Here is a 60948-nt window from a genome sequence, read left to right as displayed (position 1 = left end):
ATTTCAATGCACTAAATGGTTGCCTAGTAACCTTAAGAATGAAAGCAAAGTACCTAAATTGATATCACACTGTATACTTCCAAAAAACAGGAGAGAAAAGAAAATCGGTGTTAAGCAACTACTCACAGCAAAAATAGAAACAAATAAAGTTTGTGAAAATTTCTCCCGCAACCGCAACTCAATTCCTGAATTTCAAACTAGGGTTTATGTGTTTGGATCTATCGTCCAGGCCAATGGGTTTTTCTGTGCGTCTCCAAAACATCCCCATAGGGGGACAGAAAACGCTATAAGGAGTTTATATAATTCAAATCAACCCCAAAGAAACTCTCCCAGGGCTAACATAGAAGATCCCTTTTGCGGCCTCCTCCTCTAGTTCGGGCCTACAACGCGGCTGACGGCACTCATGGTGGCTAGGCAACGGTCCGAGCATTCCCGGCGGTGTTAACCCCGCCTACTGAGCTGCTTCCGCCACACCGCGCCTCGAATCTCCTCCTCTCATTGGTGGGCGGGGGAAATGCGTCATACAGTGTGCTCACTTCCGGCCAGGGAGCGCGCGGGTTGATTCGTCCTTCCACGGCCGCGGGTGCTCGCAGCTCGGAAATGGCGGGTAAGTTCCTTGGAAAAGTTTACCAAGGGGAGGGGGCGCGCAGGTTTGGGAAAGAACGCCGAGACCGAGGTGACAGTGCCCGCTTGGAACTTTCCGGCTCTAGCCTGGGTTCCAGAAGGCCTGCTTCAGCCTGAAAGCGCGGAACTCTCAGCGCAGCTTCTGGTCGGCAGAGGTTCGTGCCCCCGCCCCCAGCTGCTCTGGGTTCTGCGCCTTCTGCGAACAACTTGGCCCCGTGGAGGGACGAAGAGGCCGGGGGAAAGCGTCTCGATTTGGGTTGTAAGGTGCCAGATGCTTTGAGGCCTGTTTGTCTTCTCGTCCCTTTCGCCCGCTGCTGCCTCAGCTACACTAATGTTCTGTTCCCGCCAGCTGATTTAATACTCAGATCCTCCTCCGCGTCCAGACCTCCCTCCGCCTTCCACTGCCGTCAGCTTGGCTAGCGCATTGCTGCCTAGTCCTCCCCTGGGGCGCTCTTAGTGTTGACTGACTTCGCAGTCTCCTTACTCTCTCAACTTTAGTATTCCTAGGATGTGTTTAGATATCTTTTGAGAAAGAGGTTCTCACATATTCCTTCATCTAAACACTTTTTAAAGTGTCTGCTACAATGTACTTGTAGTCATTCTAGCCTGCTCGCTTTATTGAAGCTCGTTTACACCATTTAATAACTAGTAATTGCTGTTATTTTATACGTCTTAAAGACTAGTTTGGTGTGATTACACCCCCCCCCCCCAATTCCATATCTTTTGACGTGATGAACAGTTTCTGTTTATTATCTCTTTTCCTAGTGCCTTCATAGTAGTCTCACTACACTTTGATGGAGGTGCGGGATTGGCAGGCTATAGCTTGAGTTCTACAGATGTTTAAGGAAGAGCTGTAGGCTCATGGAGTACACTGGTATTGTAAAAGAGGGGGAACATATGTATTGCACTGGGTGTACATGTTACAAGATTACACCTAAATTTGGATCTCAGCTTCACCATTTAGTAGTTGGGTGCCCTTAAGCAAATAAACCTTTCTAAGCTTGAGTTTTTGAATATGAAATGGAACATATAGTATCTACTGGTTATAGAATTGTGGGGATTAAGCTAATACATGATTTCACAAATTAAATTTTGTTGCTTAGATTATACATAAATTCCTCCAGGTAGGTTCTGCTGTTTCAGTTTTATAGATTAGGGTCAGAGAAGTCAAATAGTTCACAGATGTAGTAAATAAATGGTGAAGATTGGATTTGAATGCAGGAATTCTGATTCCAAATCATTAATCTGTGTTGCCTCAAGTGTTCCTTATTTTCTGTGGATGTGTTTTTTTTTTATCATCCTCACCCGAGGAGGTTTTTCCATTTTTTTGTTCAGGTAGAGTGGGAGGAAGAGAGAGAAAACAGAGAGAGAGAAACATCGATGTGGAGGGACACATCGGGTGGCTGCCACCCGCACAACCAACCAGGGCCGGGGACAAACTGCAACCGAGGTACGTGCCCTTAGCGGGAACTGAACCCGGGTCTCTCGGGACCGCAGGCCAACGCTCTAACCGCTGAGCCAAACCGGCCAGGGCTGTGGATGTGTTTTAACCACTTACTGAAGTTTATGGCATGTCATTGTACCCCTTTTGTTTCTGCTCATGATTTTTTTCCCCTGAATTTTTATGTTTATTTTGTCAGGAGATTTATTGTCATCTTTGCTTGTAAATTCCTCTTGATGATTTCCTTCATTGTTAATTATTTGTTATATATACTGATGGCCAGTTGTAAAACCATTTGATTATTCCAGGAGCCTGGAATAGTTTATGACTGCATGGATGGTAAAAAAAAAAAAAATTAATACAGTGAAAAATTTTTAACCCTAGTTCCATTCCTTCTCTTATCCTATAGGTAACCATGGTTACCAGTTTACTGTGTATCCTTCCTGAGATAATCTATGCATTATCAGTTGATAGTTTTTTTAATAGTCAGTCTGGAGGTACTCTGGGTAGAATTTTTCCAATAGAAATGAAATGCTATTGTAATTATCAAGGGACATTCACACTTTCTTAGTGGATCAGTGACATTCTTTTTATATTTCTTTTAAAAAGGCTACGTAGGCCCTGGCCGGTTTGGCTCAGCGGTTAGAGTGTCGGCTTGCGGTCCTGAGAGACCCGGGTTCGGTTCCTGCTAAGGGCGTGTACCTCGGTTGCAGTTTATCCCCGGCCCTGGTCAGTTGTGCGGGTGGCAGCCACTCGATGTGTTCCTTTCACATGATATTTCTCTCTCTCTCTCTCTCTCTCTCTCACTCTCTCTGTTCCTCTCTCTCCCTCCCACTCTACCTGAACAAAAAATGGAAAAATGCCCTTGGGTGAGGATAAAAAAAAAAAAAAAAAAAGGCTACGTAGCCCTGGGCGGTTTGGCTCAGCGGTTGGAGCGTGGGCCTGCAGACTAGAGTGTCCCCGGTTCGGTTTCCACTAGGGGCACATACCAAAAAAAAAAAAAAAAAAAAAAGAATAAAAAGGCTATGTAGGTATAAATCCTAGCAGGTAATTTATATTAGTATTAAATATTCAGAAATGTCAGTAATCTGTCATGTTAATTTTAGGGTTTGCTCATTTATGTAAAGCAGGCCTACTTCATAAGCCTTTATCTCAGAAATGATGTTTTATTTGTTTTAAAATGAGGCATGCATACATTGTACATTTATTTAGGAGTATATGGAGAATTATCTGTACTTTTATTTATGATCTAAAACGCTTTAAATCTTATTGTTGTTCTACTTCTAATAACAATCCTATTTTTAGGTTTGATTATTTAAACCACTTTCAACCAAACCTTTTAAAAATCTTTTCTCTTAGGATTTGGTGCTATGGAGAAATTTTTGGTTGAGTACAAAAGTGCAGTGGAGAAGAAACTGGCAGAGTACAAATGTAACACCAACACAGCAATTGAACTAAAATTAGGTATGTATGACATTTCTATGTGGTGTTATGTATGTACTGCATGTGTATATACAATTTAAAATTTGAAGTAGAATTTCACATAAGAGCAATTTATGTAAATGCAGTTTTTGCATTTATTGAACATACTCAGATTTTATTCAGTCTTGATTTATGTCATGGAGTGGGTAGACATTTGAGAGGTGGCAGAATTTACATATAGGAAGTACAGTGGCAAAAAGTGCAAAGAGTAAATGGTCTCAGCCTCTTGCTGAGTCTTCCTTTCTAATAGCAAGAATATCTTTCTATTTATTTGGGCATTTTATGTCTATGTGTCGAGTTTTAAACTTTATTTATAGATAATAAACATTTCTTAATTTTATTCCTGGGTAGTTCATCTATTGTATTGCTATTATAAATGAGATCTCTTACATTATATTTTCTATCCTTATTAATAGTTTATGGGGAAATAATTTTTAATATAGTTTTTTTTTTTTTCTACATCAAGATCTACTTTACTTAACTCAAGTTCTACACATATATGTCACAGCTAAAATTGACTGGGTTATTTGGTCATTCTAACCCTTTACAGTCAGCAATAATTGCCCTCAAACTGACCTTTTTGCTTCCTTCAGTCTTTCCCTTTAACCCTCATGTTGTTACTGGTTGCTGATTTAATTCCATCAAAGTCAGGTTATTTTAGATAAAAAAAATTTTTTTTTAATTTATTGATTTTTAGAGAGAGGAAAGGGGAGAGAAACATTGAATTGTTCCACTTATTTATGCATTTACTAGTTGCTTCTTGTATGTGCCCTGACTGCGTACCTACAATCTTGGCATAGCCATATTGGGATGACGCTCTAACCAGTTGAGTACCTGGCAAGGGCAGATTATTTCAGTTTTTTAAAATTTATTGAGAATTGCTTTATAGCCCAGCATATATCTTCAGTTTTGGTGAATGTCCTTAGCACTGGAAAATAATTTATATTCTGCAGTTTTATATAGGGCTCTAAGTTTTATTAATGTCAATTAACTTAATGTTCAAATTTTCTATATTTTTGCTGATTTCTATCTATTATTCTATTAGAAAATTGAGAGAGGACTGTTGAAATCTCCAAATGTAATTGTGGATTAGTCTGTTTCTTCAGTTGTCCATTTTTGCTTCATGTATTTTGAAGCTCTCATGTTAGGTGCATATAGATTTAGGCTTGTGTCTTGATGAATTGACCCTTTTATCATTATAAAATATTCCTTTTTTCTCTGGTAATAAAGGAATCTCTTTATCATTGGCCCCTCTTTAACTTTTCATCTTGCTTATGTTGAAGTCTACTCTGTCAGATATGAATATTGCAACAAGAGTCTCTTATGCATGAGACAAATAACAGCATGTTGGAGGAGAGCCATGTTTATCCATGAACTATCAGAGCAACAAGATATAGAGCTTTTAAAGAAGAGTTTGGGGATATGGAGAATTTAATGATAATTGACCTGAAAGTTTCACAGTGGTTACAGTGAGTTGAGAGGAGTGGGAATTGGCATTTAGATTAGTAGTTTTACGCTACTGTAGGAGGATGAGAATCCAGGTGCTAAGGGATAACCTAGGAACTAAAGTTAACCAAAGTAAAGAAGAGACTTTGCTTGGGGCATTGGGCGCATGATGCAGTGTGTAGATGATGTTTTGTTTTGTCTTGTTTTGAATCCTCACCCAAGGATATTTTTCCATTTATCTTCAGATAGAGTGGGAGGGAAGGAGAGTGAGAGAGAGAAAGGGAGAGAGAGTGTAACATTGATGTGAGAGAGACACATCGACTGGTTGCCTCCCGCATGACCCGGGCCAGGGACAAACTGCAACCGAGATACAGACGTACGTGCCCTTGGCCGGAATCAAACCCACAAATCATTGGTCCATGGGCCGATGCTCTACAGCTGAGCCAAACCAGCCAGGGCGCAGATGATGTTAATAATTGAGTTGTACACTTGAAACCTGTATGGTTTTGCAAACCAGTGTCACTCCAGTAAATTCTAAAAATATGATGGGATTGATTTTGATGGTGTCTAAGGTATATTGCAATGTTAAGATCTCTACTGTGGTAGGCCAGTGGTGCTGATGGGAATGTTGCCAGGAACACACTGGGTTCTATCTTCACCCTTGCACTTTACAATAATATAAACTTATTTTCAACTTACCATGACCAGGCAAATATGCATTGGCCAAAACACTACGATTTCAATTATTTAAAGAACACAGGATTATGAATAAATTTAGATATAGTCCAGAATACAATTAGATACTATGAAGAATATGTGGCAGCATCTTTTTTTTTTAAATTTTTTATTAATTTGTTTTTGTTACAGATGTTTCTCATTTTCCCCTCACGTGGCAGCATCTTTGAAGCTGCCTGAGAGCTGGAACTCATTTATATCTTCATTGTGAGCATCTCTTTATGGACAGTACCTATGTTCATTGCTCAACTATTCATCAGACGAACTTTAAAAATTGATTAAGTTACATGACTTGGTGCTTTCTTAATTTTGTTTTTAGTTAATAAGGCATATGTAGAACATATCTTCTTTTATGCATCTTTCCCTCTAAAAATTACAGAAGTGATTCTGAGAACTAGGAAATACAGAAACTATATATAGGAGTAGAAACAATAGGACATATAGTCAAGAGGAGATTAATTGCCGGACCTATGCTCTATGTTGGCAACAAGGTGCCATTTTGTATTCCAGGCCCTGATCTTTCATTTTTCTCCAGAAATGTGAGTGACAGATTTTCCTGAAAAGAAACATTTTAGTGCTTATTTTAAATTATTTCAGTATTTTATATTGTGTGTTTGTCTACTGGAATATTACATATTTTACAGAAATTTTGGAAAGGGCAAAAGAATATAAGAAATAAAAATTTCCCATAATTCCAACCCGGTGGGTGTGGCTCAGTGGATTGAGCATGGTCGCATGAACTGAGAGGTCCTGGTTTGATTCCTGGTCAGGGCACATATCCAAGTTTTGGGTTCGAGCCCCAGTAGGGGGTGTGCAGGAGGCAGCCCATCGATGTTTCTCTCATATTGATGTTTCTCTCTCTCTCTCTCATTTTTTCCCTCTCTAAAAATATATATATAGCCCGGCTAGTGTTGCTCTGTGGTTGAGCGTCGACCCATGCACCAAGAGGTCACTGGTTCAGTTCCCAGTGGGGGCACATGCCCAGGTTGTGGGCCTGATCCCCAGTGGTGCAGGAGGTGGCCAGTCGATGTTCTCTCTCATTGATGTTTCTATCTCTGTCCCTCTCCCTTCCTCTCTCTCTGAAAAATCAATAAAGAAAAAAATTTAAAGTGTGTGTGTGTGTGTGTGTGTGTGTTGAAATTACCCATAATTCTATTGCCCAGAAGAACTACTTATATATTATAATTTGGTATGTTTTTTTCTAGTTTTATTAGTTATATATTCATTTATATTATTTCTCTTTTATAAAATTCAGGTCATAATGTCATGTCTTGTTCACTTAACTGTGTATTGTGAAGATTTTTCTATGTCACCATGATAATGATTATATAAACCATTTCATGTTTATATAATTAATCATTCTCTTGTTGCTTGACATTGAGGTTACTTGCTTGCTCTCTTGCTTTACTGACATACCTTTGTTGTAAAGATTTTAAAAGATTTAATGCTTGTGATATCCAGGAGAAAGTTCTCAATTTATATACGTTTCATGTGTATGTATGTATGTCAGATAGAGTCAGCCTTAAACTCATTACTTACCAATTGTGTAACCTTGAGAAATTAGTCCTTTTTGTATTATTTGTCTATAAAGTGGACATTCTATAGCTCTTGTGAGGATTAACTGCAATAATGTTCATAAAATTTTTAGCAAATTGCCTGGCACACAGTTATTAGTGACAACTAATAATATTGTTAATAACATTATTATGTGTGTGAGTGCTCCTGAAGACTATACCAGTGTTGGCATACAACATTGTTCACACATGAATTTTAATAGCAGCAGTATTCAAAATAGCCCTAAAGTAGAAACATCCCAAATGTTCATTAACTGGTGAATGGATGAACTAATATGGTATATCTATCCAGTAGAATATTATTCAGCCACAAAAGGGAATGAAGTGCTGGTACTTGCTACAACACTAATGAACCTTGAGAACATACTAAGTGAAAGAGGCCAGACAGAAAAGGCCATATACTATAAAATTCCATTTATGATAAATGTCCAGAATAGGCATATTTAGAAATCTGGTTTCATTTCTGTCATAGTAATCGCTATACTTGTGTAAGTATTCCTCTCCCTCTAAAAAGATCAATAAAAACATTTAAAAAAGAATCCTTTATAGAGCATATATATTGATTTTAAAGAGTTTCTCTTGGATTCTTACATTTAAAGTCTAATCAAATCAAAATAATAAATATTTAGTTATATATTTATAACTATTTGAGTTTTACTTCATTTTAACTGAAGGACTCAACACTTTTTCTTTTAGCTCCTATTTTCTAAGGACTAGAATAGTAAAACCTCACTAATTTAATGATGGGGCATTAGAAAAAGGCCAATTCAAATTATAGAAATAATTACTATAACTAGGTTTATGATACTTCTCTTATTCATTGTCTTTTTCCCTAGCCATATCTCTTGACCCATCACTACCAAAACTCTATATATTATATTAGAAACTAGTTTAAAATTAGATTTTAATAATTTCTTAAGACTTCCAAATAGTTTTAAATATTAGAGATACAGTAGTTGGGAATTTTTAGGTTAATGAGTGTATACATACTGGACTACTTTTTTTTTTCTCCTTTATTGACTTTTTTTTTTTTTTAATTTTATTTATTTATTTTTTTATCCTCACCCGAGGACATTTTTCCATTTTTTTGTTCAGGTAGAGTGGGAGGGAAAGAGAGGAACAGAGAGAGAGAGAGAAACATCGATGTGAAAGGAACACATCGAGCGGCCGCCACCTGCACGACCAACCAGGGCCGGGGACAAACTGCAACCGAAGTACGTGCCCTTAGCGGGAACCGAACCCGGGTCTCTCAGGACCGCAGGCTGACGCTCTAACCGCTGAGCCAAACCGGCCAGGGCTCTCCTTTATTGACTTTTAGAAAGAGAGGAAGTGAGGGAGAGAGAGATAGAAACATCAGTGAGAGAGATTTGATTGGCCGCCTCCTGCATGCCTCCTACTGGGGATCAGGCCCACAACCTGGGCATGTGTCCTGACTCGGAATCGAACTGGCGACCTCTTGGTGCATGGGTCAACGCTCAACCACTGAGTCACACCAGCTGGACTGGACTACTTATTTTTTTATTATGAAAAAATATAGAGCAACCTAATGAATGTCTGTGATCCCATCATTCAGCTTTTTCAAATCTTAACATTTTGCTATATTTGCCCAGGTTTTTTTTTTCCTTTAAATTTTCATTATGTAAATTTGCAAACACACAGAAGAATTGAGAGAATAGAGTACAGTCGTCCCTTGCCACTTTGAACTTCAACTTTCGCGGCTTCACTCTATCGTGGTTTTTTTCAAATATATTCATCAAAAAGTTGATCGAGACAGTGAAAATGATACAGCGCGCGCTTGGTTGTCTGAGTCAATTATACACCCCTGTATTAAAATTAAAATTACTGTATGTATGGACTATAGGCCTGTGTATTTGAGCACCCCAGGAATCCTTCAGTTCCAGGTGTAACCACTAGAGTCTGGAACTGATTAACTGCGATAAACGAGGGACGACTGTAGTACTTACACCTAGATTCAACAATTAGCATTTTGCCATATTTGCTTTAATATGTTTGTATTTTTTGCTGAATTATTTGAAAGTAGGTTTATGAATATCATGACAGTTTTCTCATAGTACACGTCACATATATAACCTTAATTCCATTATCACACTTAAGAAATTAATGATACTTCTTTGATATGTAATTCTGGTTTCCCTGGTTGCCCTTAATCTTCAATATATTTATAAAAACATTATTTAAACCAGGATCCAGTCAAGGATCATGCATTGTATTTGGTTGTAATGTTTCTTTAATTTCTTTTAATTTTTAACAGTCCCTCCCCTCACATGGAACTTTTCCCCTCATACCATTAATTATTTGGAAGGATAAAATCATTGTGTAGAATTATTAGACAAATCTACATTCCGGATTTTTCTTATTTTATTTTATTTTTCAATTACAGTTTACATTCAATATTTTGTATTAGTTTCAGGTATACAGCATAGTGGTTAGACCATCATATATATATATTTTTTATCATTAAAAAAATTTTTTTTTCCTTTATTGATTTTAGAGTGTGAGGAAGGGAGAGGGAGAGAGAGATAGAAACATCGATGAAAGAGAACATCGATTGGCTGCCTCCTGCATGCCCCCCACTGGGGATTGGGCCCACAACCTGGCCACGTGTCCTGGCCAGGAATCGAACCTACAACCTCTTGATGCATGGGTCGACGCTCAACCACTGAGCCACACCGGCCGGACAGACCATCATATTCTTTACAAAGCGTTCCCCCTGATATTTCCAGTAATCAACTGGCACCATACATAGTTATTACAATATTGACTATATTTCTTATGCTGTACTTTACATCCCAGGACTGTTTCGTGACTACCAGTTTGTAGTCCTTAATCCCTTTACCTTTTGTAAACCCCCATACATGCACCCCTCCCAAGCTCTGGCAACCATCAGTCTGTTTTGTGTATCTATGAGTATGTTTCTATTTTGTTTGTTTGTTGATTTTGCTTTTTAGATTCCACATATAAGTATAATCGTGGTATTTTTGTCTGTCTGACTTATTTCACTTAGCATAATACTCTCTAGGTCCATCTGTGCTGTCTCAAATGGTAAGATTTCATTCTTTTTATGGCCAGGTAATATCCCATTGCATATATGTACCACCACTTTTTATCCACTTGTCTATTGATGGGCACTTGGGTTGCTTCCATATCTTGGTTATTGTAAATTATGCTGCAATGAACATAGGGCTGTATATATTTTTTTGAATTGGTGTTTTGGGTTTCTTCGGATATATACCCAGAAGTGGAATCGCTGGGTCATAAGGCAGTTCCATTTTTAATTTGAGGGGGAACCTCCATGTTTTCATAGTGACTGTACCAGTCTGCAGTCCCAGCAACAGTGCACGAGGGTTCACTTTTCTTTTTTAAAAAATATGTCTTTATTGATTTTTCCTTTAGAGAGAGAGAGGAAGGGAGAAAGATATAAACATTGATATGACATCTATCGGCTGCCTCCTGCATGGCCCCACTGCAGATCAAGCCCAAAACCCAGGCATGTGCCCTGACCGGGAATAGAACTGGGACCTCTCAGTCCATGGGATGACTTACCTATAAGTCTTAGCTCAATCCACTGGGCCACACTGCCTGGGCTCATTGTGGTTTTAATTTGCGTTTCTCTGATGATAAATGATCTTGAGCATGTTTTCATATGTCTACTGGTCATCTGTGTGTCCTGTTCAGAGAAATATCTATTCAGGTCCTCTGTCTATTTTTAATTAAAAAAATTTTTTTTCCTTATTGACATTAGAGAGCCGGAGGAGGGGGGGGGACGACGACACTGATTGGCCGCCTGCTACATGTCCCCCACTGGGGATCATGCCCACAACCTGGGCATGTGCCTTGACCAGGAATTGAAACAGCGATCTCTTAGTGCATGGGTCAACACTCAACCACTGAGTCACACCAGCCGGGCATCTTTCTCCATTTTTTAATTGGATTGTTTGTTTTTGTGTGTTGAGTTGTTTATTAATTTTGGGTTAATTCTAGTGCAGAATTAATTCTGCACTAGAATTAACCCCTTATTGGATGTATCATTGGCAAATATGTTCTCCCACACAGTGGGTTGTCTTTTCGTTTTGTTGATGGTTTCCTTTGCTGTGGAAAAACTTTTTAGTTCGATGTAGTCCAATTTGTATTTTTTCTTTTTCTTTTTCTTTTTTTTTAACTCTTCTTTATTGTTGAATGTATTACAGATGTCCCCCCTTTTTTTCCCCATTGATCCCCTCCCTCCTCCTTAGTCCCGCCTCCCTCCTGCCTTCCCCACACTATTGTTGGTGTCCATTGATTATGCATATATGCATAGAAGTTCTTTGGATTATCCCATCCCACCCTCCCTCACTCCTTCCCTTTGAGGTTCTTCAGTCTAACAACTAATTTGTATTCCTTAATTCTTACATCTTTTTCACCCTTTCCCCCAGCCCCCACCCATCTGGCAAGCAACAAAAAGTTCTCTGTATCTATGAGTCTCTTTCTGTTCTGCTTGCTCATTTTGTTTGTAGATAGAGTTGTTGATAGATATGTATTAATTGCCATTTTATTGTTCATATTTTTGGTGGTGGTCTCCTTCAAGAAGACCCTTCAACTTTTCATTTAATACTGGTTTGGTGGATGAACGCCTTTAGCTTTTTCTTGTCTGATAAACTCTTGATATGTTCATCTATTCTAAATGATAGCTTTGCAGGTTAGAGTAATCTTGGTTGTAGGTCGTTGCTTTTCATCACCTTGAATATCTCTTGCCACTCCTTTCTGGCCTGCAAAGTTTCTTTTGTTTGGTACGTGCCCCTAGTGGGAACCGAACCCGGGACTCTCTGATCCTCCGGCCGACGCCCCAACAGCTGAGCCAAACAGGCCAGGGCTGCAAAGTTTCTTTTGAGAAATCAGCTGACAGTCTTATGGGATATTCTTTGTAGATAACGAACTGCTTTTCTCTTGCTGCTTTTAAGATTCTCTCTTTGTATTTAACCTGTGGCATTTTGCTGATGATGTGTCTTGGTGTGGACCTCTTTGGGTTCATCTTGTTTGGGACTCTCTGTGCTTCATAGACTTGTATGTCTGCTTCCTTCACAAACATAGGGAAGTTTTCTGTCATTGTTTCAAATAGGTTTTCAATTTCTTGTTCTCTCTCTTGTCCTTCTGGCACCCCTATGATGCAAATGTTGGCATGCTTGAAGTTGTCCCTGAGGCTCCTTACACAATACTCATTTTTTTTGGATTCTTTTTTCTTTTTGCTGTTCTGATGGGTGTTTTTTGCTTCCTTATATTCCAAATCAGTGGTTTGCTTTTGGGCTTTACCTAGTTTATTATTGATACCCTGTAAATTATTCTTTATTTCAGTTAGTGCCTTCTTCATTTCTGACTGGTCCTTTTTTATTTGTTGTTCTTGCTAAGTTCCTTGAATGTCTCACCAAGAGTTCCTTGAATGTCTCACCAAGTTCCTCGAGCAATCTTATAATCAGTGTTTTGAACTCTGAATCTGATTGATTGCTTATCTCCATTTTGTTTCATTCTTTTCCTGGAGTTTTGTTCTTTTCCTTCATTTGGGACATGCTTCTTTGTCTCCTCAGTTTGGCTGCTTCCCTGTGATTGTTTCTATGTATTAGGTAGAGTTGCTATGTCTCCTAGGCTTTGTAGGGTGGCCTATTGTTGTAGGTGTCCTGTAGGATTCAATGGCACAGCCTTCCTAATCACTCCAGTTGGGTCCTTGAGGTGCACCCCTAGTGTGGACTGTACACCCTTCTGTTGTAATTGAGTCTTGATTGCTGTTGGCACGTCAATGGGAGGGATTTACTCAGGCTGATCAGCTGCAAGGACCGGCTCTGACCACTGGCTTCTGACTACCTTGGAGGATCATCTGTGTAGGGGCCCACCACACAGAGCAAGACTTACTTCAGCAGGGCTCTGGTACCCACTGAGTCCACTCATTGAGTGTGTCACTTGTAGAGGTGATCGGGTTTCAATGTGGTCTGGGGCTGTCCACTGGGTGTGCTGGCTCTGGGACAAGGTCAACCACTGCCTGTGTTCTATCCTTGGCCACCAGCATAAGCTACAGAGTGATCTGCAGATGGCTGCTTCTTGTGTTGGGCTTGGAGTTGCCCAGGAAAAGCCAAGCTGTGAACCAAGGCTGGTTGCTTTTAGTGCCTGGCCTGGGGCCACTTAATGAGAGAGATGGGGCTGGCTGAGACCAGATGCTGCTTGTTTGAGGGATTTTAGGAAACTGAAGCAGCATCCAAGACAGGCCAATCCTATGGTAAAGCCTTTGGAAACAGCTTCGGTGGGCCTGAAATTGGGTGGGGCAGGGCCCCAGGGAATCACCAGGGCAGGGTAAACAGTGTGAGCCAGGTTGCTGGAATCCCAAATATGGCAGCCATCTGCCGCCCCAGGGAAGGGCTCACCAAAGGAACATCAGTCTCGTCCAGAATGTCTGTCTAGGAGAAGGCAGCCTCTCCAGCCCTTGCCCGCAGGCCAAACAGCTCAGTTCTTCCCTGTATGTCTCTGGTGCCCCTTAAGATGCCTCACCTCCGAGCTTAAAGGGAACAAGTCTGAGTAAGTCTGTACTCGGGCCCTTTAAGAGGAACTGCCTGGGAATCCAGCAGTCACAGCCTCAGTTCCTGCTGGTTTTTCTAGCCAGAAGTTATGGGGACTTCTCTTCCTGGCACTGGAACCTTGAGCTGAGGGCTGGGTGTGGGACAGGGACCCCTCACTCCTTAGGGAGGCCATTCCCAGCTGAGCTGTCCCTCCTGATTTTTATCTACCACACATGGGTGTGGACCAACCTGTCCAGGCCTCCACCCCTCCTACCATTCTTGGTGTGGCTGTTTTCTTTAATTTCATAGTTGTAGGACTTCCATTCAGCTTGATTTCAGGTGTTTCTGAATGATGGTTGTGTTGTAGTTGAGGTGTAATTTTGATGTGGTTGTGGGAGGAGGCGATACCATGTTTACCTACACTGCCATCTTACTGGAAGTCCCCTGAATTTTTTCTTTTGTTTCCCATGCCCGAGGAGACGTATCAGAAAAATATTGCTAAGAGAAATGTTGGAGATTTTGTTGTTTAGGTCTTTTTCTAGGAGTTTTATGATTTCAGGTCTTACATTTTAGTCTTTAATCTATTTTAGTTAATTCTAGTATATAGTGTAAGAAGGTGGTCCTAGTTTCATTTTTTTGCATGTATCTGTCCAATTTTCCCAACACCATTTATTAAATAGACTGTCTTTACCCCACTGTATGTCCTTGTCTCCTTTGTCATGTGTGAATTGACCATAAAGGTGTGGGTTTATTTCTGGGCTCTCTATTTTGTTCCATTGATCTATATGTCTGTTTTTATGTTGGTACCGTGCTGTTTTGGTTACTATGGCCTTGTAGTATAGGTTGATGTCAGGAAGCATGGTACTTCTGACTGTTCTTTTTCAAGATTGCTGTGGCTATTCGGGGTCTTTTTGGTGCCATATAAATTTTTGGATTATGTGTTCTCAATTGCTTTGAGTAGTATGGACTTTTTTTTTTTAATCCTCACTCGAGAACTTTTGTTTTTCTTTGCATTTATCTTTAGATAGAGCGGGAGGGGAGAGGGGGAAGAAGAGAGAGAGAGAAACAACAATGTGAGAGAGACACATTGACTAGTTGCCACCCACACAACCCCAACCGAGGACGGGACAAACTGCAACCGAGGTACATGCCCTTAGCGGGAACCAAACCTGGGACTCTCTGGTCCGCGGGCCGACGCTCTAACCACTGAGCAAAACCATCCAGGGCTGAACATTTTTTTTTTTTTTTTTTAATCCTCATCCGAGGACATTTTTCCATTTTTTGTACAGACAGAGTGGGAGGGAGAGAGAGGAAGAGAGAGAGAGGGAAACATCGATGTGAAAGGGACACATCGAGTGGCTGCCACCCGCACGACCAACCAGGGCCGGGGACAAACTGCAACCGAGGTACGCGCCCTTAGCGGGAACCGAACCCGGGTCTCTCAGGACCGCAGGCCGATGCTCTAACCGCTGAACCAAACAGGCCAGGGCTGAACATTTTAATTATGTTAATTCTTCCTATCCATGAGCATGGTATATATATTTGTATCTTCTATTTCTTTCTTTAGCTTGTACATTCTGGATTTTTCTATTTCCTTTTTCTATTTCTTTTTGGTAGTATGTAACTTCTACCTTCTATATTTCTTGTAAAGTGGAAGATAATACAGCTGGATTAGATCTAAGATAAATATTTTTGGTAAGGAAATTTTATAGGTGATGCTGTATATATATTGCATTAAGTCAGGAGGCACATAATGTTGGTCTATCCAGTTTTAAGATCCCTTGAAAAGGTAAGTGCCAAATCTCTACAGATCTTTTCTTCCGTAAATCAGTAATCCACTAGATGAGACTTTGGTACCCTGTGAGTGACTTTCTTTGTGAGGACAGTATAAGAAAGTTTTTATCTACAACTTACCTTTTATCATTTTTCAATTGTTTAAGGATTTGGGGAGGTAAAATTTTTCTTCATAATGTAAACTATATTGGGAATCTGTTCAATAATATCAGTACTCACAATACATGCAAATAAGAATAATAATACTCATTTTCCTTTTGGACTGGTAGAAATGAAAGTTGAGGGTACAGAGTATTATCAAGGATGTGTGAAACTAAAGAGTTTAATTGCTTTTGGTGGATATATAAATTGTTACAGTATTTTAGAGGGCTTTTAAGCAGTATGTATAAAAATATTTTAGTACTTTTACTAGGCATTTCTACTGCCAGAAATTTACCTTGTGTGTACTTCTAAAAGTACAGCAAAATATATATATAAGGATGTCATTGCAGCTTTATTTATTTATTTATTTATTTATTTATTTATAATCCTCAGCCAAGGATATGTTATTATTGAGTTTTTAAAGAGAGACGAAAGGAGAGAGAGAGAAACATCAGTGTGAAAGGGAATCATCAATCAGTTGCTTCCTGTACACATCCCAGCCAGGGATCGAACCTACACCCTAGGTATGTGTCCTGACCAAGAATCTAACCGGCCACCGGCCACCTTCCACCTTCTGGTGTATGGGACGTTGCTCCAACCCAACTGAGCTACCCAGCCAGGGCACAGTATTATTTTTAATAGAAAAACAAAAACTAGGAACAATGTAAATATTATCTAGCAGTCATAAAGAATAATATGGGCTTCATGAAACTCAGATTATTCTTGTTCTCAATGTTTCCTATAGATTCTATTTTTGTTTCCTTGATGTTGAAGCTTTTTTTCTCTCAAAGTGTCTTCTTTGGTTTGTTTTGTTTTTGCATTGTGTATGAACATAAAGAAAAATAAAAACTAAATCAGATGCCTGTTTTCTAATTCTTAGAATCAGTAGGTTTTTGATACTAGAGTACTCAAAGTGATTTTCTAATTTGCAGTGTTCGTTTGTCTCTTGAGAATCCAGTATAAGTCATGTAATGGAAAAGCAGCAATTTAAATAAGAAAAATGTTGATTGTACTTAGTACAGTGAAATTCTTGAAATGGAAATAACCTGTCACCTTTAATATCTTTAATATTTCTATATTTTTATTCTTTTAAACAGTTCGTTTTCCTGAAGATCTTGAGAATGACATTAGAACTTTTTTTCCTGAATATACCCATCAACTCTTTGGGGATGAGTAAGTAACTTAGTAAGATGTTTGCCAAATTAGTATGGCAAAACAAAACCAGTCCTTCTTTTTAATTTAGAAAACAGACTTTATTTTCTGTCCTGTCATTTGTTATGGAATTTATTTTAAAATATATATTAGAATGGCATTTTTGACATTGAGACACCCATTTACTCTGTTATTTAGTGCTATGGATACACTGTCTCATTTGATTCTCGCAATAGTCTTAGTGATAATATTATCATTTGTTACATTGTACATTGGTCTAACTGGATAGTTGCCTAAGGACACATGAATGGCTGAAGTTCAGATTCACGGAATCTGACTGCAGAGCTTATATTCAAAACTACTACTTTTTCTTACTACCACTTTGCTATACTACTTCTAGTGCAGAATACACTCTCCTAAAGCAAGAAAGCTCAAATTGTTATTTTATGACAAGTAAGTAAGCAATTGAGAGAAATTTATTTTTAAAAGCAACTTTAAAGGTATGCCCTGGGATAGCACAGTTCTTAGATTTCCTATACCTTCATTACATTATTAGAATAATCAATTACCTTTTAAAAATACTTTTTAGCCCTGGCTGGTTTGGCTTAGCTATTAGAGTGTCGGCCCACGGACCAAAGAGTCTCAGGTTCGATTCCGGTTAAGGGCACATACCTTAGTTGCAGTTTGATCCCCAGCCCTGATTGGGGTCGTTTAGGAGGCAACTAATCAATGTGTCTCTCTCACATCAATGTTTCTCTCTCTCTCTTTCCCTCCCTACTACTCTGTCTGAAAATCAATAGAAAAATATCCTCGGGTGAGGATTAAGAAAAAAACAAACTTAAAAATACTTTTTATTTTGAGCTCTGGCCAGTGTTTCTCAGTGGTGAAAGCATCGGCCTGTGCAGCAAAGGGTCACGGGTTTGATTCCCAGTTAAGGGTTGCAGGTTCGATCCCCAACTCCGGTCGAGGTGCATTTAGGAGGCAACCAATTGATGTCTCTCTCTCACATTGGTGTTTCTCTTTTCCTCCCTCCCCTCCTCCCTTACTTCCACTCCTTCTAAAAATCAGTGAAAAAAAATATCCTTAGATGAGGATTAACAAAACATACAAGTAAATAACTTGATTTTGGAAAAAAATATCAACTTTGCAGAAAGTTGCAATAGTGCTCTGTCTATCCTTTATCTTGATTCACCAGTTGTTAACATTTAGCTGTTAGCTGTATGTGCTCTAATCATTCTCTGTTCTTATGTAAATATAGGGTGGGGCAAAAGTAGATTCACAGCTGTGAGCATGGGAAACAGTTTATTCTTGTATTATTATTTATTAATTATTGTATTATTTTTTTCCCAAAAAACAACTATAAACCTTACTTTTGCCCCACCCTCTATATCGCTATGTTGAACCATTTGAGAGTAGGTTATAGATAATACCTTGATCCCTCATTCTTTAATATGTAGTTCCTAAAAACAAGGAGACTATAGTAGAATTACCAAAACTCAGGAAATTTACCATTGATACATACAGTACTACTTTCTCATATGGAATCCACATTTCAAATTTTGCCAATTGACTTTCAACAATTCTTTTATAAGAATTTTTCCCCACCCTGGACCCAATTTAGAATCATATTACATTTAGTTGTCATATATCTTAAGTCTGTATTAATCTGAAACAGTTTCTCAAGCTTTCTTGTTTTTCTAATATATATATATTTTTTTTTATCCTCACCCGAGGACATTTTTCCATTTTTTGTTCAGGTAGAGTGGGAGGGAGAGAGAGGAAAAGAGAGAGAGAGAAAACATCAATGTGAAAGGAACACATCGAGTGGCTGCCACCCGCACAACCGACCAGGGCCGGGGACAAACTGCAACCGAGGCACGTGCCCTTAGCCGGAACCCAACCTGGGTCTCTCAGGACCGCAGGCCGGCGCTCTAACCGCTGAGCCAAACTCTAATATATTTTTAATCTTTTAGAAGAGAGGTGGGGAGAGAGAGAGAAACGTCAGTGTGAGAGAGAAACATCAATTGGTTGCCTCCTGCATGCCTCCTACTGGGGATCGAGCCTACAACCTGGGCATGTGCCCTGACCAGGAATTGAACCAGGACCTCTCAGTCCATGGGACAAGGCTCAATCCACTGAGCCACATCAGCTGGATGTTTTCTTTTCATTGGCATTGACATTTTTGTAGAGTAAGGCTAGTTTTGTAAATCTTCATTTTGAATTAGTTTGATGCTTTCTTCATGATTGAATTCATATAATGCATATTTTTGGAGTACTGTGACAAATTGTTATCTATCCTTCTCAGTGTGTCATATCAAAAAGTCCATGATAGCAGTTTGTCCTGTTGTTGGTGAAGTTAACTTGGGTCACTTAGTTTAGAGATGTCTGCCAGGTTTTTCCGCTATAAAGATAATGTTATTTATATGTAATCTGTGGGGAAATACTCTGAGACTGAATATCCTGTTTCCCATCAAACTTGTACCCAGTAGTTTTATTTTTTAATGTTTTTATAGATTTTTTAGAGAGAGGAGAAGGGAGAGTAAGATGGAAACATCAACATGAGAGAGAATCATAAATTGGCTGCCTTCTGCCCGCCCTCCCACTGGGGATTGAGCCTGAAACCTGGGCATGTGCCCTGACAGGGAATCAAACTGGGACCTCTCAGTCCATGGGACGATGCTCAGTCCACTGAGCCATACCGGTCCTGACGTACCAAATAGTTTTAAATTCACTACTGATTCTTGCCTTAATCAGTATTTTACTGTGATTATAGAATGTTGGTTTTCTAACTCTATCATACCATCTACATTCATTAGTTGGCATTCCACTATAAGGAGAAAAGCTTCTCTTCTTCCCATTATGTATTTCTTTGTTTATAACAGAATACACTTAAGGATCCTTTTTAAAATTCAATGGGTCATAATCTGTTACTGTTACTAATTTTGATGATCCCAGATTGAGCAAGTGGCTACCCTGTCAAACCAGCTTTTGAGTCCTTTTGAGGTATCATCATCACTTTGAAGACCTATTACTTTCTGATACAGTAAGATATTCCAGATTCATCTTGTACATTTCCTACTAGTACTAGAGTCACCCATTTTCCCAAGGAACCCTGGTTTGTTGGAGTAGGGAAGGGTGTTGAGACATAGCATTTGAATTATTTCCCTTCATAGCTATTTTTCCTATGTATCATTTCAACACCTTTGACATATTTAATGTGTTTTTAAATTGAAAAATGTCTTTTCACAGAACAAATTACCTGAGAATTTCTCTCTTTTTTAAAGAATAGTGTATTGACTTTTGGAGAGAGAGAGAAACATTGATGTGAGAGCACAATATCAACTGGCTGCCTCCTGCATGCCCCCCACCCGGGATTGAGCTGGCAACCTCCTGGTACGTGGGATGACACCCAACCAATTGAGCCATACTGGCCAGGGCCAGAGAATTTCTCATTATTAATATGTCATATTAGGCATTTAATGTGCTTTTAAATATTAATAAGTACATTTTATTATATTGATTCATACAAGAATATGAGCCTTTGATATTTTAAACAAGTTTTATTATAAAATAAGAATGTTTTCTGTTTGGATTTCTATTTTTAAGAAGCTATTTTATTCTCTTCCTCTTACTGCTATTTAAAATATCTTTTTATGCTAATATCTTAATGAGTAGGGTTTAATTTTATACATACTGCTTTTAATGGCATTTTGTACCTTTGCTTGCTTGTCTGATTTGCATGCCATTAAAAGTGATACGCTGACAATAGACACAGACAACAGTGTGGTGATAGCCAGAGAGAAAGGGGGAAACTATGGGGACAGAAAGATACTTTGCTTTGGGTGATGGCCGCATGATGCAGTGTACAGATGATGTTTTGAGTTGTACACGTGAAACCTGTATGGTTTTGTGAACAAATATCACCCCAATAAAATTTTTAAAAAGTGGTATGCTGGCATACCCCTCTTCTAAGGTAAACATATAAGTCACATAATAGTGATAACCCTCTATTTTATGAGCCAATCATGGCATTTGTCTTGATCCTAGTATCATTGCCACTCCTTTCTGCTGCACTTAACTTACAGAGTTCTGGAGTGGACATTGCTCATATTTTATTTTGTTGGCCTAGACAGAAATCTGGAAATTACACTGCTTCTTTCAGGCACTGTTCTTTAAGAATTCACTTTAAAAAAAAAGCTTTATTGAGATAATTTGTCATATACTTAACCTATTTTAAAGTATACAATTCATTGGTTTTTAGTCTATTCAGAGTTGTAACATCATCACCACAATCAATTTTAGAACATTTTCATCATTCCCACCAAAATACTCCTAACCAATTAGCAGTCATTCCCTTTTCTCTCACCCTTGCTAGCCCTAGGCAAACACTAATTTACTTTCTGTCTCTATAGATTTACCTATACTGGATAGTTTAGAATTCACTTTTTAAAAGACTTTTGGAACTGAAAAAGGGAATAGGAAGGCAGGGTTGGAAAAATAGCAGCTCCAGATCTGCTTTCTGAGTTCATAGAAGGGTATAATTAGACAGGTGTTATTACCACTTTCAACAGCTCTGGATGGTGGTGATGGTGCAAGCAAGTGGTAAGTTGTAAGGGCTGGGCCAAGACTACATCTTAACTGCTTACCTACCCAGGTACCAGTTTAACATTACTTATCTCTGATTTTAAATGCCTCCTAGTACTAGTGTTAGCAGCAACCACAGCAGTAGTCACAGTAATAGAAAACATTTATTAAGTACTTGTACAGTGTGCCAATGTTATAAGCAGTTTACATGTATTAACTGTTTATTTATCTAAACAATATCCCTGAGATTGGAGCTATTATTCTCTCTTATTTTATAAATGAGGAAAGCTGAGGCTTTCATTATAGATATTTCTTTTCTTTCTTTCTTTTTTTTTTTTTTTTAAAGTAAGTATAGTTTAAAATTTTGAAACTACCAATAGAGTTAAACTTGTTGATAATACATAATGACTTTGCAAAGATTCATTTTTGGAGTCTTAGATAACTGTTGTTTTTCTACCTTCCAGTGAAACTGCTTTTGGTTACAAGGGTCTGAAGATCCTGTTATACTATATTGCTGGTAGCCTGTCAACAATGTTCCGTGTTGAATATGCATCGAAAGTTGATGAGAACTTTGACTGTGTAGAGGTAAGAAGATAAATAATTTATTTTAGACTATTTTTCAGTTGAGTATAAAGCAGGATTTAAAATTCAAAGGTTTGAGGGAGGAGAAAATGTCTTATATAGTAGCTCTAAAACCACATATTCAATCTTTAGTTTTGGAGATAATTACCTGTCATTTCATTAACCTTTCAGTTTTCATCAATAGGTTATCTGTTTCCTGAATGGACCTTCTCCCCAAAAACCTTCATTGTTATGATCAGAGTAGTCTTTTATTTACCACATGAAAATTAAAATTACTTCTTTTCCCAGAAGTTAAATAAGATGGAGGGAAATAGCTAAATTTTCTACTTCTTCATATAGAATTTGCCTATTTAAATTTCTCTTGCTGCATTTCTTTTATTTATATATAAATAATTTTTTTCCTTATTTATTTCAGAGAGAGAGGAAATAAGAGGGAGAGAGAGAGAGAGAGAGACAGAAACATCGATGAGAGAGAACATCGATTGGCTGCCTCCTGAATGCTCCCCATTGGGGTTTTGGCCCACAATCTGGGCATGTGCCCTGACCAGGAATCAAACTGGCGACCTCTTGGTGCATGGGTTGATGCTCAACCAGTGAGCCACACCAGCCGAGCTTTTGCTGCATTACTAATCCTACACTTTGCTAATATAACCCTTTATGAACATGGATAATTAAGATGATTACATTATAAAAACTATTTGAAACAAATGGACCAAAGGAGGTTGAAGGCAAAGATAGGCATTGAAGAGAATGCATCTGTGGCAGACTAAATTATGGCCCCACAAAGGCAGTATGACCACAGAGGCATAGTGATGTGGCACAAGCCAAGGAATGCTGGTAGCCACTAGATATTGGAAGAGGCAAGGAAAATTTCTCCTCTAGAGCCTCTGGAGGGAGTGTGGTCCCGTTGACACCTTGATTTCAGCTTAGCGATACTGATTTTAGACTCTGCTGCTAGGCTAAAAGAAAATAAGTTTCTGTTGTTTTAAGCCTCTAAGTTTGTGGTAACTTGTTAGAGCAAAAAATATCCAGGACAGATTTGCAGCCTATCCAGTTTGCAGAAGACACTAAAGTGAGGATATTCATTGTCAAGAAAGTGTGCTTTGGAAAGAAAGCCAAGAGTGTGGCTAAATAACCTTTTGCTCTTGCTGAAGAGGTTAGGCATGTGGCTCATAGATCTCCTCAGTGGTCTCAGCAAAAGCTAGGAATAGAGGTTGAATAGAGAGATCAGGGAAGATATGTGGAGGACCATCTTATCTAATTGTGAGGACCCTCTCATGGCATACACAGGTGGCTTCACAAGAGTTTTGAGAATATTTTATCAGCAAAACACTGCCAGTTTGTCCTGACCAGATGAAGCTGATGAACTTTCAAAATTCTATAGGCAGGAAACAGGCTGGTAACACTATTCAGCTGCAAACAACCTTTAAGAAAAGGAAGAATGACTCTGAGGGTGGAGCCATATGCCATAGTATTCCCAGGCCTTGAAATTTAATGGAATTTGACCTGCTGGATTTTGAGATGGCATGGCACCAGTGACTTCTGTCTTCCTACCATTTTCTCCTTTTTGGAATGGGAAAATCTGCAACTTTTATCCTAATGCCTGTCCTACCATTGTATTTTAGAAGTGATAACTTGTTTTCTAGTTTTTACAGTTTCACAGGTGGAAAGGAATTTTGTTCCCTGATGTATCATACAGAGTCTCACACATACCTGATTTAGATAACTTAGATAATGCCATTTTGGACTTGAGTTGATGCTGGAATGGTTGAAACTTTGGGGGATGTTGGCATGGGGATGGGTGTTTTTAGCATATTTGGGATGCACATGAATCTTTGAGGGAACTCAAGAAAATTATGTTTTAGACTTGTTCTGTTTCTGGGTATTCCTCTTTAAAGGCATTAAAATTTTCAGCAAGAATTACTTCACAGAGTTGATTTTTTATAATTAAATGACATTTTTATCACTGAATCATCTTTATAAAATGGAAAATTAGAAATTTCATTCTTGTGGTAAAAGCTCTTATCATTTGGACCTATGAAGCCAGCAAGTTTTATCAGATCGAATCTGTCATATTATTGATAATACTGCTACGTACAAGTAGGCAGAGAATTACAGTGTGGAAAATGAAGACCTTAGGTATTAGTACATATTGAATGTCATAACTTGCCTCTGTAGAAGTAGCAGTTCCTAAAGTATTAACAATGAAGCCAACTTTTCCAAGACTAAACTGACTTGAAACTTCTGACTTAAATCTTTTGCCAAGCTCATACCCTATCCTTGTTGTTGTTAAAACCTCCTTTCATTATTTGGACTGGTTGACATGGCCCTTTTTTTTATTATTTAATTTTTTTGGTTTTGTTTTATTGTAAAGGACTTATTATACTTGTGTGCCCAAGGTCACACAACTAGTAAATAATCAAGATAGTCTAGGAAATAATACTTAGTGGTAGTGGGCATAATGTATAGCAAATATCCTGTTAAAAACCATTAGGATTGTTTATGACCAGTTCTAAATGGGCCCAGGCTCTTGTACTTAATAGTTTTATTTCTGTTTTTACAATGTGTACTTACTTAGTTTTTTCCCAGTCCCATACTCTTATGCTATAAACTCTCAATTTACTGCTGTTGTGAGATGCTTCTCTCTTGCAGAACAGTCCCCTTATGGGTGAAAATACCATATTGGTAAGCTTAATGGAACTGTAACATGAATTGGCTATAGAATGAAAGAGGTGTAAAATAGTCTGTTCTATCCATTATTCAACTTCAATGTCAGAAATAGTTCGAGCACTTACCTTTTTTGTTGTTGTTGTTCCCCCTTTCCAGCCCTGTCAGATAAGCTTGTCAGATAAATAATATATAACTTTACTTAATATAGTATTTGTTTTATTCAGTGGTTTGTGTCCCTTGAAAATTTTAAAAATTTTGCAGATTTAAAAGTGTTTCTGAGTAATACTGTAGTCGTGGTGATTTGATGTTTGAAAAGATTTAAATCTTAGTTAAACTAGCTTTCAACACAGATTTATTAAAATGGAGTTTTTCCATAATCAGATATTTCTTATTAGATTGTTAAATTCTCAATCCCAGCTAGATACTCTTATTAAAAATGCAGGTGGTATTTTTTCTTGTGTTGTACAAAATACATTGTTGTTTGAGGGTTTTGGTGGGTTTTTAAGTTCCGGCTGATAGCATTGAATTGATTTGTTCCAAAGGAACTATTGACTTAATTATTGATAAATCTTTCAAATACTATGTGCAGTGAAAATAGCTATGTATTTGCATTGACTTCTAATTGTTCCATTCTTGAAAACCAGGTTTTTCCATTTGTAAGTACTGTGTTGGGAGTAAGAAGTCAATCTTTTATACTGTCTTTTTTTAGGATTATTTATTTGCTTCATGGTTGAGGATCATTTATTTAAATTATATGTTCAAGTAAACGCTTTTTTTCCCTTATGAAAAAAGAACAGGGCCCAGCCAGTATGGCTCAGTGGTTGAACATTGACCTATGGATAAAGAGGTCACTGGTTCAATTCCCAGTCAGGGCACATGCCCATACAGGCTTGATCCCCAGTAGTGGGTGTGCAGGAAGCAGCCATTCGATGTTTCTACCTCTTTCTTCCTCTCCCTTCCTCTCTCTCTAAAAATCAATAAAAACGTATTTTGTTTTTTTAAAAAAGGGTAGTGAATGTTGTTGGAGGAATGGGCTTGCCTCTTTTATCTCAGTTTGCTGTGAAAATGTTCATTCCTTTGTGCCTTCTGTTTTCTTGATGCCAGGGATATAGTGGCAAACAAAACAAAGTCACTGCTTCCAGGGAGCTTATATTCTAGCCAAGAGGAACAGTTATTAAACAAATAGTAAATAAATAAATTAAATTCAGATAGTGTTATAAAGAAACATTTTGCCAGTATATGAGTGAAAAGGAGCCAGCCCTATAATAATCTGAAGGAAGAGTTTAGTCAGCAAAAGGACCAGCATATGCAAAGGCCCTGAAATGAGAACACCTGGCATTTTTGTAGTCCAGGAAGATCACCATCATTAAATCATTGTGCTAATGGAGAGGATGGCAGTAAATGACTGAAGGGTTTGGCAAAAGAAGATCATGTGGGGTAAGAATAGTTGATAGCCTTAAGAGGTTTTAAGTAGGTGGAGGTCATTTGATATGGTTTATACTTTTAAGATGATTCTGACTGCTCTGCATAGACCACACTGTAGGCGGCAAGAGTACAAGAAAGGAGACCAGAACATTGCAGTATTACTGCATTTAGTTGTTTTACTGAGGATATGTTTTGGAAAGAGGAATAAGAAAGACCCCATTGCTTAAATAATAGTGGTACGTACCATTAATTGAAATAGGGAAGACTGGAAAAGTAGATTTGGGGGAGGGGAATCAAGATTTTTGTTTTAGGTGTGTTAGGCTTGAGTCTATTATATTAATATACTTGAGATTTTACAGACTATACTTTGAAACATACACCCTTTTATATGGTCAGAAACCACAGCAAATCTGCTTAGAAGTTTGCTTACTAGAATTTTTACATTTCATTATTCATTCTTTTTCTTTTCCAAGCTGAGTTCTCTAGTTGTACCTAAAAGGTTTTTTTTTTTTCATTTATCTTCAGATTAGAGTGGGAGGGAGAGAGAGAGAGAGAAACATTGATGTGAGAGAGACACACCAACCAGCTGCCACCCATACAACCCCAATCAGGGCCGGAGACAAACTGCAACCGAGACAACGTGCCCCCAGCGGGAACCGAACTCGGGCCTCTCTGGTCTGCAGGCCGACGCTCTAACTGCAGAGCCAAACTGGCCAGGGCTGCACCTAAAATTTTTTAGTCACAATTAAGATGCCTATAAAACATCTCCACTAGCCTTCGTCTTTAAAGGCAATATAATTATTTTGAATTTTACAATTCAATAATCTTGATTATTCAGACACTGATAGTTTGTTCATCTTATGGTTGTCCCTGACCTTTGCTTTTATTAATACCTCCTGCCCTCCCTTGAGATAATTTCATTGCTTTTAAGCAAAAGGGTGTGTAACAAGGATTGTTCAGTCTTTCTGATTGCTAGCTAGCATTTCTGGGAAAGGTTTGGTAGAGGAGGTCGAAATACATGGCTAAGGTATTTGTGAATTTCAGTAATCTATTTTTTCTCTCATTATATGGATTGAATTTGAGAGTAGATAAGACATTAAAAAAAAATTTTTTTTCTGGATTCCTTAGCGTCTTATAGAAAAAAAATCAAATCTTGAGGAAATGAAAAAATAATCTTTGTTAGACTAATAATATTTCTCTGTACTCTTTTTTAAATAATTGTGACATTGTTCTTTATATGTAATGCCTCTTATGGAATATAAAATCTCAATATATTTAAGAACTTTTTATATTTTATTTATTATAAAAACTTTTAAAATTATATATTGAGATTTAAAATTATATATTGAGGTTTTATTTTGAATTTTTTTTTTTTTATCCTCACCTGAGGACATTTTTTGTTATTTTGTTCAGATAGAGTGGGAGGGTGAGAGAGAGAGAAACATTGATGTGAAAGGGACACATCAAGTGGTTGCCACCCACACGACCCAACCAGGGCCGGGGACAAACCGCAAACAAGGTATGTGCCCTTAGTGGGAACCAAACCTGGGACTCTCTGGACCGCAGGCTGATGCTCTAACAGCTAAGCCAAACCGGCCAGGGCTATTTTGGAATTTTTTTTGTGAGTTCATGTAGCAAAACACTAATGTAATATAAACAAAAAAATACAACCATTGTTTTTCCAGTGGTGAAAAAGTTTACAGTGTTCATTTCTCTAACAGTAATCAAATTTCTACAACTTAAATATTGTCAGAGAATTTATTTTTTTATTTTTCTTTATTGATTTTAGAGAGAAAGGAAGGGAAAGAGAGAGAGAGAAACATTGATGAGAGAGAAAGAACATCAATTGGCTGCATCCTGCATGCTCCCCACTGGGGATTTGGCCCACAACTTGTGCTTGTGCCCTGACCTGGAATCGAACCAGTGACCTCTTTGTGCATGGGTCAATGCTCAACCACTGAGCCACACTGGCTGGGCTTGTCAGAGAATTTAAAATTGAGCAAATTAAGTAGATACGGATTTTCTTCACTTTCTTTTATAGCAGTGGTTCTCAACCTTCCTAATGTTGCAACCCTTTAATACAGTTCCTCATGTTGTGGTGACCCCAACCATAAAATTATTTTTGTTGCTACTTCATAATTGTAATTTTGCTACTGTTATGAATCACCATCGGAAATATGTGTTTTCCGATGGTCTTAGGCGACCCCTTTGAAAGGGTTGTTCAACCCCTAAAGGGGTCGCGACTCACAGGTTGAGAACTGCTGTTTTATAGCATATCTTAGGTATTCTTAGAATTATATTCAATGATAAGTCTCTGTCACTTTAGTCAAATAAAGGACAGCAGGTACCATCTACTTAACATGCCTTTAAAAATGCTATTTCAGAAATAATTTACCGTAGATAAATTTAGACAAATGGTGTTGTTTAGGTTGAGGCACTAAATGTCCTTGAATAATCTTGTTTTGTTCATTGTCATTATAACATTGGTGAAATGCTGTAGAAACTTAACTCTTGTTTATATCAATAAACCTGTGGTAAAATTGGTTTCATTATACATTGTTTCACTTAAAGTCACAGAACCTATCAATGACATTAAATGAGGATTTACTGTAATTTGGTTTTCAGATGTGTATAAATACAAATGTAAGTATAAGCATATTTTTATTACAGCAAACTACAAATTATTCTCAGGCATATTGCTTTGTGCAGTGATGAGGAAAAGCAAAAATTGCTTCATAGGAAAATCTCATGTGTAACAAAGTACAGAAGTCCGAAGTTGAAATGACCATAGTGAGAGAGTATACAGTCTAAAACATTTCATCATGATTCATCTAACATAAGACCTAAATAGAATAGTTAACTTTTATACTTTCCTTTTTAAAAAAATATTGCCAAATGTTAGGAAAACATTTGTAAGGTACAAGTCTTTATTAATTAAATGTATCAGGTGTTATTCTGAATTCTTCATCTATCCAGTTTAATTTCTTATCCTTCCTATAACTATAGGTTTGCATAATTGTAATTGAAGTTTAGAATAATATTCTTCAAGATAGGGAATTTTTCAGTAATCTTCAGAAATGGAATCTAACTTTTAGCCACAGTCATTGAGGCTAAAAGTTTTAGTTAATAATTAATTCTACATTCAGTTAAAAATGGTTAGATGGGTTTTTTTTCTCTAGTGATGGTTTTATTATCTGGCCAGTAATACATTATGAGAAAGAAATGAATATTCAACTGAACTAAAATTTTTTTTTGAAAAAGAAGAGTATAGATCTCAGAGGAGACATGATGGTTATAGAATTTTTTTTTTCTAAGGCACAATCCATTTAATAGAGAAATGTAAACATTTTTCCTTTAGTGAAGCAAAGTCCTGAATTCTAGGTTTGAAAAGTTATTTGGTTTTATATTATGTATTTTAGGTAATATATCAGATATACAGGGTGGAGAAAAAGTAGGTTTACAGTTGCGAGAGTGCGAAACACCGAGTTTATTCTTATATTATTATTTATTAATTATTGTACTCTTTCCATATAACTGTAAACCTACTTTTGTCCCACTCTGTACATTTTCTCTAACCTATTTTAAATAACAAATTTCTTCTTTTTAAACTTAGCCTTTTATTCCCCTGTGAAAGTTCTTAAAGTAATGTGGAAACTTGCCCAGAGCAAAATACTTAGTTGGAGATATTTATTACAATAAATAGGTATCTTTTGTAGGCTGAAAGTTAAACATTAACTTTCAACTTTGTTGAGTTTAAACCTTTGTGTTGCTCTGTCTTCCACCAGAACTGCTATTTGAAACTTAGGAGTGTGTGTCTCAGAAATCTTTGAAGTACATTTGATGCAAGATATATGAAGTTCCTTGATCATGCTTTGCAATACCTTGTTGAGAAGACAGGACATAGGGAAATTTAAAAAAAATTTAAAATTATATACATTATAAATGCCTTGAAGTGTTTTCTTTTAAACTGGTAGATTATAATAAACCTCATTACTTACATAGTGTTTCTATTTTTAAACTTGAACTAAATAACACTACCCATCACTGCTCTGGATTTTAATGGCCCTACAACAGACCTATTAACACTATCCCTTTTTATTATAATTTCCTCTTGTAATTATTGAAATTGTACAGATTTTATAAAATATGCTTAAGGTGGTCTCTTCACATTAGTTTCAAGGAGAAATATTTATCAGATAGTACTTTTAAAATAAAATAATCCTATCAAATGTAGTTTATTTGATCTTGAATGTGACTGGATTGCAAGAACTTGTGTACATATTAGAAATAAGCTGTTGGGAAAAATCTTGAAGAGAGCTATATTTTAAATAAATGCTTTCTCTTTTATAGCTATAAATAAGTTATATATAAATGTTGGTGACACCAAAGCACTGAAAATAAAACTTGTGTGTGATAAACTCCATCCTTGGTTCTGTATCCTAAAATGTAACTGAATGACAATAAAGTGCTATTCATCTGCAGGTGCATTGCTTCTACTTAGTTAAAAGATGGTTGAAAGGACAGGAATTAGTAGCATGTTGTATTAGCCTTTTGTAGTGTATTTTGTCCTAAGCATCTTAATTTCCCTGTTTTGAATGCTAAGTAGCAAGGGTCTTGGTTTAGAACTAATACCCATCATGCATGTAAACGGTATGAAAGAGCTGCTTAGTAAGTTAACACAAAGTGTTCTTGTGTCAGTCCTTGTGGAAATAGATACAATACAAACATTACAGCTGAACTCACGGCAAACTCCATTAAGTAAAAACCTGGCCTCATTGTTCAGGAAAAAGTTTGAATAGAATGCAGACTCATTTTGTTGAATGTAATGTCAGGCTTTTAGGGACTGTATTGAGGGATAAGGTTTTGTTAAGTTGAGACCAGTTCATTAAGTTTTATTGCCTGGTGAGAAGCAGTAATACTTTATTGTAAGACTTCATCAAATATTCATGGTTAAAGAGAAGTAGTAAATGTATTCAATCAAGTGGTCTTTTGGGGTTTTGAAAAGGATTATGAAGTCTGCTCAGCTGATAGTTTTAACATTCATTGTGGTTGTTTAACAAGGGTAATTTTAATCTCTGAGTTTAAGTTTGTTGTCCAGGCTTGTCTCTTTTTACTGTCACAAATCCAAGTCCATTAGAATTGTGTCACATTATAGGGATGAGTGGATAATATATCTATTCATATAATTTATGTATTTCCTAAGAGGGTGTATTTTAAAATTATCTTAATTTTGAGTTTGGTGTATGAGGGAGTTATGACCTGTCTACTTGTTCATTGTAAGGTTGCTATTCCTTTGGTCATACTCTAGCCTCACCTTACTGTTGCTGGTGATCTTTTCATGTCTTGGATAATATAGTCTCCTTCACACACATTAAATAAGCAGCCTTTTGTTTTGCCAGTTTAAATTGTCCTGAAGGGATATAGTCAGCATTTTCTACATGATATTAGAAATTTCAGTAGCTTCGATTCTTGCACTTAATTTCAGGCTACCTGCCTCCTCTTTTTTTAATCTCAGCTTTGTGTGGCAGTATCTAATGTACATGGAACTCATCCTTTCCCAGTTTACTATGTGTTTACTTCTTTAGTTTAGCTGTGAATTGAAGTTTTGTGATTTGTATGGGTTTTGTCCATTTCAAAGATATTACGCATATTTAACTAAAAGTCAAATTTGTTATTAATATTTTCTTATGTCCTTTAACCTCCATTTCTTAGGCAGATGATGTTGAGGGCAAAATTAGACAAATCATTCCACCTGGATTTTGCACGAACACAAATGATTTTCTTTCTTTGCTGGAAAAAGAAGTTGATTTCAAGCCATTTGGAACCTTACTCCATACATACTCTGTTCTAAGTCCAACAGGAGAAAATTTTACCTTTCAGATATACAAGGTAAAAATAAGCCTAAATATTGCTTGGGTAAAAGGAAATCTGTGTGCTATTTTGTTATTTTCAGTGATTTATTCTAACTTTAGGAAACAAATTTTTGTCAGTATTAAAAACAAAGATCTATTATGTTTGTGTGTCTGTGTACACATCTTAATCTGAGACTTCTAAACATTTTCCCACAGGATTGTTTTGTGTTCTGCACACTTTCACTTACCTCTATGATGAGTTTCACCTGACTTTTCCTGGCTTTTTCCCTAGGCTGACATGACATGTAGAGGCTTTCGAGAATATCATGAAAGGCTTCAGACCTTTTTGATGTGGTTTATTGAAACTGCTAGCTTTATTGACGTGGATGATGAAAGATGGCACTACTTTCTAGTGTAAGTACAGTTCTAAAGCAACAGTAGACCTTATTACCTCCACAAAGCCAGCATTTTAATTGTGGAGGCCCAATTATTGGGACAGTATAATGATATTTTTCCCAGGAAAGAAAAACTATTGTTTATGAGGCTTGAGTTTTCCTTCATTATGCTTTGGGAGACCTTGAGAATAGAGCTGAATTAAATGCTTGCTGTTGTCCGTTAGGGCCCTGAATGTAGGCTTAAACAGTAAAATGAGCTTTGCCTGTGTTTTCTTTTACTTGCCACCTATTCATCTTTATAATAGGCAAGTGCACTGAAGTGATGTAAAGAGGTCTGATTTATCCAAGTTGCTGCACACCAATTAAGTGAATTGTACATTCAGAACATAGCAGGTGTACCCATTGGGCCCTCACAGAGTAGCTTGCTGACACTGAAAATTCAGTCAGAGAATGGGAAAGAAAATGGACACTGCATGGGAGCGTGACTGTAATTGACCTGCTTGGCTTTCTGTTTTATCTGCAGATTTGAGAAGTATAATAAGGATGGAGCTACGCTCTTTGCGACCGTAGGCTACATGACAGTCTATAATTACTATGTGTACCCAGACAAAACCCGGCCACGTGTAAGGTAATTGGCAGTATAACACGTGCCTTGTCTTTTATTTCAGAAGAAGGAACTGCTGAAGTTTCCAATACTTGTTATAATAGTGTTGATCTGTTTTTTGTGTTTTTTTTTTAAATCACCATTATTCATTGGCTATGTACTGATGTATTTCATTGTTCCCTTGGAAACAGTGAGGAAGATTAAGCCACTTTGGAGTATCTCGATAATTTTTGGATTTCCTGACAGTTGATTGAAAAAAATCACACAGACTTTAAAATGTTCATAATACTCTAGTGATTTGCAATTTTTAAACTGTTCATGTTGTTTTATTTTAATTTTAAAATAATTTCTTTACTGTAGTCAGATGCTGATATTGACTCCATTTCAAGGTCAAGGCCATGGTGCTCAACTTCTTGAGACAGTTCATAGATATTACATTGCATCTCCTTCTGTTCTTGATATTACAGGTATGTAAAATTTGATTTGTTACTGAAAGAGCCTTTCTAAAAAAATGTTACTGATTTTTTAAAATTTTGGCGGGGGAGGGAGGGTCAGAGATAACTATTCTATTTTAAACAGCATTGTTCTTATGTCCTTTTGGAAATGTCTAAAGATTGCTTAAGGTTCCATTTTAAATCATAAGCTTATGTGAGATTGGATTGCTTCTGTACATATGAAGTGCTTATTAATTGAACAAATTGAAGATAAATTAAATACATATTGGGACATCTTGGTCAGGTATGAATATGTTGTATTCATACCTGTGGTATGACTTATTTGTTCATTTTATTTATCAAACAGTTGCATTGCTCAGTGACCATGCTCTAATTTTCATGTAGGGGTAGAATATTCTAAACCTTACTGAAGAAATAAAGCTATGTAAATAGTTTTTGAATAGAAGACACATTTCTTTTTTTTTTTTTTTTTGTCCTCACCCGAGGATATTTTTCCATTTTTTGTACAGATAGAGTGGGAGGGAGAGAGAGGAAGGGAGAGAGAGAGAGAAACATCGACGTGAAGGGACACATTGAGTGGCTGCCACCCGCACGACCAACCAGGGCCGGGGACAAACTGCAACCGAGGTACATGCCCTTAGCGGGAACTGAACCCGGGTCTCTCCGGACCGTAGGCCGACGCTCTAACCGCTGAGCCAAACTGGCCAGGGCGAAGACACATTTCTTAAAGCGTGTGTTTTATATTTCTAAAATGTGTGCCTTCACAACAGTAGTTTATAAAGTGAAATGTAGGCCTATTTGTTTTGAAAACATCTTTCAATATGAATTAGCCATAGAAATGGTACTATGAATGCTTAGAAGAAGGAAAGAGAATCTGCTGAAGTCATTAGATGGAGTTATAGATGATAGATAGTATGTAAACATGTGAACTACCAAAGAACCAAAGTGGCTGAAGGAACTTTTATGTTGTCATTAATTTCTTCTTGAGTAACACTGTTTCAAATTTGTTACTCACAAAATTGCTAATAAAACCGAAAGTCACCTTTTATTTCCAAAGAAGACTACTGTACCAGATATTCACATCCAGATTAGATATTAAATATTATTAATGTTCTAAGAGTTTGAATACATCCTTGTTTTTAAAACTGCAACACTTAACATGCACAATAATGTGAACCTTTTAAAAATGCTCTTTTGGAATTTTATCAATTTGTTTAAAGACATCAAAAAATATATTGGATGTGGGACTAAAGGATATAAATAGGCTAGTAGGCATATTATTAGTGTCTTCCTTTTTCATGTAATATAGTGGTTTTGCTTGTCCAGGCTAAATAAAATTAAAGTTACCCCAAAACAGATTTTTGAATTGATCGTGTAGATTAGTAAATTGGAGGGAAAACATGTTGTTTAAAAAGGGAGTTCCATGTTTATAGAGTTGAATTGTATTTTCATTTGACTTTTCTGCTACTGTGAAATGGTTTGGAAGCTTGGGAGATAAAGCAGTCATTACTAGTTAGTTTATATCAAAAGTTTTGTGACACCTTCACTAATTTAGTGACTTGTAAACTTATAGAAACCTAATATAAACAATAACACTTCTTTCTAGCTAAGCTGAAAATTGTTTAGCTTCTGTTTACTTATAGAGCTTGGATTTGGTGCTACATGAAGGAACTTTTTGGTGATTTTAATCTAGAGACTTAGAATTCGCATAAGTAGTCTTTGTCTTCTGTAGTGGGTAATGTGTCAGCAGGGGTTGTTTCTGTGAAGCCTCTTAACCACTCTCTTCTGTCTTTTCCAACCAATAAAGTCCTTAATACTTAGCACCAATTAGCAGATAAAGAATTTCATTTCTTAAATCTCAGTGAAGAGTCATCAATAATGGTAGCCTTTATTCACTGCAAACTGAAGTCTCTAAAGAGAAAAGGCTAAACATGCTAAAGGACTTCTGAATTTGAAAACTGGGGTACCAGCCTTTATTTTCAGTGTTAACATTTCTCAGCATTATAAAATACTAAAAATGCCTTATCAGCTGCTTTCATTAAGATAGTTCTCCTAGATTCTATACTCAGTCCTTTTAAAAAAGTGGAATTTTCTACTCTTTAGTCATTTTAGTTGCCTATTTCTCCATTATTTTGTATATCTGTCTTAACTCTGTGGACCTTTAACAGACTTTGGATCTCTCTTTGCAATTCAGGATATTCTTTATATAGAGATGGCCTTTTGCTTACTTGACATAGAGCCAATTATAGTGATAATTAAAACTTATTGATCACCTGTGTTACAGGATACATAGGTATTTGTGGTGTAATTGCCACCCTTTTTCTTTTTTTTTTTTTTTTTTAGTACGTAATTTTATTTATTTATTTTTTTAAATCCTCACCTGAGGATATTTTTTCATTTATTTTCAGACAGAATGGGAGGGAGAGATAGAAAGAGAGAGAGAAGAAACATTGATGTGAGAGAGACATATCGATTGGTTGTCTCTCCCACATGACCCTGACCAGGGCTGGGGACCTAACCTCAACCAAGGTATATGCCCTTGACTGGAATCAAACCCACGACTCCTCTTTTTTTTTTTTTTTTTATCCTCACCCGAGGACATTTCTTTTTTTTCTTTTTTGTTTTTTTTGATATTTTGTTCAGATAGAGTGGGAGGGAGAGAGAGAGAAACAGCGATGTGAAAGGGACACATCGAGTGGTCGCCACCCACACAACCCAATCAGGGCCAGGGACAAACTGCAACGAGGTACATGCCCTTAGCGGGAACCGAACCTGGGTCTCTCCAGACCGCAGGCCAACGCTCTAACCACTGAGCCAAACCGGCCAGAGCGAACCCACGACTCTTAGGTCCATGGGCCAATGCTCTAACTGCTGAGCCAAACCGGCCAGGGCTAGCACTTAATTCTAAAGTAAAATATTAGAATATGATTCTTTATATCATGTACCATCTTCCTTTTCAGGATGTCATTAAGATATATAGCATTTGAAAACATCTCAGTTGTGTGACTTTATAAATAGAATCAATGATTTTTTTTCTTCCAGAATTATGAAGAGAGTTGCATTTGACAATAGAATGTTTTCATAGCCCTTGGATACATACCTAGGAGCAGAAATTATGGAAAGTATGGTTACTATGTTTCGCCCTTTGAGGAACCACCACACTATTTTCCAAAGTGGCTATACCATTTTACATTTCCACAAGGAGTGTATGAGGGTTTCAGTTTCTCCACACCATCATCAATACTTGTTATTGTCTTTTTTTTAGATAGAGTGGAAGGGAGGGAGAAGTAGAGAGAGAGAAACATTGATGTGAGAGAGACACATCATTGATTGGTTGCCTCCCGAATGACCCCGACTGGGGATCGAACCTGCAACCCACGCATGTGCTCTCAACTGGGAATCGAACCCAAGACCCTTCAGTCCACGGGCTGATGCTCTGACTGCTGAGCCAAACTGTCTAGGGCTTGTTAATGTCTTTTTGATTCTAGTCATTCTAGTTGACATGAAATGGCATTTCATTTGATTCTGATTTTCATTTCTCTGTGGCTAGTGATGTTAAGCATCTTTTCATGTGCTTATTGTCCACTTGTATATCTTTATGAAAAATGTGTGAATAGATCCTTTGTTCATTTAAAAAATTGGGTTGTCTTTTTCTTATTGAAATATAAATGTTTTTTAAGAAGTCTGACTACAAGTCTTTTATATACATGCCTTGCACATATTTTTTTCCTATTGTATGGGTTGTCTTCATTTTCTTAATGGTATCTATCATTTTAAGCACAAGAGTTTAAAATGTTTATATAGCCCACTTTGTCTCTTTTTTCTTTCATTGCTTGTGTTTTGGTTCTGTTGCCTAAGAAATTGCTGAACCAAAGTCATGAAGATTTACTCCTGCTTTCTTCTAAGAGTTTTATAGATTTACCTTTTACATGTAGGTCTGTAATCCACTTTGAGTTCATTTTGTGTATGGTGTGAGGAAGGGGGTTTAGCTTCATTCTTTGGTTTTTGTGGCAATCCCTTTGTCTGAGTGTCATTTGTTTTGTTTTTCATTGTTTTGCATTTTATTTTATTTATTTTTATTTGTTTTTGTTACAGATGTTTCTCATTTCCCCCCATTGACACCCCCTCCCCCCACCCCTTCCCTAGCTTTGTTGTCTATGTCCATTGGTCATGCGTACATACATATAAGTTCTGTGGTTTACCTCTCCCTCCCAAACCCCCCCTCGTCTGAGGCTTGTCAGCCTGTACCCCACCTCTATGTCTCTGGGTTAATTTTGTTCATCAGTTTGTTTAGTTCATTATATTCCACAAATAAGTGAGATCATGTGGTATTTTTCTTTTTCTGCTTGGCTTGTTTCGCTTAGCATAATACTCTCCAGGTCCTTCCATGCCATCTCAAAGGATAAAAGATCTTTCTTTTTTATAGCTACATACTATTCTATTGTGTACATGTAGCACAGCTTTTTTATCCACTCATCTACTGATGGACACTTGGGCTGTTTCCAGATCTTAGCTATTGTAAATAGTACTGCTATGAACATGGGGGTACATATATTCTTTCTGATTGGTGTTTCAGGTTTCTTAGGGTATATTCCTAGAAGTGGGATTACTGGATCAAATGGCAGTTCAATTTTTAACTTTTTAAGATAACACCATAGTATTTTCCACAGTGGCTGCACCAGTCTGCATTCTCACCAGCAGTGTACTAGAGTCCCCTTTTCTTCACAACCTCACCAACACTTTTTGTTTGATGATTTGTTGATGGCAGCCATTCTGACAGGTGTGAGGTGATACCTCATAGTTGTTTTAATTTGCATCTCTTTGATGATTAGTGATGTTGAGCATTTCTTTAAGTATCATTTGTTAAAAGATTGTTCTTTCCCTCATTGGATTGTCTGCCCTTCTCAAAAATGGACAATGAGTGTATGGGCTTATTTTTAACTCTCAATTCAAATCCTTGATCTGCATGTCTATCCATATGGTAGTACCACACCATCTTGATTAGTATAGCTTTGTAGTAAGTTTTGAAATTAAAAAATCCTCTAACTTTTGTTTTGTTCCCAGTTTGTATTGGCTATTCTGAGTTCTTTGCCTATCCACAAGAATTTTAGGATGAGCGTGTTAATTTCTGAAACAAAAAAAGCCAGCTGGAATTTTGATAGGGATTGTATTGAATACTTTTTAGGGTATTATTGATACTGTAACAATATTAAGTCTTGTGATCCATGAACTAGCTCAAATTTTTAACATTCCTTGTTTCAAGACTTCTGATCAAAAAATGAAGGGTTAGAGAAGAGAGGTGACTTGCCCAAGGTCCTACATCTGTGAATGACAGAAATGGTACTCAAAACTCATGTTTTCTGATTGTGCTGTTTTCTTTTTACCCATGTTTTGATGTTTTCCTTGTACACTAGTCTAACATAGATAACACAGACAAACATAAAGTAAGATTTATGCTATTCAGATGCAGTAAAGAAAGAATCAATTATCATACTCTTACTTTACTCTCTAAATAAAAAAGATCTGCTTTTTGTAAAAGGAAGAATTTTTTTTAATTAAGTGAAAGAAGTGTAGCAGACTACAAACATTATTGGATTAAAGTAAGGAAGTTATATAAATTGAGCTTTTTTTTTTTTGTAATAAATTGAGCTGTGGAACCCTTAGGTATCAGAAAATACTTGCATTTGGAATTGATTATCCAAACTTGAATCTCTTGTTTATACATCTGCTTTATTTTTATTTATTTATTTAAACTTTTTTTTTCTTTATTGATTTTAGAGAGAGAGGAAGGGAGAGGGAGAAAGAGAAACATCAATCGGCCGCCTCCTACGTGCCCTCCACTGGGGATTGGGCCCACAACCTGGGCATGTGCCCTGACCAGGAATTGAACCGGCAACCTTTTGGTGCATGGGTCGACGCTCAACCACCGAGCCACACTGGCCGGGCTATACATCTACTTTAATTGAAAATAAAACTAAGATACATATGGTAATACACTGGTCAAAATGTTTACATTTGAAAGGAGTAGCTCTAATTTCACAAATAACATGTCTTTGCAAAAGGATGTCATTTATAATTTTATTTAGCCAAGATAATAGTATTATTATTTGATTTGCAAGGAATAATCCTTGTACATTAACTTTTGTATATGTATAAATTATTTTAAGAAAATTTGCCTTTCAGCCCTGACCGGTTTGGCTCAGCGGTTAGAGTGTCGGCCTGTGGTCCAGAGAGACCCAGGTTTGGTTCCCACTAAGGGCACATACCTTGGTTGCAGTTTGTCCCCAGCTCTGGTTGGTCTTGCGAGTGGCAGCCACTCAATGTATCTCTTTCACGTCGATGTTTCTCTCTCTCTCTCCCTCTTTCTCCCTCCCACTCTATCTGAACAAGAAATGGAAAAATGTCCTCGGGTGAGATAAAAAAAAAAAAAAATTGCCTTTCTAAGCCTAGCATGTATACTGAGATTGTAAATGATTAAGACATTATGTTGGATAAAGGAAATGTTATTCTGCTTTATTTCTTTAGCGGAAGATCCATCTAAAAGCTATGTGAAATTAAGAGACTTTGTACTTGTGAAGTTTTGTCAAGATTTGCCCTGTTTTTCCCGGGAAAAGTTAATGCAAGGATTCAATGAAGATATGGCATTAGAGGCACAACAAAAGTTCAAAATAAATAAGGTATTTAAGTACATAACTCTAGCCCTGGCCCGTTTGGCTCAGCGCTGCGGTCCTGAGAGACCTGGGTTCAGTTCCCGCTAAGGGCAGGTACCTTGGTTGCAGTTTGTCCTTGGCCCTGGTTGGTTGTGCGGGTGGCAGCCACTCGATGTGTCCCTTTAACATCAATGTTTCTCTCTCTCCCCCCCCCCCCCCCACTCCCTCCTTCCCACTCTGTCTGAACAAAAAATGGAAAAATGTCCTCGGATGAGGATAAAAAAAAAGATAGGGCTAGAAACAAAATAGCGTGGGAACTAAGAGGAGGGAATTTATATTTACATAAGCAAGGAAATCAGAATATTTTGGGTTTGAATTTGTCTAAACCTTGAAAAATTGGAAGGATTTGTATTTGAAAGTATGTGGTATTCCATTAATAAGGACTAGCATTTGATACTATTGACCTCCCCTCCCTTGGCTTCTAAGGCACTCCAATTGCTGGTTTTCCACTTAACCACTGTGATCATCTTTTTTTTTTTTTTAATTGGGAAAATTTGATTAATCATCAAATGCACTTTATATTGATAACTGCAATACAGAAGTTGACATTTAAATTTTTTTTTTCCAAAAAAGGGTTAGTGATTTTCTTTTTCCGGGGAAACGTGGAAAGTCAACTATAAGCATTAATGTGGCCAGTCTGGGTCACTATGGTTTAGTTAATGCTAATATCTAAACAGGTGTTCCCATTTCACATGTATGATAAGGCAGACTATGAACTTCTAAATCGTCAACTTTTTGAAGTGCATCTGACTTGAGAATACAGGTGGTTTTTCTTTCCTAATTTCTTGGGGAAATATTTCTGCAACAAGTCTTGTGTCTTCTTTACTATTACTAGGTTGTTTTTAGGAAAGATTATCAGTTTTGTGGTTAGTTTTACACAGTTAATAAAAATCTATCAAAAACATAAGGTAAAGAAAAGTTATTTTTCAAAGGCTGCAGGAACAGGAAAGAAATAGCACTTACTCTTTATATAAGCACAAACACAGCTAATCATACTGCAGGTAAATCCAATATAGTATTAGAAAATTCTGTAAAAATGGACAAAAGATACATGTCTATTTCCACTGCTCTAATAGTCAAACATTAGATCTACATGAGACTTGCACTGTGGCAGTTTGCTGGTTCAGTTTTAGGGTTTGAAATCTTTTTTGTGTATTTGGCCTAATAATGTTTACATCCCTGATAAATTTAGTTCAAAACAACAGAAATTAGGGCAAAGACTCCATATGACAAAGCACAAGGATATGCTGCTAGAAAGTTGCTGTCCATCCATGGCTAATGCAGAAATAAAAGTTTTGAAAGCAGAAAAACTGTACCATCTAATAATTCCAGCAGTGAGAATGATTGATTCCTACCATTCCTTGCAAAGAAAATACCACCGCAAAGCTGGAAAGTAGGATCATGGGAAGACAATATCCAAGGACTTGCTACCTAACCAAATGAAACACCTGTTATACTCATTAAATTTAAAAACAAAACATTCCTAGACATTCAGTTGCACTGATCCCATATACATAGCTAAACTTGGACTTTGCCAACCAGTAACATTGTGGCTCTAAAACAGCAAGACAAAAAACCATGGATCCTGCCAGATCAGTCTCATTCATGATGCTGCTATACCCTGCTTTTTAAAAAATTGATTTGAGAGAGAGAGAAACTAATTTGTTGTTTTAGTTATGCATTCATTGGTTGATTCTTGTATGTGCCCTAACCAGGGATTGAACCCGTAACCTTTGCATATAGGGATGATGCTCTAACCAACTGAGCTACCCAGCCAGGGCCATCTGCTACTTTTAATGAATGTAACACTGTTAATATTTTTTTGACAGGATGATCAAAATTGATACTTAATTTTTCTAATAAAGGTAGTTCATCCTTAAAGTTGTTTCCATAGAGTGAATGAGGTGTAGTTGGAGTATGTATCTGAGTTGGCTGGAAAATCTGCCCGGTGTATGATTATTGTGGTTGCATCATGTCTGGAGGGACAAATCGGCCTTGCTGCAAGTAGTCATAACGAGCATACTCTTTGCTATAGGGCCCCCACTTCCTCCATAATGACAGGACTGCTGTGTTTGGTCACTGATGCTGTGACTTCTCTAGTAGAAATCTGTGTCTAAGTTGTCAAAGCCTGACATTGCAAATGATCAAACATGGGAGTGGTGGCAGTAGCTCCTAGACTAGTGCCATATAACGTGTCCCCCCCACCCCCGAACTCCATGATCATCATTTTTGAGATACTTTTTTTATAGGCTTCTACTCTTCAGTATCCTCCCTAAATATAATTCTTTCCCAAAGTTCTTTATTTAGTCCTCATTTCTTTTCATTCTATTTATTCTGCCTGGGAGATCTCATCTAAATCCTCAATTCATATTTTCCTCCTGAGCTCCAAAACTATACTAAAAGTTTGCCAATCACTTATCCAGACAACTTAATTTGAACTGAAACTTTCTTTTTATTTTTTTTTATTTTATGAATTTTTATTTATTTTTTTGTTACAGATATTTTACCTTTTTACCCCATTGGCACCCCCCCACCCCACCCCCCCTCCACCCTGTCCCCGGCTTAGTTGTCCATGACCATTGGTCATGCACACATGCATATAAGTTCTGTGGTTTATCTCTTCCCACCCCCCTAACCCCCCATCCCCTCTTCTGAGGGATGTCAGTCTGTGCCCTACTTCCATGTGTCTGGGTCTACTGTATTCCTCAGACTGTTATTGAACTGAAACTTTCCATCTTCTGCATTAAAACACTATAATGGCTTCCTGGCTTTAAGATAAAGTATGTTTTAGAAATAACGGACATATCCAGACTGTATTTAATAGTTCAGCTTTTATTTTTTATTTTATTTTTTTCTTTTGTTTTTGTTATCCTCACCTGAGGACAGTTTTGCATTTCAGATAGAGCAGGAGGGAGAGAGGGAGGAAGAAAGAGAGAGAGAAACATCGATGTGAGAAACCCATCGACTGGCTGCCACCCACACAACAACCCCCAGCAGGGCCGGGGACAAACTGCAACTGAGATATGTGCCCTTGGCGGGAACTGAACCCCGGTCTCTCTGGACCATAGGCCGACGCTCTAACCGCCCAGCCAAACCAGCTAGGGCAATAGTTCAGCTTTTAAAAGAAAGGGAATCTGAACACATTTTTTAAAATCATGTGTCTTTTTTTTCTTAAAGAAATTAAAGCTCTTTAGTATGGCAGAGTCCATCATAATCATGACCCTGCCTACCTTGCTAGGTTCAGCTTCCTACCACTTTCCTACACACTCTGTCTTTACGGTACTTTTTGCCATTCCCCAGCTATGCCACATCTTTCTTCCTTTTATGTTCCTTTACATATGTGGACTATTACCTTTGCCCTTGATAACCCCTTCTCCTGTTTCTCCATCTTTGCCTGGCCAGATAGTACTCGTTTTTTAGGCAAAGCTCAGGTGTACCTTCCAAGAAAGTTAAATATCATCTTCTCAACCTACCTATACGTGACTGCTTCCCTACCCCCAATAAATATATAAGTGAAACAACACAAACAAAAACTGTGGGCTACTCCTTTGGCTTCAGTGATACCAAAACTTCCTAATTCTAATATTTCTTTGACTGTTTTTCTCTGTCCTCTGCCTGCCTTTACTGTCACTGTACTCTAGAGTTCTGACTCCTCCCCTCTTTTCATTGTGTATGCTTTCCCTGGATGATCTTAACCAGGGTTATGGTTTTTAACTCTTGCCTATATTACTGATATTGCTTAAATCCTCATCCTTAAACCAGAATTTTCTTCAGATTTATATGTTGTTCTGACTCCTAAATCTCTCTAGACAGTGAAAACTCAGTGCCATTCCACACCCTCTCCTCCACAGCCAGTCTTTCCTCTTCTGTATTTCAAGAATCCTTCTTCCCTTAGTATTCTTACTGTGCTATTTCAGTTCATGCCTTCATCATTTTTTTTTTTTTTTGCCTGATTTAATAGCTCAGCTTCCTAATTGGTCTGCTTGCCCTTCTTTTTGCTACTATTTCTATTTAGCTGAGAGAATGCTTTACTTGAAACTCAAATTTGTGTACTTGGCTCACTTCCCCATTTCTATCACCTGCTAGATAAAAGCCCAGCTCTTTAGCCCAGTATATAAGGCTCTGTGATTTTATTCCAACCTCACTCTACTTCTGCACCTTGCTTTTCATTTTTTGTCCCAGCAGTGTCAAGCTCCTTCTGTTCTGCATGTGTGCATGCACACACACACACGATGCCCTCCCTTCTTTCTAGATTAGCATGCTCCTTTTCCTACAAGATTCAGCTCAGGATTCCCCTAGGAATCCTCTTCTAAACTTTCTCCCACTCTCAGGTTATGCTACCATAATACCTTAATGCATATTTCTATCATTAAATTAACTGTACCTCAGTCATTAGTGTTACCCACTGGACTGCTAGCTCCTTGAAGGCAGAGTCTATCTTTTATAGCTTTTTTTAAAATCCTCACCCGAGGATATTTTTCAGTTATTATTAGATACAGCGTGGGGGGGGGAAACATCAATGTAAGAGACACATCAACTGGTTGCCTCCCGCACCACCCGACCAGGGGATGAACCACAACTGAGGTATGTGTCCTTGATGCGGGAATGGAACCTGCAACTCATTGGTCCTCGGGCCAGCGCTCTAACCATTGAGCAAAACCAGCCAGGGCTGTCTTTTGTAGCTTTTGATCTGGTACTTAGCACAATTTCTGGACTATGGCAGATATTCAGTATAACCTGTGTTCTGTTGGGAAAGTGTCACTATTTGTAATTTGAAAAGTTTATGTTTTTTTGTTTGATTGTTTCATTTATTAGCAACATGCTAGACGGGTTTATGAAATTCTTCGACTACTGGTAACTGACATGAGTAATGCTGAACAATACAGAAGCTATAGATTGGATATTAAAAGAAGACTAATTAGCCCATATAAGGTAGGATTTTCAAGAGTCTTAAACATTATATTTTTGTCCCTGTTTAAAATGGAGAAGAAAGTCTAGTAAATGCCAATGTTCGGGAAATTCCAAATAATTTTACTAAATTAACTTTTATGAAAGTGAAAATAATTCTTCCAGTTAGTTATCAGAATTCTCACTGTCATTAAAAACGAACTCCAAGGATAGTCTAGTCATGGTTATTTTTCTTTGATTTGTATGCATCTTTTAAAAATCTGAATGTCCAGACTCTTCCCTAACAAATTATCTGTAGTTTTTTTTAAGTCTCTTGTTTTCCCACTTGTCATATATATTCTATTTGCCTTTGCTCCCTTCTTCCTAAATATGGCCTTTGTTGCCATTTATAACCTTTACACTTTACCATAGCTGAATGTGCAACTTGGTATTATTTACCTTTTTTTTTTTTTACATTCTTTCTTCTTGCCCCCTCCTCCCTTCCTTTTTATGTCATCTCCAATATTTTCCTCAAACTTACATATTTCTACTCCTAGATCAGGTTTGGCCTCATTATCATTTGGCCATTATTACGGTAGATATTGTCCATGCCTACTTGTGTGAATGGGGATTTTTTATGATAGTTGCAGCTGGGCAGTAAGCTGATTAGGGGGAATATTTGTTAACTTATTCAACAAATAAATATTGAGTACCTTACATGTGGTTGCTGCTTTTATATACACTATACCTGTAAGCTTATACAGTACAATAGCTGGAACATAAATGACAAATCCAAATGTCTTAATATTTAAGGAGAGAGTAAATTTTAAATAACTAATGAGTAATTAATATATCAATTACACATAGTTTGGATTTAATCAAGTTTTATTTGATTCTGCTTTATGGAGCTAGTTTTTTTTTTTTTTTTTTTAAATCCTCATCTGAGGACATTTTTCCATTTTTTGTACAGACAGAGTAGGAGGGAGAGAGAGGAAGAGAGAGAGAGGGAAACATCGATGTGAAAGGGACACATCGAGTGGCTGCCACCCGCACGACCAACCAGGGCCGGGGACAAACTGCAACCGAGGTATGTGCCCTTAGCGGGAACCGAACCCGGGTCTCTCCGGACCGCAGGCGGACGCTCTAACCGCTGAGCCAAACTGGCCAGGGCTGGAGCTAGTATTTTTAATGCTGGTATATTGGGTCACATTATCCTTTGTTGAATCCCAACTGTTCTCCTTTATAGCATCTTGTTCCTTGGTAGTGCAACTGTATTTCCTAATTTGTCATTGTAATTCTGTTCAAACATATCATGTTCTGAATATAAAAGTATAAAAATAATAATTTATAATCATTGTATCTTGAATTCATATATATAGTTCTTCATAGAGTCATTTCATTAAACAGTTCATTGGATTAATTTTCTATCTTATGATCTGCATATAACAGATCATGATTAATTATGATGGTGTCACTTTCCAGAAATGTCTGAAGTAGTATTTTATTTTTTTATGTTTATTAATTCAGAAATAACAGAAAATTAGTAGAAATGTTTTTTTAAAAAGGTTTTTATCTTTAATAATTTTTTGTCTAGAAATTTTCTTTATGATGAAATTTGGGCATAAAGAACAGTATAAATAGATGTTATGACAACATTTAAGAGTATTAAAACTGTTTTTAGTACAGCAAAATAATTTATTGAATTATACACCTTAGATATTTATGTGACATTTTACATAGGCAGACTTAGCAAAAGGGGGATGATGAATTCTGAGTGTAAATAGTATTCACAAAGTTATGTCAAATAATGGGAATTTCTATAGTGCATAAAAGCAAGTATTTTCTACTCTAAAGAATGATAATGACTTTTTATATTATTAAGTATCCTCACCTTTCCAGCAACTTCACCTACCTGAAAGACAACCAAATACTGGTTATTAAACTTTTCAGGTTTTTAACAACCAAAAGAGCTGTCATTCTTGCACCAAAACTCATAGGCAAATTGCAAATTCTTCAGATACTTGTTCAAACCCTACTTATAGCAGTGTACGTTTTAATAAATTTAGTTATCCAGTATTCTATCCTATTGAGAAAGCCCAGAAAGCTTGAGGATCCCCTTCCCCCACTTTGGTTTCAAGGTCACAATACTTAGGACAGGAAACTTAACACAAATGAGGAAAGCCTAGAAATTAGTTAAATGTCTTATAGGCATGGGAGGAGTTAACAAGATTTCCTTGTTGAATATATACAGATGAGTTTCTCCAATTTGACATTTCAAGCTGATACTCATATACTTTGTTTCGTTATCACAGCATTCTCAAATACAGAATTATATTTAAGAATAGCCCTGTCCGGTTTGGCTCAGTGGTTAGAGTGTCAGCCTGCGGTCCAGAGAGACCGGGGTTCAGTTCCCGCTAAGGGCATGTACCTCGGTTGCAGTTTGTCCCTGGCCCTGGCTGGGCCCTGTGGGAGGCAGCCATTTGATGTGTCCCTTTCACATCACTGTTTCTTTCTCTTCCTCTCTCTCCTTCCCACTCTTATCTGAACAAAAAATGGAAAAATGTCCTCAGGTGAGGATAAAAAAAAAGAAAGAAAGAAAGAAAGAATAAAGTAAAATTTCCAAATATTGAGTATGATTTAGAATTTTTTTAGATTTCTAAAACATGCTTGCCTAATGGGGAAAGTTTGGAATGTAAAATTTACATTTTTACTTTAACACATTTTATGAAAAGAAATTATAATTTTAATTGTCACTAAGTTATTACTGAGGTATGAAATAATTTATTTATTGCTAGCAAAGTCCATCAATGTGCTGCCTTTATTTGAGGGATCAAATTTACATATCAACTTAAACACACTTTCCCACTAAGGAATTATTTGGATAGACATTAGAAGTACTTGTACCTTACTTGAAAAGTTTTTAAACACTGATAATTCATTTGTATCAGTGCCACAAAGAGAGAAAAATAACCTGTATTAACTAGAATCTTTTTTTTTTTTTTTTTATCCTCACCCGAGAATATTTTTCCATTTTTTGTACAGATAGAGTGGGAGGGAGAGAGAGGAAGGGAGAGAGAGTGAGAAACATCAACATGAAGGGACACATCGAGTGGCTGCCACCCGCACGACCAACCAGAGCCGGGGACAAACCGCAACCAAAGTACGCGCCCTTAGTGGGAACCGAACCCGGGTCTCTCCGGACCGCAGGCCGACGCTCTAACCGCTGAGCCAAACTGGCCAGGGCTAGAATCATTTTTTTAAAGCACAAAAAGAAACTCCATCTCTAGAACAGAAGTAATTTTCAGGTGTTCAAGGAAAGGTAAATTTGAACTGGGCCCAAAAAAAGAAGGTAAAACTGGTTCAGTTGCTTAGTTTTATCATTAAACCTTTTCTGTTGTTTCACAGGTATATTTTAATTCCTAATTGGTTTACAAACATAAATTTAGAATGAGTGTTATAATATCATTGGTTTGGAATTAGGAAACTCAATTTTGAGGTCTAGTTCTACCTTTTAAAAATTGTGTAACTGTTGATAATATCTGTTCTATACAAATGGAAATGCAGAGCTCCATAGGAGGAACTAAACAGAAAGAAAGAGAATTTAGTTGTACATGTTTAAAGAAATTTTTTAAAAATTTCCCTTAAAAAAAAAGTATTTCAATTCTTAGAGAGAGAGAGGAAGGGGGAGAGAGAAACATCAATCTGTTGCCTCCTGCATGCCCCCCGACTGGGGATTGAACCCACAATCTGGGCATGTGCCCTGACTGAGAATTGAACCCATGACCTTCCAGTACATGGGACGATGCTCCGACCAACTGAGCTACACCAAGGGTTTTAAAGATTGTTTTTTGAGAAGTCCTTGGAATTTAAATGCTTCCACACTATTATTATTTCAAAGTTTTGCAAAAGGACCTTATCTCCATGCTTCACAAAAGAGACTAGTTCAGCAGATGTAAGTTAAGGAACCCTCAGAGGTGGTGGTATTTTGAAGATTATATTTGTAAGCCTTGGAACCCATGAAAACTAGTCAAGAAGAAAGGATTATTTTCTGGAAGTGAATTTATATACAAGCCAAATGTTAACGAGTAAAGTGACATTAATACCATATTTAATTAATTTGTTTAATTAAAAATTATCAACACCTCTAAGCCACGAAAGAATTAAGTTTTTGGAGAGAGAAAATATTCTAAAGCCTATAGAAGGATGTCTGTTCCAATCTTAATAAGTTCTGCCTTTCAGTATTTCATTTGTACTCCCAGTGTATGTCCCTTTCCTAGATAGAGGTATTCCCCAAATCAGACTTTTAAAAGTTTTAATTTTTAAAAATTGATCTTAGAGGAAGGGAAAGAGAGGGATGGGGAGAGAGAAAAACACTGATGTGAGAGAAATGTCGGCTGCCTTCCACACACCTGGGAATTGAACCTGAAACCTAGGTACATGCCCTGACTGGGAATCAAACCTGCCACCTTCTGGTGTATGGAGGATGCTGCAACCAACTGAGCCACATTGGCCAGAGCTTAAGTTCTTTTTTTAAACATTCTTTAAAAGATTAATTTGTGCCTTGGCCGGGTGGCCTAGTTCATTGGAATGTTGTCCTGTACACCAAAAGGTTGTGGGTTGGATTCCAGGTCAGGGCACACACGTAGGTTGTGGGTTTGATCCTGTTGGGGTGGTTCGGAGGGCAACCAGTTGATGTTTCTCCTACATTGATGTTTTGCTCTCTCCTTCCCTCCCCCTCTCTCTCTGAAATCAATAAACATATCCTCTGGTGAGGATTTTTTTAAAAAGATTAATTTGCTATATATGTATACAAAGTAGAATATGTAGATAGTTTAAGGAATATTAAGGATTAATAAAAATACCTCAGATTATTTTTTATTTCTCACCTGAGGATATTTTTCTACTTATTATCAGAGTGGGTGGGAGGGAGGGAGAGAGACAGAGAGAAACATTGATGTCATAGAGCCACATTGACTGGTTGCCTCCCACACGACCAGACCAGGGCCAGAACGAAATGCAACCAAGGTACGTGCCCTTGACCTTAATTGAACCTGCGACTCTTTGGTCCGTGGGCCGTCACTCTAACCACTGAGCCAAACCAGCCAGGGCTCAAATTATGTTTAATATTGAACCACACCTTATACATTTGTGAGAAACATATATATGTAGTTTTATATTTTTTCCATGAAGTTATTAAAGTTTTGTTTTGTTTTTATCCTCACCTGAGGACATTTTTCCATTTATGTTCAGACAGAGCAGGAGGGAGAGAGGGAGGAAGAGAGAGAGAGAAACATCGATGTGAGAGAGACACATTGACTGGTTGCCACCCACACAACCCCAACTGGGGCCGGGGACAAACCGCAACCAAGGTACGTGCCCTTAGCAGGAACTAAACCCAGGTCTCTCTGGTCTGCGGATGGACACTCTAACCACTGAGCCAAACTGGCCAGGGCTAGTTATTTTTTTAATTCTTATGTACTTAGAGCTCTTGAATTTAATTTATAGATTTACATTTACTGCCATGCCAGTTAAAATTACAATAGAGATTAATTCTGACATCCATCTGAAAAATTGACAGTGAAGAAATTGAAGGTGGTAAGGAAGTGAGTGGGGGGAGATTAATTGGGGAATTAAGCTCTCTTAGAGAGTTAAAAACAGCAAAATAATTTAAAACATTATGTTACAGGTACATGATTAATCCTGTTGATTTAGAACAGAACTGATAGTCTAGAAATATTTAAGAATTTAATATGATGGTTTTATTATATATAAGAAATATTTTTTCCTTTATTGATTTTAGAGTGAGAGGGAGAGAGAGATGGAAACATCAATGAGAATTAACATCGATTATGTATAAGAATTTAATACGATTGGAAGCATCTTCAAGCAATGCAGTTAAATTACTTACTAAATGTTACAACTGGTTAGCAATTTAGAAAAATAGTTTATATTCCTGTCACATACCACAGTAAATTTTTTTTTTTATCCTCACCTAAGGACATTTTTTGTTCAGATAGAGTAGGCGGGAGAGAGAGAGAGAAACATCGACGTGAAAGGGACACATCGAGTGGCTGCCACCCGCACGACCCAACCAGGACCGGGGACAAACTGCAACCAAGGTACCGGACTTTAGTGGGCACCGAACCCAGGTCTCTCTGGACCACAAGCTGACGCTCTAACCACTGAGCCAAATTGGCCAGGGCTAATTTTTGATGCAATACTCTTTAGTTCCTGAACTGTTTCCTAAAGTTAGCTGCTCTTTTATATGATGCAGTCATGTCTTTCAGTGAAAAAAAATCACTGTTACAGCAGAAACGAAGCATTTGTCATCCATGTTACTGAAGATTAAGTCCTTCCTGGCTGTAGAAAATAAATTTGAATTCTCGTCAATTTCCTAGAACTAATATTGAAAGTGTGGTTAGTGAATCAGCAGCATTAACATAACCTAGGAGCTTGTTAGAAATGCAGAATCTCACCCCACTCCAGACCTACTGATTCAGAAGCTGCATTTTAACAAGGTCCCCAGTGAGCTCTGCACATTAAAGTTTGAGAAGCACTGCTTTAGGGGGCATCTTGTATTAATGAAGCTATTTTTTTTTCTTTCTGATTATAGTAGTAGCAACCTCATTTAATTAGCTTTATCAATTTAGACGCAATATGAACCTAATTTTTTGTAGTGTCAGATAGCATATTTCAGCATAGGCTTATCTTTAAACTTGATTGTTATCTTGTTTTAAAACTGTTTGTGATTATACATTTAGCTTAATATTGAGCTTTCTGACTAGTAATCATGACATGTAGCCTAGTATTCCAAAATTATTAATGTTCCCTTTAAGGGATATTTATTTGTTTTTAGGATGGGTTTAAGATACTGTTTATTGTCATTTGAAAGACAGTTAGATATAGGAACTAAAAATAAAGACTTCCACCCGGATCAGTAAGGTCTGAATCCTGGCTTCTCAGCTACTACCTCTATGACAAGTTATTTAACCATTGTATCCCTGTTAATTGAAGAAAATTGTACCTATCTCATAGGGTTGTTAGGATTACATGAGTTAATATATGTACTTTCTGATCTCTGTGTAAAGTGAGCTCTTTATTATATACTCTAGTAAAAGAGTATCAATAAAGTAATCTAGCACAGTTGATCCAAAATGCAAGGAAGTTTGCTCTATTGCAGTGTTTCATATATTGCAATGTTGCCACCCTTCCAGGAATCTTGGAGTCATTCTTCATGTTTCTTTCCCCACGTCACCCATGTTTTCTTTTCTGAATCTGCCCTGTCCTCTCCATCTCTGCTGCTGCTGATTTAGGCTAGGCTTTCATCATCTCTCACTTGAATTCTTTCCGTAGCTGCTAACTTGGTCCTGTAGTCCCATTCTAAGCATTACTGACAGTGTTGTTCTGATACGGCGTCCTGCTTAAAAGTTGTTACCACATTTCTACTGCAAATTTCTCAGGATGGTGATTTCCTTCTCAATAAAACAGGGAGGGCTTAATAAGATAATGTATATGGGGATAATACAGATCAATAAATGCTTAAAGTGTCACAGGTTTTGGGTTACCTTTCTGAAACTCTTCCAACAGTTTATGTTAAAATACATCACTGGGTAAGGAAACTTAGAAATGAGCATAGTGTCAGGAAGAAACCAGCTTGGAATTAAAATTAATATAATTAATTGATTGAATAGTGGAATGAAGAATAGTAGTGCTTCATCTCAGTTGTCTTCTGTTAATGTATTTTATTTATTAAAGACATACTTGAGTGTCTACACTGGCCAGTTATTTTTTATGCTTTGGCAGGAAGGCTGTTAGTCACATATCTGTATTGACTGTCGAGTAACACGAATTCTAAATCTTCTGGTTAACTCCTTTTAGAGGGATTGTCATTCATGGTTAACTTAAGTTTAGGCTTTCTTAAGAAGAAAACTGTATGTGACAAATTTGGGCATATTCCTACCACTCTTGTTTTTCATATGGGTGACTTAAAATTCTATGAATATAAAGAAACACATCAGGCTTTCTTAGTCTAACCAATAAATATGTTTGTTACTTAGAAAAAGCAGAGAGATCTTGCTAAAATGAGAAAATGTCTCAGACCAGAAGAACTGACAAACCAGATGAACCAAATAGAAATAAGCATGCAACATGAACAGCTAGAAGAAAGCTTTCAGGAACTTGTGGAAGATTACCGACGTGTTATTGAACGCCTTGCTCAAGAGTAAAGATTATACTGCTCTGTACAGGAAATTTGCAAATTTCTGTACATTGTGTTGTGAAATATGATGATTTAATTTTAAAATCTTGTAACATTTTACTTACATTAAAAGTTATCTATCTTACTTTCACTTGAATATTTTTTGGGGGAGAGATTGTATATTTTAAAATACTGTTTAGAGTGTATGACCATATATTACATTTTAAAAAAGATATAGCTTCTGAAATACCACTGCAATTGCTTCCCTTCTTAAGCAGAATAATAAATGCTTAGTTGTGATATGTTAATGTGTGATGATGTGATTCTTAAATACTTATGGTTCAACTTTCTCAGTCTTGTTAAAAACTTTAGGTTTTAAGCTTTTATTCTTCCCACACTTACCTTCTAATTATTCTTCCTGCACTTCTAAGATTTTACATCTGGCACCTTTAAAATGCATTTCTTTGAAGTCTTCCTAATAATCTTGTTTTTCCTAAATGATTTTTCTAAATAGAAATGTTCCTAGTATAGATTTGTTTTGTTTTAAACAAACTCTTGTTAACTGCTTGTTGGGGGTAGGGTGGGTAAGAGAGAGAAGGGAAACTAGATACAGCTTAAAACCTAAATGTCTGGCATCAGGTATTTATTGAAGAGAATTCAGAAGTTAGTTTTAGCATAAACATTTTATAAATAGTAACATAAAATAATAAGACAAAAATCAGTTTCTAAAAACCAAATTTATACACCATTATTGAACTATATCTTGTGTAAAATGAGGTGTATATCTGTTGTGATTTGCTATAAGGTTATCAAGATGTTGCAGTTCAACAAGAAAAAATGTCATGGAGAATTGCTTAATATAGTGTTATTTTTATTGAAGTAGAGTATAAATTGATGGATACAACAGAATCATAAAAGTAAAAGCTTGGAGTTTATAATGTGTGGTAGTAAGTAAAGTTATTATGTAACCTCAAAATTGGGATATGCCCTGGCCAGTTTGGCTCAGTAGTTGGAGCATCAGCCCATGGACCGAAGGGTCACTGGTTCGATTCCCAGTCCAAGGGCATGTGCCTGGGTTGCAGGTTCAATTCCCAGCTCCAGTCAGGGTCGTGTGGGAGGCAACTGATCAATGTGTCTCTCTCACATTGATGTTTCTCTCCCTCCCACCCCCTTCCACTCTCTCTCAAAATCAATGGGAAAATATCCTCAGGTGGGGATTAACAAAAAAAGGGGGGGGTATAACTTGAACTTTACTTTTAAAATTGAATTTGTTCAACACTTAAGGCATACTCCCAACTTGGACATGTACTGTCTTGTCCTTAGATCAGCTTTCCATCAGTAAAACCTGTCAAACATAGGGTAAGCAAAATAACTGGTACCCTCCAGACACAAAATAGCTGTGGCTAGCAGCAAGCATAGCAAGGGCTCTGAGCCATCCCCTCAGAATGAGGGTGTTGTAGACAAGTTCTCAAAGGCTTACATATAGATAGAAGTTGATTTCTGAGAGAGAGATGTACATACCCTTAACTTGTTACAGATCAAATGAACTAGTTTGGGTAAAATTCTTCCTGAAACTATGAAAGCATTTTGTTTCCCATCTAAATCAGCTAAATTTTTAACTTTATTGAAAATTCACAGTTGATACCTAAAGATGAGCTCCGACATTTAAAAAAAAATAGGACAATCGAAACAAATTACCTTTGAACATACTTTTATGTAGAAACCAGAAAAAGCCAATGAGATACCAATTTTTGTACTTTTTTCCCCAGCAGTGTTCTTTGTTCAATTCATGATAAAGATCTGGTTTAGCATTAATCTTTGGGACTTGAAAGGCTGTACCTTCATTTGGAGTTACACAGGTAAAGATCAGTAGTTAGATCTGCACCTTGTGTAGGGTAATTAAATACCAGGATAAGATGTACAGGATTGTGTATGAAACTCAACACAGCCACCCTCTAGGGCAGTGGTTCTCAACCTTCCTAATGCTACGACCCTTTAATACAGTTCCTCATGTTGTATGTGGGCGGACCCTTCTGGAGACGGATAGAGGAGCAGTGTCTCCGTTCCTAAGACCATCGGAAATACGTGTTTTTCAGTGGTCTTAGGTGACCCCTGTGAAAGGGTCGTTTGACCCCCAAAGGGGTGACGACCCACAGGTTGAAAACTGCTGCTCTAGGGCCTACTACTCACTTTCCACCTTCTAGTAGTAGCTTTCACCCCTTTTATCATCCGCATACACATCTACTATATTTACTTGTTGCCTTTACCTTTTTTCACTGTCCTTCCCCCCCTCCACCACCCTTAATTTTTACCCTGTCCTCTCAAAATTGCACTTTTATCATGTTTCCTTCCTGCGCATCAGTGTTTTCTTCTGCAAAATGAGGTGTACTAGAATGATCTCTAAGCTCCCTCCCTATTCTAAGATCTGTGCTTATTTTTTTGACATCTTTTCTCCTGAAGCTTTTATACTTAGATGTGGGTGTAGAGGTGGTACATGTCTACAATAAAGCATTTTTATAAATGACACAAATTTCATAATTTATACATGAATTAGTTTGTGTGAGAGAAAAAACAATTATGTCCCTGATTGTCTCCAAATTGCAGGGGTCTCAGCTTGCTGTGCCAGAGCCTTGTCTATTCTGAAGATTTACCTGAGCCACGCCACCCTTCCCACTAGAAGAAAGTTGGCAGCAGAGGCCCCAGCACCGTATCAGCATGATTAGAATCCTAGAACTTATCGTTAATTGATTTAATTCCTTAAATTCATTCTTAAATTCTTTTTGTTCAGATTTAAAAGCCAGGTTAACAATATTAAGTGCTGATTAAATAAGGTACCCATATTCTTCTAAATGACATTTTACATTTGTATATTATCTCTGTATATACATTGAACATGGTAGTTTTGGGGTTTTTTTTATCCTCACACGAGGACATTTTTGCATTTATCTTCAGAGAGAAACATCGATGTGAGAGACACAGTATTTACCACCCACACAACCCCAACTGGGGCCAGGGACAAACTGCAACCAAGGTACATGCCCTTAGTGGGAACCGAATCCGGGACTATCTGGTCCTCGGGCTGACACTCTAACCGCTGATGAGCCAAACCGGCCAGGGCAGTAGTTTCTTTTTTTATTTTTTATTTACTTATTTTTATTTTTATTTTTTTGGTATGTACCCCTAGTGGGAACCGAACCCAGGACTCTCTGGTCCATAGGCCGATGCTCCAACCTCTGAACCAAACCAGCCAAGGCGGTAGTAGTTTCTTTTTAACAAACATTTCTAGTGATCAAGATAGTTCCCAGATGTACATATTTCATGTTCATTTGCCCACAAACCATTTACCTAGGTTTTTTTTCTTTTATTATTATAGGCAACATTCAAATGAATTGTCTGTGTATGTATACATTTTTGTATCTGTTAAATCATATCCGTACGATAAATTCTTGGGAAATGCATTTACTGAATCAAATGGTAGTGATATCTGTATGGCTGTTACATGAATGCCATATTTTCCAGAATGGTTTGTAAATTGCTAAGATATGAATGTGTATACTGGTTAACAAATTCGAAGGTATGATATGTTGGTTTTGATGTTTTGGGAGGTATAAAATCTCAAATTTATATTCCTTTTGCTTAATGGGAAGGCTGAATATTTTTCCATGTTTTTGAAATTTTTTTTCCTTGATAATGAATTATCCATTTGATTTCTGTAAATTTGTCTTTTGGGCCCTGGTCAGTTTTTTTATTTTATTTTCATTTTTATTTTTTTGGTACGTGCCCCTAGCGGGAACCGAACCCAGGACTCTCTGGTCCACAGGCTGATGCTCCAACCGCTGAGCAAAACTGACCAGGGCGGGCCCTGGTCAATTTTGCTCAGCGGTTGGAGCATCAGCCCATGGACTGAAGGGTCACAGGTTTGATTCCCAGTCAAGGGTATGTACTTGGGTTGCAGGTTTGATCCTTAGCCCTGTGCGGGAGGCATCAAAAAACACATCTCTCTCACACTGCTGTTTCTCTCCCCGTTCCCACCCCCTTCCTCCCTTCCTCTCTCTCTCTCTCTTTCTCTCCCTACCTTCCTTCCACTCTATCTGAAAATCTCCTTGGGTGAAGATTAACAACAACAACAATTTTTCTCTTGGGATCTACACTGTCATTTTATAGATGGACAATAGATTCAGAGGTTCACTGGCTTAAGGTCACACCTATGACTTAGTGGTAAAGTCAGGACTATACTTGAGGCTCCTGACTTCTCTCCATCTCCTCTTCCATCAAGTAGGACAACCAAGTGTTAAGCATGCTGGCCACTATGCTCTTCATAAGAGGGGCTTTTTTTTCATCATCATCATTTAGAATATACCTCGCTTGCATGACATGTACCCTCGTCACCATTACAAATGGGCAGTCACCAAATGCCCTCTTGTTTTTATGAACTCAGAGGAACCAGTATAGGAAAAGGATGATTGTAATGACTGAAATTATTAGTGCCTCATTTGAAGTGTGTCTTGAAGTTCCTTATTTCCTCCCAACATTTTCAACTTTCCTGTTTCCATATTGGTTTAACATCTTTATTGTAATATACATTTCATTCTCCCTGTATTATGTGTTGCAGTGTATTTAATTTGGGCAAAGCTGTCTTTATATAAATAGTATGCACATAGTACAAAAAGGCAAAAGGGCATACAACTGCTGTTTCTTATATCTTGCATATCTTTCAGAGATATATACATAAATGAGCATATATGTATATTTTATATATCATATACATATGGTAACTTCCTATATATAGTGTTCTCTAACTTGCTTTTTAAACTTTTAAAGATCATTGGTGCTACCTTGTTTAATGGCTGCATGGTATTCCACCTTATGGATATACCATAAGTTACTCTGCCAATCCCCTATTATTTAGGTTGTTTTGATATTTCCCATTACAAACAATGCTGCAGTGCGTGTTGTTGTACATGTGCTATGAGATGTGCAAGTACAGTATACCCTCGAACAACACAGGGCTAGGGGCATCAACCACTGGCACCTAATAAAATCTACATGTAACCTAAGTCCGTATATGCAAATTTCCAACTGTGGACCAAAAAAAATACAGTTGACCTTTGAACTGCACTTATCCACTTAAAGGCAGAAATTTTATTTTCTTTATTGATTTTAGAGAGAGAGGAAGGGAGAGGGAGAGAGATTTGAAACATCAATGAGAGAGAACATCGATTGACCGCCTCCAACATGCATCCCACTGGGGATTTGGCACACAACCTGGGCATTTACCCTAACCGGGAATCAAACTGGCAACCTCTTGGTGCATGGGTCGATGCTCAACCACTGAGCCACACTGGTTGGGCTAAAGGCAGAAATTTTAAATCAACATGTAAGTGGGCCCACGCAGTTCAACCCCATGTTGCTCAAAGATCAACTGTAGACCAATAGATTAAGCCCTAGAATCACAGACTTCAGCCTGACCTCATTTTTATAGTGTCTACACTATGTTTACAACAGTTAAAATTATTAACATGAACCAAGGTTATAGAAGCTTGATGGTATACAAATATGCTTCTATATAAATAGAAGCATACTGGACTTCTCTAATCCTCCTCCACAGCTACAAATGTGAATTATCTTAAAGGCACAATGAGTTGAATGCTTAGGTCTATGCACATGACTTTCTTTTTGTTTATTCCTTTAGTCTTGCTTCACTCTTCTCAAACCTTATCCAGAATTGCTCTACAGCGGGGCTTTTCAACCTCAGCAATACTGACATTTTAGGTCAGATCATCCTTTGTTGTGCAGGGCTGACCTGTGTATTGTGAGCTGGTTAACAGCATACCCACTAGAAGCCAGAAGCACTACCCCTCCCTCCAGTTGTGACAATCAAACATGCCTCCAGACAGTGCCATACGTCCTTGAAGGCAAAATCACCCTTGGTTGAGAAACACTGCTGCATGGGATTGAATATTCTTCCATTGTAAGCACTATTTTTTATTATGTAATGTGGGCATAGTACAAAATTCAAAATGAGTAAGAGTATTTGATGAGAAGTAAGCTGCCCTCACTCCTACCCACCCAGTTCACTTCTCCAGAGGCAATTATTAAGTATCAGTCTGCAAACATCCACAATTTTTTAACCCAATACTATATTCAGTACTCGGAATCTTCCAGTTAAATTTCACTCAATCTTTTTTTTTTAAATTTTTATTTATTAATTTCTTTTTGTTACAGACGTTTCTTATCTTTTCCCCATTGATACCCTCCTCCTCTTCCCCTCCGCCCCATCCTCAGCTTTGTTGTCTATGTTCATTGGTCATGCATACATGCATGTAAGTTCTGTGGTTTATCTCTTCCCCCACAAACCCCGCCTCCTCTGAGGCTTGTCAGCCTGTACCCCACCTCTATGTCTCTGGGTTAATTTTGTTCATCAGTTTGTTTAGTTCATTATATTCCACAAATAAGTGAGATCATGTGATATTTGTCTGTCTCTGCTTGGCTTGTTTCACTTAGCATAACATTCTCCAGGTCCTTCCATGCCATCTCAAAGGATAGAAACTCTTTCTTACAGCTGCATAGTATTCCATTGTGTACATGTACCACAGCTTTTTAATCCACTCATCTACTGATGGACACTTGGGTTGTTTCCAGATCTTAGCTATTGTAAATAGTGCTGCTATGAACATATAGGTACATATATTCTTTCTGATTGGTGTTTCAGGTTTCTTAGGGTATATTCTTAGAAGTGGGATTACCGGGTCAAATGGCAGTTCAATTTTTAACTTTTTGAGGTAACACCATAGTGTTTTCCACAGAGGCTGCACCAGTCTGCATTCCCACCAGCAGTGTACTAGAGTCCCCTTTTCTCCACACCCTCGCCAACACTTGTTTGATGATTTGAGGAAAAAATGAACACATGGGACTACATCAAACTAAAAGGCTTCTGCACAGCAAAAGAAACAACCATCAAAACAGAAAGGGATCCCACTATATGGGAGACCATAATCGTCAATGATGCATCAGATAAGGGATTAATTTCCAATATATAGAGTGCTCATACAACTTAACAAAAGGAAGACAAAGAACCCAATTAAAAAATGGGCAGAGGACCTAAATAGACACCTCTCCAAAAAGGACATACAAATAGCCAAGAGACATATAAAGAAATCCTCAAGATCACTAATCATCAGAGAGATGCAAATTAAAACAACAATGAGGTATCACTTCACACTTGTCAGAATGGCCGCTACCAACAAATCACTCATATCTTTATTAGTACATATTAGAACACTTTATTCTAAACACCTTTATTCTAATATTCCGTAGTTGGATATTCCACAGTTTGATTTCACTGGTTTAACCCAATCCTATGTTAATGGACATTAAGGTTGTTTCCTACCTTCTGCTCTTTCTTACAAGCAGTGCTGCAGTGAATATTCTTGTATAAACCCCATTTTGTACATGTGGGAGTATGTATGCTGAGTGAGTGGGTATGATGCTTTACCTTTTGGTAGATTGTGCACACATTTGAGACAATAGAGAAATCTAAATATGGACTCTAAATTAGATGATAAGGGATTTTGTTAATGTTCATAGTGGTGATAATAGCACTGTAATTGTGTAGGAGAATATCTTTATTCCTAGGAGTCAGAGTCATAATATGTTTAA

The 60948-nt window shown here is 37.4% G+C and overlaps 1 protein-coding gene and 1 pseudogene across 1 annotated transcript; one reads left to right on the top strand and one right to left on the bottom strand.

Annotated features, from left to right (window-relative positions):
• Window positions 1-540: 540 nt before the first annotated feature.
• HAT1 (histone acetyltransferase 1) lies at window positions 541-53597 on the top strand. The gene is made up of 11 exons (XM_036254968.1): window positions 541-607; window positions 3425-3529; window positions 16874-16949; window positions 21977-22097; window positions 31902-32078; window positions 32334-32455; window positions 32960-33064; window positions 33401-33507; window positions 40021-40172; window positions 45021-45137; window positions 53150-53597. Exons 1-11 carry the CDS (start codon window positions 601-603, stop codon window positions 53315-53317), a joined length of 1257 nt encoding a protein of 418 aa, XP_036110861.1. The 5' UTR covers window positions 541-600; the 3' UTR covers window positions 53318-53597.
• Window positions 41394-42340, bottom strand: LOC118625524 (annotated as a pseudogene).
• Window positions 53598-60948: the final 7351 nt, after the last annotated feature.

The sequence above is a fragment of the Molossus molossus genome, unplaced genomic scaffold, assembly GCF_014108415.1.
Source record: "Molossus molossus isolate mMolMol1 unplaced genomic scaffold, mMolMol1.p scaffold_m16_p_11, whole genome shotgun sequence".
NCBI classification, from domain to species: Eukaryota; Metazoa; Chordata; class Mammalia; order Chiroptera; family Molossidae; genus Molossus; species Molossus molossus.
This window is presented reverse-complemented; position numbering and strand designations above follow the sequence as displayed.

Excerpts from the sequence above, each read along its gene's own strand:
- HAT1 (XM_036254968.1), top strand. Across the intron at positions 3,530-16,873 it reads AGCAATTGAACTAAAATTAG|TTCGTTTTCCTGAAGATCTT; the intron begins GTATGTATGACA and ends TCTTTTAAACAG. Across the intron at positions 45,138-53,149 it reads GACTAATTAGCCCATATAAG|AAAAAGCAGAGAGATCTTGC; the intron begins GTAGGATTTTCA and ends TTTGTTACTTAG.